The following is a 61,940-nucleotide window of genomic DNA, read 5'->3' as shown; positions in this document are numbered from 1 at the left end:
GCACTTATTTATTTAAATTATAATACAAGCAACGGTTTTGTAAAATGAAGAAAATGTAAATAAAGTGTTTTTGAAAAATCAAAAAAAAATCTCTGTCTGTCTGTCTGTCTGTCTGTCTGTCTGTCTGTCTGTCTGTCTGTCTGTCTGTCTGTCTGTCTGTCTGTCTGTCTGTCTGTCTGTCTGTCTGTCTGTCTGTCTGTCTGTCTGTCTGTCTGTCTGTCTGTCTGTCTGTCTGTCTGTCTGTCTGTCTGTCTGTCTCTCTCTCTCTCTCTCTCTCTCTCTCTCTCTCTCTCTCTCTCTCTCTCTCTCTCTCTCTCTCTCTCTCTCTCTCTCTCTCTCTCTCTCTCTCTCTCTCTCTCTCTCTCTCTCTCTCTCTCTCTCTCTCTCTCTCTCTCTCTCTCTCTCTCTCTCTCTCTCTCTCTCTCTCTCTCTCTCTCTCTCTCTCTCTCGTCTTTCAGCCCCGAATAGGAAGCAGATGTCTGTGAGTATTTTTTGTGAAGACTTGGTAAAAAAAACTTTAGCCAACGTTTCTATTTCTTTCCCATAATTCATCCCATTGTTCAAGTCATGTTATCTGACTATACGTTATCACAGTGTTTCATGGTTTCTTTTTTTTTTTCCAGCTCTTTGGTTTCTTCAACCTTCCATCACCTTTGCACTCAGAAAGCTGCTGTCGATATGTTTCATCTCAGCGACGTTATCAAGAACGACTATCGCACCATGATAAACTCTTCTGCATGTGCACTACAAGAAATCTATCAACAAAACAACTCAACACAGTGTTTTACACAACTGCCAACTAATCCTTATTGTACTGTAAATAATACAAAGCCATACTGATCATTACATACACTGAGTATCAGCTCCTCTATTCTTCTCAATACAAGCACATTATTACGATAAAAATCTATTTCTACATTTGCAAACGGACATGTTATAAAGTAGATGCTGTAAAAACTTTTTATAATATAAATCCGCTCATCTTATAGACAGACATTTGCACTTTGTTATCTTTGATTGTTATCTGAAGCCATCGTGTGTTGTCTCATCTTATAGATTTGAGAGATTGTACTGAACAGGGTTCTGAAGGAAGATTCAAATGCTGTATAAAGATTTATCCCTCTTGTTATAGAAGCATTGTTAGAAAATACTTCACATTACTTGACATATTGTCCCGGCAGTAGGTAACAGATTGAACTTTCTGTCTCGAGCTGCTGTTCACAATGTTTTTAATGTGTCTCAATCAGCTCTTAATGATACTTATTCATTATGTGTTCTCTGAAGGGATTTGTAGGTATTTTTGCTATTTTGTTGAGATATTTTTGTTCATGTTATCAAACGAAGAATTTGCTTTATTTGCTTCTTGCTAACGTTTATTTTCTTCTTGACTTTTCCTCAACATTGGTCTTTTCTTTACTATTGTGCAATAGGAGTAAACTTGATGTTGGCTAATTATTAATAATCATGAAATATGATTATAAAAATAATAAAAGATTATTTATTTATCGTAGAGGGGCACCACCCTGGTAACAGGGACCAACGATATCAAGCTATAAATATCAGTCTCATAATGATAAATGTCAAATTAATAATGTCAATATTTTAATATTAACGATTACTTAATAAACAGTGAAGGCTTCTAAGTTCGAGCACAGGCAATCATAATCCAGCTGTATTCACATACATATGCACAAATAATCACAGACTACAGATACTTTAATTACAAAAGGATTTATTAAAAAGGGGAAATAAAGTTATAATGTTATTCAATGATTCATCATTTTAACAAGCTCCAATATTTCAAAGATAAACACAGCAGCAGCACTTATCACAATTCAGAAAATACATGTATACCTGCGGTCTACCGGTATGTCTGTCTCTGTGTGTGTGTGTGTCTGTGTCAAAGTGTCTCTCTGTGTGTATGTGTCTATGTGTGTGTGTGTGTGTGAAATAAAGTTAGTGTTATTTAATGATCCATCATCTTAACAAACTCCCATATTTCAAAGATCACAACAGCAGCAGCTTATCACAATTTAGAAAACACATGTATTCACCTATGTGTATCTGTGTGTGTGTGCATCTGTCTGTGTCTATCAAAGTGTGTGTGTGTGTGTGTGTGTGTGTGTGAGAGAGAGAGAAAAAGAAGGGGGCGTGGCGATGACGCAGTCACGTAGTGACGTCACATCTAAGATGGAGGCCGACAATGTTAGGCTTAAAACTACAAAACAAAATGGCGGGTTCGTTATGAATTTAGAGCCAGAATTGAGGGCGGGTCTAGAGATGCATAATCTCCAATGGCCGCCGGACCACGTGTGAGACACAAGGAGGAGGCAGAACAAAGGGTTCTTTGTTCTAATTTAGTTTCGGCTTCAAAATGGCGGCCAGATGCGTTCAGGCCCTTTAAATATAGATTTAACTATGTTACATGAACTGTATTCTAAATACAGATCGGAACGGGTGTATAGGTCGGTTTAGAAGGAGAGAGAGAGAGAGAGAGAGAAGGCATGCAAGGAGAGAAAGAGAACGAAGCTCTTAAAAACACCGTCAGAAACAAGTTACATTTACTTTACCGCTCAGCACCCAAACGGCGTTGTGTGCTGAAGTCTGATGGTAAAATCTCTGTAAGGTTGTTCAGACGGGAACGAGTGCAGCCGGAGACGTTTAGTCACGGCGCTTAAAAACTGTTGCACAAGGCCGTAACCGGAAATCGGAAGTAGCCGAATCGTCGTGGCTAAACAATGAGACACGGAGGTCCCACAAACAAATACACTCAAATATTAAACAATACGCTACGTATCTGCCCAGATAATCAAGTCTCTTACTGTACCACCCTCGCGGTGTGCGTGCGCGTCGGTGGAATGTCCCGGGGGGCCAGTGAAATCACGTGGTCACTCGAGCGGAGCTCTGGAGCTCGGCCGCTGGACCGGAAAAGGGAGCGTATTCCTCGTGCTGCCTTGACGGAATGAAACTTTGTCTTCTTCTGTAACAGCGGAGAACGTGCTGTTTTACAGGAACGGAGTGGATTGCCTCTTACTCCTCAGCGGGATGAACGTCGCGCTTCTGCAGGGAACGGCTTTGTGGAAGCCGTTTGTGGGTCGTTGAAAAAGAAAAAGTCTGTGGAAGTGTCCGTCCAGCGGGGCACTTCCTGTTTCGGTCTTTCAAGTTAAAACAGCAAAAAGTCCAATCAGAAATAAAACTTCGACTGAGATAAAAGAAGAAAATGAAACGACTTCAAATAAAATGATATTAAACAAACGTCTAATCGCCTCCTTAGTTACTGAGTCGTGTAGTTAGGCCCCTGGAGGGTCTGGATACGACTTGAGCAGGGTGGAAAAGAGACAGATTTCTGTGAGGTCCCTTGCCTTATACCACCTGAGGACTTCCTGCTTCCTCAGGAAGTGGTCATAGGGTTCAGTTGGCTCTCAGCCAATGAGAATGTCAGGGTTCCGACTTTAGTGGGCGGGGATTCGACCTCAGTGGGCGTTTCAGAGTCTCATTTAGGTTTTTGCAGAGCGGGCTGCAACATCTCCCCACCAGGGCCTGCTGGAGGGGGGGCACAGTGGGGGTTCAGGAGATGCTTCCCCCACCAAGGCGAGGCTCCAGGCTGTCTAGAGAAGGTGTGAATTAAGAGTGAACTGGTTGAACTGGTTTCAGCTGGGCCTTGTAGGCCTCAAGTATTTATAACCCATTGTTTGACGGTCAGCACTCTGGCTCTCCCCCAACATTACTAATGCAGAGTTTCATTGGATGACTGTGTCATGTTTGATCATTGATAAGTTATTGCCGTGCTACAATCAGCCTCCTTGTGCCTTTTTAGCAGACGATAAAAGTGAGTTTCAATGACTCTTGTTTTTTCTCAAAGAAATATCAGAGACAAATGAATCTGTGCATATAAATGTTATTGATCATTTTTGACTTTCATTGTATTGTCCCTTGTTATATTAAAAACGCTGTCAATATTATTAAAGAACTAAATGAAATTAGATTTCGTGGCTAGTTTGCTTTGTTTTACCTTGTTTTATCAGCACAAGGCCCAAAGTGTCACGGAATGGAGAGGTTGAATGGAGAAGCTAAATGACTCAGCAGGTTGAATAGCAAATAAGAAAAAGGGAAAGTAATTCATTAATTCATTCAGGTGCTTATTTCTCTTATTCAGATTCATTATCAAATGGATTTGTAGATTACTCCCCCCCCCCCACCCCCCCATTAGTAAACCAGATAAGGGTGAAGGGCAATTAGCACTATGTGGCTGTGGAGTTGGACAGCTCATTGGCTTTCCGTTGACTCGGAGAACATATTAAAAGAAGCATTTATGTAGTTTTTTTAACCTAGAAAGAGAAATATTGAAATAAATTAGACAATCAAACCTGATGTGACCACTGACACATAATCCTCAGATAAACAGACACCACCACTGCTCAGTTTCTTTTCATAGATGTCTCGAAAATAAGTTATTTCATCTTTATTATCATTCTCCTTGAGTTGCAACTACAAATTAAGGGAACAAATTGTTTCAACAAAGGCACTGGAAAAGGAACACTGAGCTGAGCTTTACTCTTCTTGAAGCTGTGCCTAACAAATCACACCAGACAGCACCAAGTAAATACTTATTTCAAACTTTTGTAAACCGTAAATCAAATAGAACGAGACCCCTGGAACGCGTTCACATTGACCGATCTATCATGACCAGAAAAACAAAAAAGTCTGAATTGCCCAGTTCCGACTTCACGTCAAACGTAAACAAACATGTCTGACTGTGAGAAGCTGATTAATATGTCTCTTGAGGAGACAATTCAACTGTAGCCAGTGCAGCCTCCGTTCATACAGAAACAAAGAGGAGGGCGACGACGCCATTATCTTATTATTAGACTTTTATTCTTGGAAACACATTGAATACATAAAGGAGAACACACACTGTCATTGAATCTCACGAACCAAGAAACCATTGTTTAAAAACAAACATATTTAATCATATGAACTTGTTAAGAACACACATACATACTGGGCAAGGAACACACTTTAACCTTAAAATTACAAGAGGGACATTATGAAATAGATAAATTATGTAGAAATCTGTAGAAATAAGATATATAAACACATATCTTTCATGTTATTCAATGATTTATATTTTCTAGGGACATAAAACCTTGTAGTAGTTTATTTAAAACAGTGAACTATGAATATGTATACTATGAATATCTGCTGATAAATCCTAATAAATCTTTTGTTGCAAAGGTTGCAACTGAATCACTGCTCTCCTTTATGAATCCTCACATGAGTCTCGTACAATAGGACTGAATCTTAAATCTTTCACCACACTCAGATCAACTAAACGCTTTCTTTCTTGTATGAATCCTCATATGTCTATTTAGACTGCCCCTATGGCTAAATCTTTCACAACACTCAGAGCAACTAAACGGTTTCTCTCCCGTATGAATCCTCATATGTGTATTTAGACTGCCCCTTTGGTTAAATCTTTCACCACACTCAGAGCAACTAAAAGGTTTCTCTCCTGTATGAATCCTCATATGTGTATTTAGATTGCCCCTTTGGTTAAATCTTTCACCACACTCAGAGCAACTAAACGCTTTCTCTCCTGTATGAATCCTCATATGTGTATTTAGATGGCCCCTTTGGTTAAATCTTTCACCACACTCAGGGCAACTAAACGGTTTCTCTCCAGTATGAATCTTCATATGTGTATTTAGATTGCCCATTTGGTTAAATCTTTCACCACACTCAGAGCAACTAAACGCTTTCTCTCCTGTATGAATCCTCATATGTGTATTTAGATGGCCCCTTTGGTTAAATCTTTCACCACACTCAGTGCAACTAAACGGTTTCTCTCCTGTATGAATCCTCATATGTCTATTTAGATTGCCCCTTTGGTTAAATCTTTTACCACACTCAGAGCAGCTGAACGATTTTTTTTCTGTCTTACATCCCACATCACTTAGAGGCTGTTTGTTGTTTCTTGTATTTAAACCAGTCTGAGTATCCCTGGTCTCCAGCCAATCATCCTCACTCTCTTCAGTCTCAGAAGAGTCTTCAGTCTTGTCCTCAGGACCTTGTTGTAAACGTCCATCAGGACCTGAGTTCCTGGCTGGTCCTGGTCCTCCACAGTCCGCTCTGTTCTCCTTCATCTCACTCGGATGAAGCTTTGACGATTTAAGTTTCTCTTCATCTTCTTCACTCTTCACATCGACAGGAGTCAATGTGAACTTGATATCAGCCTCCTCCAGTCCTTGAAGCTGCTGACCATCCTGACTGGTCCACGGTTCCTCCTGTTCCTCTTTAATGTGGGGGGGCTCTGGGTCCTTCTGGTCCACAAGGGGGCTCCACTGCTGCCCCTCAGGGGGAAACTCTTCTTTCTTCACCATCAGTTGCAGGACGTCTGCAGGACACACTGAAACACAAAAACACATGTTTATAATTTCAGAGTTCCCTGAAGTGTTTTTAAAAACTTATTCTTGAACGATCGCATTCAGGAAGTAGAGATATTGAGGTTGTTTACAGTTGGTGTTACGAGGCAAATCGTAAACGATTACTTGACCATCAAATTTTATTAGAGAGACTAAAACAGTTAATTAACATTAAAGGAACCGCCCAAAACTGGTTTAAATCTTATTTTGCTGATCGCTCCTAATTCCTACAAATCAATGATGAGTCATCGGTGCGCACCAAAGTTAACCATGGTGTTCCACAGGGGTCTGTGCTCGGCCCAATTTTATTCTCATTATATATGCTTCCACTAGGAAACATTATCAGGACACACTCGGTAAATTTTCACTGTTATGCGGATGACACCCAGTTATATTTGTCAATAAAACCCGATCAAAGTAATCAATTAACTAAACTTCGAGCATGTCTCAAGGACATAAATACCTGGATGACCCGCAATTTTCTCTTATTAAACTCAGATAAAACAGAGGTTATAATACTCGGCCCTAAACACCTTAGAGATACATTATCTAATGATATAGCTGCGCTAGATGACATTGCCCTTGCTTCCAATGACACAGTCAGGAACTTGGGAGTGATCTTCGATCCTGATTTGACCTTTAATAGTCACTTAAAAGTAATTTCTAGGACCGCGTTTTTCCACTTGCGTAATATCTCAAAAATCAGACACGTCCTTTCGCAAAAAGATGCAGAAAAACTAGTCCACGCCTTTGTTACATCGAGACTGGACTACTGTAATTCACTATTATCAGGCTCCAGCAGCAAGTCGTTAAAGACTCTGCAGCTTGTCCAAAATGCCGCAGCACGTGTCCTGACGAGAACTAAGAAAAGAGAGCACATTTCTCCAGTATTAGCATCGCTACACTGGCTTCCTGTTAAATCAAGAATAGAATTTAAAATTCTCCTCCTCACCTTCAAGGCCCTTAATGATATGGCACCTCTTTACCTTAAAGAGATGTTAGTTCCATATCAACCCACTAGAGCACTCCGATCCCAGAACTCAGGTTTACTTGTTGTCCCTAAAGTCTCTAAAAGTAGAGTAGGAGCCAGAGCTTTTAGCCATCAAGCCCCACTGCTGTGGAATAATCTCTCACTTTCAGTTAGGGAGGCAGACACGCTCTGTTCGTTTAAAAGTAGACTCAAAACCTTCCTTTTTTATAAAGCTTATAGTTAGAGCTAATATGTGCGATGTTCCAAATTTGATTAAATGGCAAAAACCCCTGATGATGCTAAGACGCACAGGGAATTTATGACACAAGACACACGGAACTTCTCTTTCCTGCTTCTCCTTCCTTTTCTCCATATTTATCACATCAAGATAATTCTTATCTGATCAGTACATGTTACTAACTTGACCCCTTTTCCCGGAGTTTCTGTACCTTAGCGCCCGCGGATGCAGGGCCACAGCTGTGGCCGCACCATGGATATATATGATTGTGGATCGCGTGTCGGAGGTCGCAATGGTGGATCCAGTTCGGTGGATTCTGTATCGTGCCAGCTGATCGTCGTTGTAATGGAGGATCCTTTGTCACGTTGGCATCGGATGATGAGGGACCACGACCGAGGCGGCAGCTGATAATGGATTCTAACTGGCGGCGGTGGACAATGACTGTGGATTATAGTGGATCCCATCCTGATGCTGGATCGTGGTCTTGCTGCTGGCCAGAGACTGTGATTGCAGCGGGACTGCCTGACACATAGTATTGAAAAATGTTTAGCCTAATGGATGCTGCTAAAAATCCTGATGATGTTTTCTTACACCTGACATCTATTGCACTTCTGTCCGTCCTGGGAGAGGGATCCCTCACATGTGGCTCTCTCTGAGGTTTCTACATATTTTTACCTGTGAAAAGGGTTTTTAGTAGTTTTTCCTGACTCTTGCTGAGGGTTAAGGACAGAGGATGTCACACAATGTTAAAGCCCTATGAGACGAATTGTTATTTGTGAATGTGGGCTATACAAATAAAACTTGATTGATTGATTGATTGATTCCCAAAACATAATGCAATAGTAACATAATATAATAAAAGTTAATTATTATATATATATATAAAAAAAATGGTGTTAGAGGAATCAGCTATCCCATCTCGCCTCAGCAACTCTACTCCTCTGCTTGCATTAAGCAGATCTTATAAAGGCAAGCTTCACCCCTGGAGCCTCCCCCCAAAAATGAAAAATTCAAAACTTCTTAACAGTTCTACAGTAAAGTACTGCACCTTTATTTATCACAAGAATGAGAGCTAAGAAGAAATGCCAAGTGCGCACTAAAGAATCAAAACAAATGACAACTTAGCTAACAAACAATAATAATTATAATAACAAGAAATAAAATAATAAATGCAAGTTTGCTTTCAATTTAAATGATATATTGTATAATATGTTACATGTTTTAAATTATCAAAATAGAATATGCAAAATAAACAAACAAATAAATAAATAGTATAAATTAACTTTGTCTCAAGAACTGTTTATATTCCACTCCCTAGCATCACACTTCAAGGGTTACAGTGCAATCCTTCTGGCCTTCCTTGCTGCAAAGTCATCAATCAAAACATTGTTTTCAACTGTTTGAATTTAGAAAAACTCCTCTCGGCTGAAGCTACTGTTACTGGTAGTGTTGATCTGATCCGCAGAGCAATACACAAGTTGGGATATATTTCTGTGAGCTGCTTTGCATGTATGAAACAGTTGTCATGCTCTTTGATGGCCAGTATGGTAAAATGTCTAACTCCTTGGCCAGCTTATTTAGTTATTAAGCATTTTGGTGTATTTGGACAGCCTGACATACTTCTTTCATTCCAAGATAGCTGTTGATTAGTTGAATCCGGTCTGATTAAACTCTCTAGCTCGCTACACCAATACTAACATTGTTCTTATAACTCAAATTTCAACTTCATGACACCAGTGTTAATTTTGGTATCTATTTTAGATTCAGTATAGTCTTTAGACGAAAATGCATATTAGTTTTAGTCACATTCAGTCATTTTTATCCTTCTTAGTTTAAGTCTAGTTTTCGTTGATGGACTCAGAACATTTTAGTCTAGTTTTAGTCGACGAAAACTCATTAATTTTTGTCTAGTTTAAGTCACTTTAATAATCCATCTTATAGCCACATTTAACCCCTTTCCTTTTTGATTGATTGAATATTTATTTAAGCCTCGGAAGACACATTGAGGGATAAGACCCTCATTTTCAATGGTGCCGAGGGTACAATAAAAAAGTTGATACATTAAAAGTTAATACATTGAATAAATAGGAATGAAATAAATATGCATATATATATATACACAGTAATACAAGGTATAAAACAATTCGTCAATAAAATACTATGGCAAAGTCAACTAGCAGTTACAGTCATTGCAGGAGAAGTCAGCTGTACATGAGACCAGACTCGGTCCCTGGTCCTTCCCCTCTCAGGACCAGGGACCCCCTGTGTTGTGTCTACAACTGCATAATAGTCTAGCTTGCATTACTTAAATTGTGGATACAATTACTCTCTGATACAGATCTCCTAGTATATGCCTACAGCTGAATTCCAATTAATGCAGTGTAAATTATAATTAAAATATAAGATAATATCAATCCTAGATTTTGAAGATTTAAATGCTTTGATATCACAACACAACTACTATGCCTACCTGACCTTAGAGCTAAATCAACCACATATCCACCATGTTTAGTGTTGCCCTGGACAGTTTATCCCCTGGGGTATACTCTGGCCTGGAGGGGTACAGTATGGCCTAGGCTGTTTTACACCCGAGGTATACGTTGGTTTAATTTGGGCGGGAGTTAATTTGGCCTGTTACACCGGGACCCCCACCTGGCTTGGACTCTTATCCAGCACCCATGCCTCAATTCTGTGTTAGTTTAACACACATAACAGTATATTGCATATTGCACATCCACATTTCTCTCCTGTTTTTTATTTAACCTTTTATATCTTGTTTCTGTTTTGCATTTTACTCTTTATTTAACTTTTTATATCTTGGATATTTTTTTTATATATACAGTTATTTCTTTCTTATGTGAAGTACCTATTGTGTTTTTATGCTTTACGTTAAATGTATGCACCTATTCACCAAAGAAAATTCCAGGTAGGTGTAAAGCTACTTGGCAATAAATCCTTTCTGATTCTGATTCATCAGGATGCAGCCACGTCTCAGTGAGGGACAATAAATCTATGTTATAATCTGAGACTAGTTCATTAACTAAAATAGCTTTTGATGACAGTTATCTCATGTTTAAAAGATCACATTTAAAAGTCTTAGCTTCCTGAGTTGTTGCAGAGGTTGTGTTAATTTCTATTAGATTATTATGTGGAATTCTCGCTCTGTAAATGTTTGATTTAAATCATGTAATCGGACGGTGGACAGACACAGTCTCTATGGGGTTGTGTGACTGATCCAGAGGGAGCAGAGAAGTGTGTAGCACTGCAGCTCTGCTTCCTGGTCCCAACTCTGGGTTGTCATGTTATAGAATGGGTAATATTCCGGTGTTCCAGTTTAACTGGCGATTTGTTTACCTTTTTCCAGATGTTGATGGTCGGTTGCAGAGCTGGTCGCAGATTCGTCATTTTCACAAAGCGCCTGTGTGTGAAGTGCGGTGATCTACTGAAAGTCTCGCTGAAATAAAAATCCTACAAAAACGTTTCCAGAGTTCATGTGTCCGTGTCAGCATCACGTTGAGACTTCAATACAAATTAAATGGTTAAAAAAAAGAAAATAGTACAAAAATCTTGACCGGGACTCGAAACAGCGAGCCGAACAACTAATAACTTCTGGTTAGATAACGATATCACTACGCCACCGAGCCGCTGAAATCTTCGTCTCACAATAGATAAATGTCTCGTTCTTTGCTTTGTCAGCTGTATAACACCAGATGTGCTTTAAGGTAACGCCCAGATCATCTGGTGATAGTCCCAACACAGACAAAACGCATATATACTTAATACCAGGCTTCACAATCTGATGCTCCTCTTCCTTCCTCCACACACACACACACACACACACACACACACACACACACACACACACACACACACACACACACACACACACACACACACACACACACACACACACAAAGAGGAGGAAGATGTGCGACGTGCAGCTGCTGCGGGAGTCGGTACATGAGCGGATCCGCGCCGCCGCCGAAGACTTCCTGCTGCAGCTGGAGAAAGGAGGAGAAACGGCTCGAGTCCCGGAGCTGAGAGCGATGCTAACCGAGCGGCTAACGGCGGCGGTGGAGGAGATCGTCGCGGTGTTCGAAGACAGAATGGAGCGGTCCGAGCGGGAGATCTGCCGCCAGAGGAGGCTGCTGGAGGCCGTGATGAAGCCCGAACTCCGGCTGCACCGAGTTGGTGAGTCCCTCGAGGAGCCGCTCACAGGCTAACGCTAGGTAGCTTCAGCTCTGCTAACGCCAGGTAGCTTCAGCTCTGCTAACGCCAGGTAGCTTCAGCTCTGCTAACGCTAGGTAGCTTCAGCTCTGCTAGCGCTAACTAGCGTCTGCTCTGCTAACGCTAGGTAGCTTCAGCACTGCTAACGCTAACTAGCGTCTGCTCTGCTAACGCTAGCTAGCTTCAGCTCTGCTAACGCTAGGTAGCTTCACCTCTGCTAACGCTAGGTAGTTTCAGCTCTGCTAACGCTAGGTAAATAGCTAGAAAATATATAAAACAACTGACAGTAAATTACGTTTAAATTCCTTTTAACCGCAGAGTTACGGAGCGGAGTCATTAATCGGTTTTAATAATATCTTCTAACACTGTGCGTATATCATCAGATCACTGCAGTGAACGTGACTGAGCCATCATAGGAGATCACTTACAAGAAATGAAGAAACTTTCCAAATAATATCCCAGAGGAGGTGAGGATCCCCTTATGTGAGGGAGTCCGATGCTCTAAATAAATAAATACTGCTGTGACACTGGTGCAGGGATCTGCATGATGTGTGCATGTGAATGGAAGGAGGAAGCGAGGGTTCAGAGATGTCTGATCAGCTGATATTGATTCTATTGATCTTTGATCTTGTTTTTACTTCAGGCTCCGTTCTTTCTCTCGTCTTCACTCTCACACAGTGTGTTATCCACAGCTGCAGCATCAGAGTATCAGTGTATTTTCTTTATTAGTGACATCACTGCTGTCCCATAAAGTCGCTCTTCACCTCACGAACAAACACCTCGATGTCAGTGTCAGAAAGTTTCACTTCCTCTTCACAGCGCTTGATGCTGTGACTCCGCCAGGACACATAGATGAATAAATCCATGTTTGTCAAAGCAACACTTTCCCTGAACTGGAGAATTTGGGTTTTATTTAAATTAGGGCTGCACAATAAATCAAATATTTATCGTGATTTTGGCTGTCACAATTAAATTTGCATGATCGTCAGCGATATTGACGTTTAAAATGCCTGCTCTGCTACATATCAAAACATGCACTTCCTCAACTAACAGTCAGCCAACCACCAGGGGGAGACCGAGATGGGAGGTGTCATGCGCGCAGCAGCAGCCTCAAAAAAAGTTCCGTCTGCAGTAGGGCTGCCGCGATTAGTCGACGTCATCGATGACGTTTGGGCTGCTCAATTAATCGAAATTTAATCGTGATTACTATTCTGAAGCGCGCTGGCGCCCGGCTGTTCACACGGGACGGGCATTTTCTCAGCGATACATAGCAATACAACTAACTTTTTCAACCACCTGAAAAATCACCACAAACTAGGGCTGATTGGAATAAATCATAATAACGATTTATTTTTTGGACAATATCAAACGATTATTAATATGTGCCCTTATTCTGAAGTCTATGCTTTATTCTTTAAATGACTGTAACCAGAAGTACCATTCTCTTCCGGTTCCGGTTAACCCCGATGACGGCTTATTCGTGTCTTATTCCTCCGTGAAACCAGGATATTGGTGCCCGGTTATTCAAACCCTTAATGATGGCAACCCTAACCCTCTCCAAAAAAACACTTAGTAATTGAGAACTTTGAAATTTCCTGTCATTATTAAATGTCCCCATCTGCCCCCCCACTACAAGCAGACAGTCAGAGAGGGGTGGGGGATGGCTATAAGGACCATCATCATTTAGCCCAAACCCCTACATTGAACAGGTTCGATACAACAAGCGGAAAATCGCGGGCTGACCCGCGCGGGTCCGTTGTGAACATCCAGGCGGCTGCGCGCTGGAGAATGGACGCTGCACGGCAGCACATCATGTGGTGCTGCTCCTCATCGGATTCTTCCAACTTTTTTGACCCTTTTTGTCAATCACACGGGGCTGCCCTCCCTCTGACATTTTCCATTGCGCGTTTTTTTAAATACCGCCGGTCACCACACACACAACTCTCCTCCTTCACTTCACAGCTGCTTGAGAGTCAGCGGGGCCGCATGAGCGTCTCTTTCGAAAAAGATGCCAAATAATCGTTTCAACTCGATTATAGTATTTTGGAGATCGTTTGACCCCATAATCGTAATCACAATTAAATTTCGATTAATTGAGCAGCCCTACCACAAACCACAGTACGACGAATGCATTAAGGCCAAAGCTCACGTTTCCTCACTGAATCTACGTCCATGTCCAACGTCAACCCAGAAAACCATAACAGCGACCCTGCATAGCGCCGCAGCGTATCCATCCACCTCCCAAAGACACACTGAAATAACGGATGCAATCGCATCTCATCAAAGACTTGTACAGCCAGGGGGAGATTTCCCCTCTGACAGCCAAGCTGGGTCAAAACCTGTCATCCGGTGGTGACAGACAGATGCTTGTCTGGGGCCAGGCGTGCAGCACGTGGGCTCTTCTCTGTACTTGGACCCGGAGCAGGAGAGCTTCTCCGGCTGCTACTCGCAGGAGAGTGGGCGTGGCCATCTTCACCAACATCACCACAATCATGCACCTGGGAGCGTTCAAAAATTGCGGATATTTTTAACTACTTCCCAGGTGGTTCATGCCACATGTTCTCAGATGGAGGCTCTCTGTCCGCTGGTTGGAGGTTGCTCACTTGTGTGTGCGTGCATTAGGGGTGTCACGATACCAAAAATTCAGTAGTCGGTGCCAATACCAGTAAAATAACACGATTCTCGATGCCAATTTTGATACCACGGTAAAAAAAAGTGCATTCTTTGGATGTTGTTAACCTCTTAAGAGTCAGGTGAAATTCGCCTAAAAATGCCTGTTTGAGGACACCCAGATTATATTGAAAGCTGTTCTTGAACCATTTGGAGTACATGCATGATCTTGGTCTCTTTGAAAGGTAACATTCTGAACTTCCCCCCCAACAGTCAGAATCACTCTAAGTGCTACTGGCATTGACTAATAGCAGTTGGCACACAGTTAGTTAGAAGCTTTTTATTTTCGCCTGAATATTTTTGGTAAACAGATGCCTGCTGATGACTATAGCTGGGACTTATGAAATGGAAAACATAATGGGACCCTAGCATGAAGCCTTGACTAGCCCAAGTTCGAAATTGAACACAATACCACAGAAAATGAATATTTTACAGATGTTTTACTAAGGGCATGTCTAGGCGTTTTCCAAATATGTCATTTGGAGGCTCCAAAGGACCCTTTGGAACCATGGTAACCAAATAGGCTAAAAAGGCTACTTTTACACTAAAAATCATACTTTTATATAAAGGAGACAAAACTGGTCATTTGGTTTAAAATTTATTCTACACAAACATTTCCCCAACATCTGAAACCACACCTATTCACATTCCTATAGTCAAACAAAGTCACAAACACATCTCCCCCCCCATCCCAGACCACACCTATTCACAGTTCTACAAATCAACAGTAAATCCTTAAAAACCCACAAATACACGAGCACACCCACAGTAATTTATAAATTATATATTATAATAAATACGTACTTGTCAAGAGTAATGTCTCGTCCATCCTCAAACATGGCCTCTGCCTCGGAGTCAAACAACATTTCGCAGTCTTCCACTGATACGTCGTCATCAGACTTGTCGCTTTCAGGTTGAAGACACAGATCCCTGGCTTCCTCGGACGTGAAGTTCCGTTTCTCTAAATGTTTCGCCATACTGTAGCCTCAAAACTCTCCAAAGCAAGACTGAATTCTGCGCACGTATCTCACAGGCAACGCTCTGACTTTTACACACGTACGCACGATACTCTGGGACCAGCTGAACACTGGGGCGGCGGGGCTCCAGAGCCCCCGGTCACCTACACGCACATCTGCGAGACGGAGGTGCTCAGCATGGGGGGGGGTTCCTGCTGAGGCCCGGCGCTTCCTTACCGCTGCACGACCACCCGGACATGAAAGGGATGCTCAAGGTCTTTACACCGCCTCATGTCTGCTGTGTTGTGGCTCCAAACACACTCTGTCTGTTACGTGACTTGTGTTCGAAAGGGTTAAAAATCACAGTCTGAGGAGTGGGACCAGTTCATTAACTGTTCACAGTTGTACTGTTTGACTTTGTGGCCTGTGCATTTCTCCGTTTTATATTTATAACTTTATTTACCTTGATTTTACAAAATATTTTCAAAGTATAGTAGAGGCAAATTCTATGTTTCAGTTGTGTGAAATGTTTCTGACTTGGGAACAGTAAGACACCTATAATTTTAAATATTATTTAACACTAAATGTATCTCATATATTGTGTTGGTCATATTTAAATCATTTATTACGTTTTGTTTGGGAGAAAAATTGGATCAAATAAAAAATAGCATATTAAATCGCAATCGCAATATTGGGGGGAAAAAATCGCAATTAGATTATTTCCCCAAATCGTTCAGCCCTAATTTTGATACCCAGAGAGCTGCTTTGTTTACATGCTAAGATAAGTTACAACGGAAAATAAGTCAAAGTTGACACGTAGCTGCTGGCTACTCTGAGATTACGCAACAGCTGACTGTGGCTATTCTTTGAAGAAATAGTGTGTTAGGGAGTGATTATTTTACTGGATTGGATCGTCTGGACCTTTGGCAATGTACCAAGACCGTTTTTGTTCGAATGTTATCGATCTGTGGATTAATATGATGCTTCATAGGTGAGTGGCGTCGCCTATCTTTTTTTTTTTTTTATATAAGTTGTCTGACTGATACGTTGTTTGTACCGGCTGTGGTGATCGGATCTTGAAATGGTTTACATCAGTGGAATCAGAAGAATCTTGGCTTTCTAACGATGTGTTGCATTAGTACTTAGCTGTACGACGCAGTTCTGTAAATAACAATGTTTGACGCTGATCGGTCAAACGGCGCGCCCGCGTAAGAGGTTAATGTCATATACGGTAGTTCAATGTGCATGCGCATATACTGTGAGTTATACGGTAGTTGCAGACGCATGTGAGTGACGCATTGTTGTGAGACACGTTATGCATTAAATGATAATGCCACGGTCATCTGCCTCACGACGGGTTTACACAATTGACGCTGAAGCGACGCCAAAGCGACGTGTAAGCGCAGCACCAAGCCTTAAATAACAGCTGGCTCCCATCCACTCCCATGTTAAACTTTGTGTGGGTCCCACCGGAGGCTGAAGTGTAAACAACCAAGTGCCGGCGCGCTAGGGATTAGCACGGCGGCGTTGCTTCCGTGTCCGGTGTAAACCCGGCGTCCAACGCAAAGTACTCCCATACACGACTCTTTGTGCCATTTTGATAAACAAGACGAGGTGGGGCGAACGCCGCAGTTGCCGTCTTGGTTTTCTGAATGTAAACGTCGACTGGCGCAGCACCAATGCTAATGCTAAGTTGCTAACAGCTGGGCAGCTCACGGTGCCTACGGTGCTTCAAAAAGTGGGCATCGTCGTTTTTTGTTATCTTAGTATCGACAGGTATCGTAAGTATTGGCTCTCGTGACATCCCTAGCGTGCACGTGTGTGTGTGTGTGTGTGTGTGTGTGTGTGTGTGTGCGTGAACGTGTCTATGTGTGCGCGCACAAGTCTGTGTGTGCGCGCATCTGGATGGAACTCCGCCGTGCGCGATACAGAGCAGAAATCTAAACGCGCGACCATGTAGAGACAGAAATGACATGCCTTCGTGTAAATAAGATAAATAACAGAAGGCCATTTAGTTTGTTTAATAAAAGAGCAAGCTATAGACCTGTTTCATAGGAAAGGTAACCTTAAAATGATTTATGTTGAGATCTTGCACGATATTAAAATATAAAAAATAAAATAAATAGTTAACTTGACCTTCCAGGGGGGGCGGGAGGTGTCCCCTAATAAAATGGTAGGGGAAACACTGATACTGTAACAGTTACAGTATAATTTATCAATAACAAGGTGTTAGGCCTAACACCTTGTTGTTGCCTTTTCTGCATAGGCTCGAATTGTTTTCATTTGGTTGAATTCTGTGATGGCATATTTATTTTTAGTTAGCCCTTTATTTTGGGTAAACAGTTTATTTATATTTTGCTTTAGGTGAATAAGAACCGTATAAGTTTTATTTTGATGCAAAGATGTGTACATTAACTGGAAGGTTACACAACATGGAAGTGAAAGCAGTGCTCTGTGGATTTAATTTTGGGTAAAAAGTGTTGGTACTATTTTAATTATATTTTCCTTCTACGAGATGCACTGTTATAAGGACGAGTCTGATGCAATGATTTGTACATTAGCCAGAATGTAGCACAACAATGGAAGTGGAAGCAGTATTCTTGTTCATTTAAACGTGAAAGTGCAATAAAAAGATGTTGTCCCTAATATTAACGAATAATCGTGATAAATAATCGTGATCTCAATATTGATCAAAAATAATCGTGATTATGATTTTGGCCATAATCATGCAGCCTTAATTTAAATACTAAAACTGGTTTACAACATGGATTGATTCAGTCACTGAAGTTGTGCAGTGAAGATGATCCCTGCTATTCCAGTCTATTCCTATTCCATTCCACGTGTTGATAATCGGAATATATTACGCTTGTGTCAGGACTGTTGTGCAATTATTGTTAGGAGCGTACTATAAGCTGGTGTGCCTTTAGGCGTTCAATAAATTTGGTTATCAAAATAAAATGTAAAACATTAATATTTAAAATATTAATATTAAATCATAACTTTAGTTTGTTTAAGTTCTCTCGGGGCACCACCCTTCACAGAAGGGAAAAGATAGCGAATTTATTGATTAAGATCAGTCTCATTTAGATCTAGTTCAATTAGAAATCTCAATATTTACTATTAAAAATTATATAATGAACAGTGAAGGTTATGGAATTCTTAACAGTGTAGCGGCTGGCAACATTCACTTATACAACATTAATGAAAGAACATTTGTGAAAAAAAACATTTATTATGAACATAATAAAGTTCGAAGTCCTTACCTGCAGGACATCGAGTCGCTGCTAGGAGTTTGTAGAGCTTGATTTGAGCGGCGGTTTCCTTGAGAAGATGAGCTGGAAGCTAGACCTTTGCACTCCTTTTGTAGATTGGAAGAGAAGATGTGCTGGAGCAGTCAGGCCCTCTCTTTGGCGATGCAGGAAGGGAGGCTGGCCGCCTGCCTCTTCAGGGGGTTGAGGGAAAGAGAGTGAAGAGAGGGAGATCTTGTTCTTATATAGGCCCGGTGACCTCACAGGTCATGGGGCCAGAGTGACCAATAGGAGGTGAGCCTTGTGGCTTTTCACACCTCTGTGAAGTTGACCGGAACAAGGGAACATGTAGCATTCTGGGAGCCTGAGGTTTTTGGCTTTCTCATAGTTCTACTGAACAAAGAGACCATGCTTGTTCTCAGGCTTTGACCACACATGTAAGGTGAAAAGGAGGCCTTTGGTTTCATAAAAACCGTGTCCCAACACCAAATAAGGGCCCAGACCCTGTTTATCAAGGTCATCGCAGTGAGACACCGCCAAATAAGGGTTCCATCCTGTCAGGTAGACAGTATCACAGGAGTGAGACATCTGGTCAGGGGATTTCCACTACGCTAGACACTGTCAAATGTTATCAAAAATAATAGTCAACATTATTGGACACAACACAAGTTTTTAAAAACACTTCCGGAAACTCTGAAATGATAAACCTGTGTTCTTGTGTTTCAGTGTTTCCTGCTGACGTACAGCAGCTGATGGTGAATAAAGAAGAGGTTCCCCCTGAGCAGCAGCAGTGGAGCCCCCTTGTGGACCAGGAGGACCAAAAGCCCCCCCATATTAAAGAGGAACAGGAGGAACCGTGGACCAATCAGGAGGGAGAGCAGCTTCAACAAGTTGAGCAGGCTGATATCAAGTTCACATGGACTGCTGTCACTATGAAGAGTGAAGAAGATGAAGAGAAACCTGAGTTGTCTCAGCTTCATCAGAGTCAGACTGAGGAGAACAGAGCGGACTGTGGAGAACAAGAACCAGCCAGGAACTCAGGTCCTGATGGACATTTACAACAAGGTACTGAAGACAGTGAAGATGATTGGATGCAGACCAGGGAACCTCAGTCTGGTTTAAATACAAAAAAAATCAAACAGCCTCTAAGTGATATGAAATGTAAAACTGGTAAGAAAGCATTTGGTTGTTCTGAGTGTGGTAAAAGATTCAGACGAAAGTGCGATCTAACAAAACACATGAGGACTCATACAGGAGAGAAACAATTTAGTTGCTCCTAGTGTGGTAAAAGATTTAGACTAATGGGTAATGTAACTGCATATGAGTAGTAATATAGGAGAGAATTTACTTGCTCTGTGTGGTTAAAGATTCAAGTTGCATCGTTTGCAACAAAACATTTATGAGGATTTGTCAGCAACCTTTCATATAATCCATATTCATAGTAAACTGTTGTAAACAGAGATTTTAGAATTCCCCCTTTCACCTGTTTTTATCAGAGTTAAACAATTTCTTTGTCGCTAGAAAAAATAACTCATTGATTAACATGAAATATTTGTGTTGATAATTTGTTTCCACTGATTTGATTTATGCTATATATTTAATTCCCATATATACTTAATTCATTTTTCATAATGTCCTGCGTGTCTTGTAAAAAATCCGCTCTAAACTAACAGCTGAATACACATAAGCAAAGTCATACAGGAGAGAAACTATTTACTTTCTCCTAGGTTGGTAAAAGATTTAAACTAATGGGCAATCTGTGTATACGATTAGTCATATAGCAGATCATTATTTTACTTGCTCTCAGTGTGGAAAAAGATTTAACTGTAGGTTAGGGCTGCAACTAACGACTATTCTGATAGTCGATTAGTCACCGACTATTGAAACGATTAATCGACTAATCGGATTATGAATGACACAAATTCTCAATTGCTCTTATTTGGCTTATTATTATTTGACAGCTTTTAAATTTAGCTTGAGGTTGTTCGAGGCATGTGATGACTGAAAATAAAGACAATAACGATTGATACTTCATTCCAAAAAAATGTCTTTTAATAAACTTTTTTGCATATAAGGGTACTGTTGACACAAAAGCAAATAAATCAAGTTTTTGTCCATTTAAAAGCAAGGACAGGCAAAGTGCTAATACATTTTTTTTTATTTAAATTTAAGTTTTCCTTTTTCCTGTCAACTAAGAACAGGCCAAGTGCTGGTACTAAAAATAAATTAAAAATCAAGTGTCCATTTTTCCTGTTAACAAAAATGACAGGGAAAGTAACAGCAATTAAAAACATCAACAAACCAAACTACAGTCTTCTTCTGACTAAATAATTGTGATTAAAAAAAGACATTTGTCAGGCAATGGGATAACATAACTTATTTAAACTCGTTAATAAAAGGAGTGAACCATATTTTTGTAATGGATTCTAGAATCCTGCACGCAGGTATATACGTTTATGTATAACATCTGACAGAGGCGAGTCCACATCGTCTCCGTTACGAAGTCACACGTGACTCCTCCTCACATGCACGTGTCCTGCTTCCATGGAGAGCAGGTCCGTCGCACACATACTGCAGGTAGTTTTTTTCGGGCTGTTAAGAGTGAAGTTCTCCCGAACTTTTTACTTTCTGGTACGCGATGCTGCTGGAGCGGAGGCCGCCATTGGTCCATGTTTTGACGCTATTGCACATGCGTGACTTTCAGAGATAGGAAGGAAGCGAGATGGCTCACTCCTCAGCTGCTTTCATCAGCACCGCCGGTAAAACAAAGTTTAGTTCAAGCGGCACGAAAAACACGCGCTATGACGTAACCAACAAATCATCGACGAGTAAATTCGTTGGCGACTATTCTTGTCATCGATTTTTGTCGACAACGTCGACTAATCGTTGCACCCCTACTGTAGGTACAATTTAACGAGACGTATAAGAATTCATACAAGAGAGAAATTATGGTTTGCAAAAAAATTTCATATAAATCTATCAGCAGCTATCGATATTATCCATATTCATAGTTCACTGTTGTAAAAAGAGAATTAAGAATCCCTCCACCTGTTTTTACCAGAGTTAAACAATTTTTTATGTTCCTAGAAAATACAACTCATTGAATAACATGAAAGATTTGTGTTGATATTTCTTGTTTCTACTGATTTATTCCACGTGTTGATAATCATATATTACGCTTGTTTCAGGACAAAAAGTAAAACTTGCGGTTTTGTCTCGCTCCAGATGCCATCTTGAGAAATCTCCCCTGGATGCTCCAGCTTCAAGCGCTCGTGCATCATGGTTGTGCTGCGGTGATCATTTTGGATTTTACAGAGTTTATAGAGAAACATGTTGTTTGGTCTCCGTCTAAAAAACTTTGACTCGACGCAGCCATCTTCCTTCCTCCTAATGACGTCATCACTAGAAGACCAGAAATTCACTTATGCAACATTTATGAAAGAACATTTGTAAAAGAAAACATTTATTATGAATATAATAAAGTTCGAAGTCCTTACCTGCAAGACATCGAGTCGCTGCTAGGAGTTTGTAGAGCTTGATTTGAGCGGTGGGTTCCTTGAGAAGATGAGCTGGAAGCTAGACCTTCGCGCTCCTCTTGTAGATTGGAAGAGAAGATGTGCTGGAGCAGTCTCTCCTTGGCAATGCAGGAAGGGAGGCTGGCCGCCTGTCTCTTCAGTGGGTTGAGGGAAAGGGAGTGAAGAGAGGGAGATCTTGGTCTTATATAGGCTCGGTGACCTCACAGGTCATGGGGCCAGAGTGACCAATAGGAGGTGAGCCTTGTGGCATTTCACACCTCTGTGTGAGGTCGACCGGAACAAAGGAACAGGCAGCATTCTGGGAGCCTGAGGTTTTTGGCTTTCACATAGTTCTACTGAATAAGGGGCCATGCTTGTTCTCAGGCTTTGACCACACATGTAGGCAGAAAAGGAGGCCTTTGGTTTCATTAAAACCATGTCCCAACACCAAATAAGGGCCCAGACCCTGTTTATCAAGGTCATAGCAGTGAGACACCGCCAAATAAGGGTTCCATCCTGTCAGGTAGACAGTATCACAGCAGTGAGACATCTGGTCAGGGGATTTCCACTACACTAGACACTGGTCAGTGGAATTTTCCTCCACAGTGACAATCAACTACCTCAACATCTCTGCTTCCTGAATGTGATAATTCAAAAATAACGGTCGACATGGTCGAGTTGGACCCAACTCAAGTTTTTAAAAACACTTCCGGAAACTCTGATATGATAAACATGTGTATTTGTGTTTCAGTTTGTTCTGCAGACGTACAGCCGCTGATGGTGAATAAAGAAGAGGTTCCCCCTGAGCAGCAGCAGTGGAGCCCCCTTGTGGACCAGGAGGACCAAAAGCCTCCCCACATTAAAGAGGAACAGGATGAACTGTGGACCAATCAGGATGGAGTGCAGCTTCAACAACTTGAGCAGGCTGATATCAAGTTCACATGGACTGCTGTCACTATAAAGAGTGAAGAAGATGAAGAGAAACCTGAGTTGTCTCAGCTTCATCAGAGTCAGACTGAGGAGAACAGAGCGGACTGTGGAGAACAAGAACCAGCCAGGAACTCAGGTCCTGATGGACATTTACAACAAGGTACTGAAAACAGTAAAGATGATTGGATGCAGACCAGGGAACCTCAGTCTGGTTTAAATACAAAAAATAGCAAACAGCCTCTAAGGGATATGAAATGTAAATCTGGTAAGAAAGCATTTGGTTGTTCTGAGTGTGGTAGAAGATTCAGACAAAACTGCGATCTAACTGAACATATGACGATTCATTCAGGAGAGAAACCGTTTAGTTGCCTCGAGTGTGGTAAAAGATTTAGACTAATGGGTAATATAATTGCATATGAGTATTAATATAAGAGAATGAATTTACTTGCTCTGTGTGGTTAAAGATTCAAGTTGTACGTTTGCAACAAAAAATGTATGAGGATTTGTCAGCAACGTTTCATATTATCCATATTCATAGTAAACTGTTGTAAATAGAGAATTTAGAATTCCCCCTTTCACCTGTTTTTATCAGAGTTAAACAATTTCTTTGTAGCTAGAAAAAATAACTCATTGATTAACATGGAAGTTTGTGTTGATATTTCTTGTTTCTACTGATTTGATTTATGCCATATATATTACATACACATATATACTTAATGTATTTTTCATAATCTCCTCCGTGTCTGGTAAAAAAAAGTCGCCTGAAATTAACAGCTGAATATTCATAAGAGAAGTCATACAGTAGAGAAACAATTTACTTGCTCCTAGGTTGGTAAAAAATTGAAACTAATGGGCAATCTGTGTATACGATGAGTCATACAGCAGATCATTTTTTTACTTGCTCTCAGTATGGTAAAAGATTTAACTGTAGGTACAATTTAAAGAGACGTATAAGGATTCATACAGGAGAGAAATTAATAATTTGCAAAAAAATTTTTTAGATAAATCTATCAGCAGCTATCCATATTCATAGTTCACTGTTGTAAAAAGAGAATTAAGAATCCCTCCACCTGTTTTTACCAGAGTTAAACATGTCTACTGATTTTTTCCTCATATAATACACACCTATACAGTGAAGGAAATAAGTATTTCGTCCCTTGCTTTTGAGGGGTGGCTGGAGGTGCAGTTGTTGGTGTAGAGCAGGGGTGCCCAATACGTAGATCGGGATCTACTGGTCGATCGAACGACTGGACAAGAGACAGTCACGTGGACGCTCCGGTGCCAGTACCCCCTCTTCTTTATTCTCCGCCGCTGCCGCCAATTTCAAGAGTAGCTCACAAGCCTATAACGTGTGGGCACACCTGATTTAAGGGGATAAGAGTAGAGGGGAGAGCACACAACCTTGTGGGGCTCCAGTGCTGATGGTCCGGGGCTCAGACAAGCTTGCCCAGCTTCATGCGCTGCTTCCTGTCTGTCAGCAAGTCATTGATCCGACTGCAATTGGGCTCAGGCACGCTCAGCTGTCTCAACTTGTCTCAGAGAAGAGCTGGGGCGTTGGTGTGGAATGCGGAGCTGAAGTCCACAAACAGGATCCTGGCGTAGGTGCCGGGGGAGTCGAGGTGCTTGAGGAGACTGCATTGAGTCCCATGTTGACTGCGTCGTCTACAGTCTTGTTTGCTCTGTAGGGAAACTGCATTGGGTCGAGGAGGTGGTTGGTTATGGTCTTGAGGTGAGTCAGCACCAGGCGCTCAAAGATCTTCATCACTATAGAGGTAGGGGCGACTGGTCTGTAGTCAGGGTTAGGGTTAGAACTGGTCCATTGTCTGTCAAATCTGCAGTAAACAACATTCATTCAGGTCGTTGGAAAGTTTAAGGTCTTCCACAGAGTGGTGTCAACGTGTTCGTTTATCCCAAATATGAGAAGAGCTGGTCTGGTCTAATTCAAGTATTTATTAAGAAGCAATGAAAAGTTAACAGCATGGCTATGGGCACTCATGCATCGCCTCGGCTAAATCAGTAGCACGGGGTAGTCAAAAGTTGCACCGCACAGACTGCGTTTGTAATCTTTTATAACAGTAGGTAGAACAGGATTGGTCAATTAAAAGGGGAAGTCCTCCTTTATGGTGCGCAGGCGTAGTACCATCATCCCGGGTTCGAATCAGGAAGTGACAAGGAGCTGTTCCCAGGTTAGGCCCTCCTTCGACCGTTGCTGGGAAAATGTTCATATCATGACAGTGCGGTTTTGTGTTTTGAGAAAAAGCCTTGAATCGGCTCATGCCTTGTGAGTCTTCAGTAAGCATGCTTAATCTAAAAAAAGTTATACATGAGAAAAAGTTAGAGTACAGTGTATTGAATGTCACAGATTCAAAGTTCCCACAACAGGCATTATCAGACAGGTGCAAGATTGAATAGTGATGTGACCTACACACATTTTAACCAACTTCAAGATTCACACCAAGCAGCAAAGGTTACTAAAAGTCACTGTGAGGGCCACATATTTCCCACATATTCCGCCCAAACTGCCCCCGCCCCCAACCCCTATACATACTGTATCTTGTTTAAAGTTGAGTTTCATTGCCATATTCACAGACACACACACATGGGTAAAATAGATTTCCAGTTTGAACATCGGCCAGGCTGTTGGAAGCAGTTCTAAAAATGTCCCAGTCAGTGTTGTCCAGGCAGACACGCAGCTCCTCCACAGCTTCTCTGCTGCTCCAGGTCTTGGATCTCAGCACAGCAGGTTTAGAAAGTTTGAGCTTCTGTCTGTAAGCCGGGATCAGATGAATAAGAGCGTGGTCGTATAGACCCAGAGCAGCGCAGGAAACTGCATGATATGCCTTGCTGATGGTGCTGTAGCAGTGGTCCAGAGTATTCTCCCCCTAGTTGGGCATTAAACTTATTAAAGTCCCCAGGACAATAACAGGGGAATACGTGTTCTCTCCTTCTCTCCACTCCGAGTATCTGATCAGCAAGTTGGCGTTGAGCCTCGCGCACGTCGGCTTGCGGTGGGATGTAAACTCCGGCCAGGATGAAAGAGCTGAATTCAGGGGGAGAGTAGAACGGTCTGCAGGTGATAAAGAAAGTTTCCAGGTCAAGGGAACAGGATTGTGAAATCACTTTCACGTCGCTGCACCAGCCCTGGTTTATATAAAAACAAATCCCTCCGCCTTCTGCCTTCCGTGAGAGGATGGGGTTGCAGTCCGCACGTAGCAGCTGAAAGCCGGTCAGCTGTGCGGCAGAGTCCGGTGTAGCTTCGGTCAGCCACGATTCCGTAAACCACAAAAACAGAAGAAAGGGAAAAGTCTCTATGTCCTTATGAGAAGGCGCAGCTCGTCCATCTTGTTGCACATTGAGCGGACATTGGAGAGGAGTATACTCGTTAGAGGTGGCCCCTCTGCGCTTTCCTCTCCGTCTCTGCCTCAGTCTCGCTGCGTGGCCGAGGACCAAGGCACCTTTGAGAAGTAAATCCACAAAATCCACGGAAGAGGCGAGAGAGTTGGGACATAAATCAGATGGTGTTGTGCCCCCTATGTTAAGCAGCTTGACTGCTATCCCAGTCTATTCCTTTTCCATTCCACTTGTTGATAATCATAATATATTACGCTTGTTTCAGGACAAAAAGTAAAACTTGCGGTTCTGTCTCGCTCCAGATGCCATCTTGAGAAATCTCCCCTGGATGCTCCAGCTTCAAGCGCTCGTGCATCACGGTTGTGCTGCTGTGATCATTTTGGATTTGCAGAGTTTACAGAGAAACATGTTGTTTGGTCTCCGTCTAAAAAACTCCCAAACTTTAGATGATTGTGGGCTATTTGTTTCCTGGCTTCAGTTTGATCTTTTGGTGAATCAAAGCTTTGACTCGACGCAGCCATCTTCCTTCCTCCTAATGACGTCATCACTAGAAGACCAGACAGATGTGAAGAGAGTTTGTGTTGATAAGAGCTGACGACGGTGTCGGGGTGATGTAAACATGATCACATGATCTATGCAGCAGAGTTAATACATCACTTCCTGTCTCTGTCTGCTGCTCCTCCGTCACCTGAATAATAAGGAGGATTTGATGCTGGTGTGAACGAGTCTGTGCAGAAAACCTGCTGCTGTGTTGTTCATGTGTGAAACACAAACTCTGGAGAAACTCTGGAGACAATTCTCTGGTTTTTACCCACAGGTCATAACTGAAAACAGCTTAACCAACTAACTAACCTCCACTCACCCTGCTCTGTTAGTGTCCTAATTTGTTCATTTGACCTCAAAATATAAAACTTTTTTTACTGGTCACTATGAACTACTTCAACATCTCTGCTTTCTGAGTGTGATCCTTCAAAATAGTATTAGACATTAAACGACACAACTCATGTTTTTAAAAACAATTCGGGAAACTGAAATGATAAACGTGTGTATTTGTGTTTCAGTGTGTCCTGCTGACGTACAGCAGCTGATGGTGAATAAAGAAGAGGTTCCCCCTGAGCAGCAGCAGTGGAGCCCCCTTGTGGACCAGGGGGACCAAAAGCCCCCCCACATTAAAGCGGAACAGGAGGAACCTTGGACCAATCAGGAGGGAGAACAACTTCAACAATTTGAGGAGGCTGATATCAAGTTCACATGGACTGCTGTCACTATGAAGAGTGAAGAAGATGAAGAGGAACCTGAGTTGTCACAGCTTCATCAGAGTCAGACTGAAGGGAACAGAGCCGACTGTGGAGAACAAGAACCAGCCAGGAACTCAGTTCCTGATGGACATTTACAACAAGGTACTGAGGCCAAGAATGAAGACAGTGAAGATGATTGGATGCAGACCAGGGAACCTCAGTCTGGTTTAAATACAAAAAATAGCAAACAGTCTCTAAATGATATGAAATGTAAAACTGGTAAGAAAGAATTTGGTTGTTCTGAGTGTGGTAAAAGATTCAAACGAAAGTGGGATCTAACTGAACATATGTGGGACCATACAGGAGAGAGACCATTTAGTTGCTCTGAGTGTGATCAAAGATTCAAACGAAAGAGCCATCTAACTCTACATATGAGGATTCATACAGGTGAGAAACCGTTTAGTTGCGCCGAGTGTGGTAAAAGACTCAGACGAAATTGCAATCTAACTGAACATATGAGGATTCATTCAGGAGCAAAACCGTTTAGTTGCTCTGAGTGTGGTAAAAGATTCAAACGAAAAGGCGAGCTAACTGTACATATGAGGACTCATACTGGAGAGAAACCGTTTTGTTGCTCCGAGTGTGGTAAAAGATTCAAACGAAAGTGGGATCTAACTGAACATACGTGGTACCATACAGGAGAGAGACCATTTAGTTGCTCTGAGTGTGATCAAAGATTCAAACAAAAGGGCGAGCTAACTGTACATATGAGGATTCATACAGGACATAAACTGTTTAGTTGCTCCGAGTGTGGTAAAAGATATCTTCAAAAGGGCCTACTAACTGTACATATGAGGACTCATACAGGAGAGACACCGTTTAGTTGCTCTGAGTGTGGTAGAAGATTCAAACGAAAGGGGGATCTAACTGAACATATGTGGGACCATACAGGAGAGAGACCATTTAGTTGCTCTGAGTGTGATCAAAGATTCAATCGAAAGGGCCATCTAACTCTACATATGAGGATTCATACAGGTGAGAAACCGTTTAGTTGCGCCGAGTGTGGTAAAAGACTCAGACGAAATTGCGATCTAACTGAACATATGAGGACTCATTCAGGAGCAAAACCGTTTAGTTGCTCTGAGTGTGATCAAAGATTCAAACGAAAGGGCGAGCTAACTGTACATATGAGGACTCATACAGGAGAGAAACCGTTTAGTTGCGCCGAGTGTGGTAAAGGATTTCTACAAAAGGGCCTACTAACTGTACATATGAGGACTCATACAGGTAGAAAGCATTTAGTTGCGCCTAGTGTGGTAAAAGATTTAGACTAATGGGTAATCTAACTGCATATGATTTAGCCTGGGTGCCAGACGACCTTAGCCCCGCCCACAACATTTGAGTTTCGGAAGTTCGGTCTGGCATTGCTCCGTTGGGGAGAAACTATGATCGAACAGAAGCTGTTCTGACCAATCAAATTGTCAGGGCGGGCTTTATACGATGATGGACAGATGATCTACAGTGGCGTAATCAATCACGTCACCAAACAGCGCTGCCTGCCGCTGGAGAGCTGAGATGTGTCGATGCTGCCATTGAGTCTGTTTCAGCAGACATCGACAGCGCATTCATTTTGAAACAGGAACAGAGGAACGCGATCAAGGCATTTGTAGAACGAAAAGATGTTTTTGCCGTCCTTCTACGGGATTCGGAAAAAGTTTTATTTATCAGCTGGCCCCGATGCTGCGGCCACACAAGCAGTCATATAAATAAAAAGAGTGGGGGGTGCTACGGTCCTCAGCACATATGAGACAAAAAAGACACATGTTGGGACGCTGTTGCAGTTAATGTTGGAGCAACAAGTAAGTGTATGCTTGAAAAAGACGATTAACTGCCGTTTTGACTCCTCGCTGGCCTCCTGCAGAGCCATGACAGCGGAGCTCCGGAAGCAGCTTGCCGGGGCTCTCACGAGCAGCCCTGGTCTCCAGCTGCTTCCTGGGGGCTTTGCCTCCGCTGGATATACGAGCGGCATTTGCAGCATTTCCATTGATTTATTTAGAGAGTGAATAAACTCGTGAAACAGACAACTGACAACAACTATGTGTCGCTTGACATACGTCACATACTACGTTGCTCTGATTGGTTGGAGGTCTATCCAATTGAGCGAAGAGAAATTCATTTTCCTGGTTCGGTTGAAACACGCCCCATAATCACAGCCCAATGGAGCAGTATCAGGCTTATATTCTGACTAGAATTATGAGAATGATAACGTCAGAATAAATATGAGTAGTAATATAGGGGAGAATGAATTGACTTGCTCTGTGTGGTTTTAGATTTTAGTTGCATCGTTTGCAACAATTGCAATTATTAGGATTTTTCAGCAGCCATTTATATTATCCATATTCATAGTTCACTTTTCTAAATAGAGAATTTCGAATTCCCCCTTTCACCTGTTTTTATCAGAGTTAAACGATATCTTTGTCCTTAGAAAAAATAACTCATTGAATAACCTGAAAGATTTGTGTTGATATTTCTTGTTTCTACTGATTTGATTTATGCCATATATATTACATACCCATATGTATTGAATGTATTTTTCATAATTTCCCCCTTGTCTGATAAAAAACTTGCCCGAAATTAAACAGACATTAGAGGATTCATACAGGAGAGAAATGAATCGTTTGCAACAAAATATTTGTATTGATCTATCAGCAGCTATCGCTATTATCCATATTCATAGTTCCACATTGTAAAAAGAGAATTAAGAATCCCTCCACCTGTTTTTATCAGTTAAACAATTTTATGTTCCTTCAAAACACAACTCATTGACTAACATGAAAGATTTGTGTTGATATTTTTTGTTTCTACTGATTTATGCCTCATAATACACAATACACACCTATACAGTGAAGGAAATAAGTATTTGATCTCTTACCGATTTTGTAAGTTTGACCACTGACTAATAATTGAACAGTTGATGATTGTAATGGTAGGTTTATTGTAACATTGACAGACAGAATATCAACAAAGAATATCAAGATCATATAACTCACATTATATAAAAGTTTGAATTGATTTGCATTTGATTGTGTTAAATATAAGTATTTGATCCACAGATTTTCTGAAAAAATGCATTTAAATCAGCGTAGTTCATAGTGAAGCCATATACATTAGTTACATCGAAAAACTTCTTAGAAAAAGAGCAAAAACACAGGCAACATCTGACAAGGCAATCTAGACGATTGTCTGTCTCCAGTCAGTCAACTGAGCCTCTCACTGAAAACACACAAAGGTTAATAAGTTAAACAAACTCCACGAAGTGAAGCTCCTCAGCGCGAAACTGCAAAGGTCAAAGATCACTGAATATTTAGACACCTGCTGATAATAAGCCCAGTATTACCTTAATTTTTGATCGGTTTTTGGTCTCCACCACCTCCTGAGGGCAAAATCTGGTTAGTTAGTAGTTCAAACTAAATATGAAAAAACTGACCGAGCTGACGTGTCGTCCAGTTATGATTGTTAATAAAGATGGACGACGCATGTCCACTTCCTCCTGCTGTATAAAAATGAGGTGAAAATATTCCGTGCTAAGGGACGTGTGTGACCTACACAGCAGCCACCAGGGGGCCACTTAAATGTGGTTTCACTTTTGGGAAATTGTCATGTAATCCATTCTTTTGTACAGTTGTACGTCACGTCATGTTTTGTTACTTTGCGTTTATTAAGGCTACTTTGCGTCACATTTTTTCACATGTTTGTAAATGTCTCTTTTTAATGTTTGAAATAAATAAAAATAAATCTAAAACTGTGAAGAACATATATGTGATTCACACGTGCAGAACAGGCGTCGTCTTGGTTGCTGGCAGTCGTCTTTGCCAGCAGATGTATAAGAACCCAGAAGTGATGATGACCGTGCAGACGGAGCCGATGATGACCAGCAGCACAAACAGCTTCCTGTAGTCGCTGCGTGTCTGACTGGGCCGGGACACACAGCGGCTGGTGGCACTGTAGCTCTGGATTCCCACCTGAGGAGGCAAACACGCAGATTCAGTTCCGCAATGTAAAATAATTAAAGTTTCCTGCAGTTGACTTACAACTAATAAACCAGCTTTTAGCCTGGTGAACTTTTGCTAAATATTTTTAAACTATCGCTCTTTCAGATCAGCTTCCTGCTCATATACAGAAATGGAAACTAAAGAGCTACGTCCTTTATTTATGCAGAAAAATCACCTCCTGTGTAGCTCTGGGCTGATCCCCTCACCTTTCTGATGATCATCGATACCCCACGAGGCGAGATCTCGTCTAGCTCCAGACCGAGGGCGATTCATAGTAATTTTGTGTTTCTTCCATTTCCGAAAAAGCGCACCAACATTTGTTTACTTCTCACCAAGCTGCTTGCCAATGGTCTTGTAGCCCATTCCAGCCTTGTGCAGGTCTAAGATCTTGTCCCTGGTGTCCTTAGACAGGTCTTTGGTCTTAACCCATGGTGGTGAGGTTAGAATCTGAGTGATTCTGATGAAGGTGTATGAGTTTGTATACATGTACAAATAAACATGTACAAATACACATTTATAGCCTTATTTTTATAGAGCTTAAATAAAGTCAATGGATAAATAGGTTCAATATATTTTAATCAATATTTTTATAAAAGTACATAGAACAAGAGAAAATACTCTATCAATAATGAAAGGAGTCATTATTAAATATGTATATATACATTATGTTCTTAATTTCTTTGCAGAGTAACGATGCAAACTACAATTGTGATTTACTCAAACCTGCGTTTGAAAATAAAAAGAGGAACCTGAACTCATGTTACACGGGAAGTTGAAGATGTCGTTTTCTCTTAAACATGACAAATTATACTGAAACTGACTAAACTAAACTACTTAATCACAATAATCAAAATGAAAAGAACAAAGATTAAATCCTGCAAACATAAGAAATCATCCACTATCCATGTCAAGGTTGAAGGGGCGAGAAATTACAAAACATCACATTTTCTCCACACTTTATTTCTCACATAAACTTATTACATTGACAACCAAAAGGGTGACACAACATGTGATACACATATAAACATATGTACAAAAAAAGATCGAAGAAATGAAAAGAAATGAAATACTTGCCATGAATGAATAAAAACTGAACAATATATCTTTTGAATAGCAGTAGATTCACACTAGGAAACTAACCAGCTTTTCTTTGTACAAAGGGTAATTTTGTTTTTATTTTTTCTTACAGCTGAATGCCCACTGACTTGCACTGGCACTGCTACTAAATGCAAAACTGTTAGAGGCTTTCAGGTTCTGGAAAGAAAAGCACTTGTTAAAACAGATGTAAAGGATCTGTTCACTGTTAAGTGGATTTCTAGCAAGAAGGCGACATCATTTGTCTTTCAAACCGACTCCTTCAGCAAATGAAAGAAGCAGACGTTGTCTGTGTTTTTATATTGAGGCCGCAGTGCTGAAAGCTACATGCTCGTATAATCTGTCTTCAAGTGCGTCCTACTGGTCTCTTGTGCTGTCAGAAACAGATCAAATATACTGCACGTTTAAGAAACTCTAATCCTGAGTCCTGGCTCGGTCCTGAATGCTCCGTGGATCCTACTGAGCTGAAAAAATGCATTTAAATCAGCGTAGTTAATTGTGAAGCCATATACATTAGTTACATTGAGAAAAGTCTTAGAAAAAGAGCAAAAACACGGGCAACATCTGAATTAAATGAGATTTAAATGTGAACAGCATGGAGACGGACTTTGCCAGCAGATGTATAAGAACCCAGAAGTGATGATGACCATGCAGACGGAGCCGATGATGACCAGCAGCACAAACAGCTTCCTGTAGTGGCTGCGTGTCTGACTGGGCCGGGACACACAGCGGCTGGTGGCACTGTAGCTCTGGATTCCCACCTGAGGAGGCAAACACGCAGATTCAGTTCCTCAATGTAAAATAATGAAAGTTTCCTGCAGTTGACTTACTACTAATAAACCAGTTTGTAGCGCTGGGATATTTTGCCAAATATTTTTAAATTGCTCTTTCAGATCAGCTTCCTGCAAATATTTAGAAATGGAAACTAAAGAGCTTTGTCCTTTATTTATGCAGAAAAATCCCATTGAGAAGATTTAAGCTCTAACATCTTGTACATAAATCAACAGGTAGGTATCACAGCGTGTTTCCTACGAGCAGAAACCTTATAATCTAAATCTGTACATGTAAACTGTGCAGTTATTTTACCTGAGAGACACAACACAAGAGTTACAACACAATCTACAAACAGAATGTATTTGAAACTCAGTGAAAGAAACAACTGAAAGAAGAAGAAATTTGAAAAGAAGCAAAAAAGGAATATGAATACATGTACAACTGTAAGATGTACACACAGTATATCATGCAGGTAGATAAACTGTACATGCTGGTGTTGTGCAATAGGAGTAGACTTGACGTTGGCTAATTATTAATAATCATGAAATATGATTATTAAAATAATAAAAATGATCTATCAAAAATAATTAAATTATTAATTGAAGATGATCAGTAATCAAATAACAATAAAACCACTAATCAGAAAATAGGAATTATCAATTAGAAAGTACAAGCTATCAATTAACAATGATAAGGTTATCAACCAAGAATAATGAAAATAATTAGTCAAAAACAATAAAATTATCAATTTAAGAATACTACTATCTATATTAATAATTGAAAAAGGGGGGCACCACCCTGGTTACAGGGACCAACGGAATCAAGCTATAAATATCAGTCTCATATGATATTGGTTAAATTAATAATCTTAATAGTTAATATTAATAAACAGTGAAGGCTTCTAAGTTCGAGCACAGGCAATCATAATCCAGCTGTGTTCACACACTTATGCACAAATAATCACAGACTACAGATACTTTAATTACAAAAGTATTTATTAAAAAGGGGAAATAAAGTTATAATGTTATTCAATGATTCGTCATTTTAACAAGCTCCGACATTTCAAAGATAAACACAGCAGCAGCACTTATCACAATTCAGAAAATACATGTAAACCTGCGGTCTACCTATGTATGTCTGTCTGTGTGTGTGTGTGTCTGTGTCAAAGTGTCTCTCTGTGTGTATGTGTCTATGTGTGTGTGTGTGAAATAAAGTTAGTGTTATTTAATGATTCATCATCTTAACAAACTCCCATATTTCAAAGATCACAACAGCAGCAGCATTTATCACAATTTAGAAAACACATGTATTCATCTATGTGTATCTGTGTGTGTGTGCGTCTGTCTGTGTCTATCAAAGTGTGTGTGTGTGTGTGTGTCTATCAAAGTGTGTGTGTGTGTGTGTGTGTGTGTGTGTGTGTGTGTGTGAGAGAGAGAGAAAAAGAAGAGGGGCGTGGCGATGACGCAGTCACATAGTGACGACACATCCAAGATGGAGGCCGACAATGTTAGGCTTAAAACTACAAAACAAAATGGCGGGTTCGTTATGAATTTAGAGCCAGAATTGAGGGCGGGTCTAGAGATGAATAACCTCCAATGGCCGCCGGACCACGTGTGAGGCACAAAGGAGGAGGTGGAACAAAGGATTCTTTGTTCTGGTTTAGCTTTGGCTTCAAAATGGCGGCCAGATGCGTTCAGGCCCTTTAAATGTAGATTTAACTATGTTACATGAACTGTATTATAAATACAGATCGGAACGGGTGTATAGGTCGGTTTAGAAGGAGAGAGAGAGAGAGAAACATGCAAGGAGAGTTCAAAGAAGCTCTTAAAACACGCCAGAGATAGATTAACAGTGATTTAACCACTCAGCCCTCAAGCGGACGTTGTGGGCTAAGTTTCTGATCGGTAAACTCACTGCAGACTAACACAGACGTTAACAGCGTGGCTGGAGGCTTTCCTCGCGGCGCTCAGACACTAACACAAAACCCGGAAATGAACCGGAAGTAGCGGCTCGTAGTAGCCGGTTAAACAATGAGACTCAGCGGTCTCGCAACAAATACAATCAAATATTAAACAATATGCTACGTATCTGCCCAGATTATCAAGTCTCTTACTGTACAACCCTCGCGATGTGCCTGCGCGTCTGCGCGAATGTGTCGGGGGCCAGTGAATCACGTGGTCTCTCTCACGAGCGGAGCTCCGGGCTCGGCCGCTGGACCGGAAAAGGAAGCAAATTCTTCTTGCTGCCTTGACGGAATGAAACTACGCCTTTCTTCTGTAACAGCGGAGAACGTGCTGGTTTACAGGAACGGAGTGAATTGTCTTTTACTCCTCAGCGGGATGAACGTCGCGCTTCTGCAGGGAACGGCTTTGTGGAAGCCGTTTGTGGATCGTGAAAAAAAAGAAAAAGTCTATGGAAGTGTCGGAGTCCGTCCAGCGGGGCACTTCCTGTTTCGGTCTTCAAGTTAAAACAGCAAAAAGTCCTATCAAGATAAAACTTCGACTAAAATATAAGAAGAAAATGAAACGACTTCAAATAAAATGATATTAAACAAACGTCTAATCGCCTCCTTAGTTACTGAGTCGTGTAGTTAGGCCCCTGGAGGGTCTGGAGACGACTTGAGCAGGGTGAAAAGAGACAGATTTTTGGGAGCACAGTTCTTTTGTAGCACCTGGGAGGTACCAGCCCCCCTGGAGGAGGGGTCAGGGGTCAGTGTTGCCTTCGGCCAATTGAAAGGTCAGAAGTCAAGTCTCAGGGAGTGGCTTACAGTGGGGTCCTTCACAGGACCCAGGAAGTGATCTGCTGCCACATGGAGATAAGGGCTCCATGCTGGATTTTTAAATGTAAGGGGTTTCCTGAGGTTGGTCTCACGGTTTTCGACTCATTTTTGAAACTCAGATCACTGGGGCCTCAGTCCCAACACTGGAGTGAGAGTAAAGAGTGTGCAGGTGCAAGTGACTGTCTGAATCCCTGAGTTCATTTTCATTAGCAAAAAAACACAGAGAAATACATGTGTATATATAGAATGTACTTTTCATTGTATATTCCATATTCACAAATCACAATTAGTCTCATAGGGCTTTAACAAGGTGTGACATCCTCTGCCCTTAACCCTCAACAAGAGTCAGGACAAACTACTAAAATAAACTGTGTGTGTGTGTATGTGCGTGCGTGCGTGTGCGTGTGTGTGTGTGGTGTGTGTGTGTGTGTGTGTATGTGTGTGTGTGTGTGTGTCTGTTTGTGTGTGTGTGTGTGTGTGTGTGTGTGTGTGTGTATGTGTGTGTGTGTGTGTGTGTGTGTGTGTGTGTGTGTGTGTGTGTGTGTGTGTGTGTGTGTGTAGATGTATGTGTGTGTGTGTCTGTTTGTGTGTGTGTGTGTGTGTACCGTGGCCAGATGCCACGTTCATCAGGAGCTGCTGGTGTGTGTGCTTGCTGAGGAAGATTACCCATGATCCCTCCGCTTGATCCCTTGAATGAGGAGCACCTTTTCATTCCAGGAACCTGGTCCTCAACCACTGCAGGATGAATATAGCTACTGGGGGCAGAGCATAGCCTGTATTGTCAGAAACCTGCCCATAGAACAACGACACGCAATAGTGCGTCAGGTGAACGACCTGATGCAATTTAACCCGCCCGACAATGTGTCGTATGCTGCAAATTACTATAATTTGTAAACATTTCAAGTACAGTGTATAGTTGTACTATTTTGCACTGTTTTTATATTACTTACTTTGCACCTTGGTTTTTATATCACTTCTTTGCACCGTGTTTGTTTGTAGTACTTCTTTTGCACCTTATTTTTTACACTTATTTTACACTTATTTGAAACTTGTTTGTTTATAGTACTTTGTTTGCTGTGTTATTATTTAGTTTTTTATTGTTGTTATATACATTTGTTAAAAATAAAACACTTAATTCAACAGTTGGGGATTTTCTTTGCATTTTTTAAATGGTTATCTACATGGCTAAATGTCAGCGTAAAAGGTCATCAGGTATGAAAGAATATGCTATTCGAGGCTTGAACAGGGCAATGACCAGGTCTATATGCATGCAAATAACTTTTGCCCCACCATCTTCTTGTGTCTGTAAACAAAAGGCCACTATCAGCTTGTAATTACTCTACCTCTGAGACACACAAAAGGCAGGAATGTATGAGTGTAACTGAATAGAACATGGTTGCACCACCATCACAAATAAGATACTACGTTCTGTATTTATATGCAACGTGCAATGCAATTCATTATTATGGTTTGTGACATACCTGGAAATGGACGCATGATGTTGTTGTGCAGGGGAAAGGCAGCATCAGCAACAATGACGTGGGGGGCATTGGTCCTGGTCCCGGGAAGAAGCACCGGTGGCGTGTGTGTGTGTGTGTGTATGTGTTTCTGTGTGTGTTTCTGTCTGTGTGTGTGTGTGTGTGTGTGTGTGCGCGTGTGTTTGTGTGCGTGTTTCCGTAGCGCCATAGCCATGCACACCTTTCAACACTTATGTTGAAACAACACACACCTATAATCCACTCATGCATACACACTCCACACTACGGACTTACTGACTTCCACTTCCCTACTTTTATTATAAGTTGAGCACTTGGATTGGTTTGGTTTGATTAAATACTTATTTTGATTGGGAAACTGTTGTCTCCCGTCTTTTTTGTTGCGTAGCCTGGCGCCCCTAGGCCAGGTGCGTAACAGTGGGAAGAAGCACCGGTGGCGGCAAGTTCAACCTGTTTTCAGCCAGCTGTGACCCGAATGCGCTCTCCTTAAAAATGCCACCGTCGCTCTCCCGTCCATACCCTCCGACGTCCACCATCGTGAAGCGATACCTGGCATCGCATGTTGCCATCAGGACAATCGAGTGAGCACCTTTATAATTAAAAAAGTCACTCCCGGCATGAGGTGGCGCCTTGATGGTTACATGCTTCCCGTCGAGGCTGCCAACGCAGTTTGGGAAGTTCCACAGCCGCCAAAAGTCCGCTGCTATTGCTGTCCACTGGCTGGTTGAGGGACAGGGTAGGTGTTCTGGCTGGAGAGCTGTCCACAACGCCTTGCAGACCTCGGACACAATGCTGGATACCGTGGAGGATGCCAGTCTGTAGCTCGCCGCTACAGCCTGTTGGTTAGCACCAGATGCTAAAAGTCGTAGCGCCACAGCGAGTCTCTGGGCAGCATCGAACGGCATGCTGTGTGTGCCCTGGTGCCGTATGTGTGGTTCCACGCGACGAAGAAGGTCGTCAAATCTGGCTGCTGACATACGGAAATACACAAAGTGCATTTCTTCGTCAAGATCCCTCAGAGGACATACAAGAGACGCATATTCTCCCGTCCTCGGCCTCGATTGATTTAGTGGACGTACAGACCACCTCCGTCTCCGTCTCCCCATCTGTTGTTGCTCACGTCTTATTAAATAAGTCAATACAAGAATCTCCTCTTCCAAGTCAATGAGCGCCAGCTCCATCAACATCCTCTGTCTGTTGGTTGCCATGGTTCAGTGTGTGGGAGGCAGGCTGACAGAGAAATATAAACACAAGTGGACTTCTTTTTCCTATAATTGGGGTAGGCTTCTCTGAGCTCGCCTTCCGTTGCGCCACCTATGGGTTTGGCGGTGAATTTTTTTCGACGTAAAGTGGTCGGAGAAGGTCGGAGAAGTAAATATCAAAAAGACTCTTGGACTTCTCATGAAAAAAACAGAAATGTAGAAATTTTTGCAAATTTATTAAAAAAGAAAAACTGAAATATCATATGGTCATAAGTATTCAGACCCTTTGTTCAGTATTGAGTAGAAGCCTTTTGAGCTAGTACAGCCATGAGTCTTCTTGGGAATGATGCAACAAGTTTTTCACACCTGGATTTGGGGATCCTCTGCCATTCTTCCTTGCAGATCCTCTCCAGTTCCTTCAGGTTGGATGGTGAACGTTGGTGGACGACTGGAGGGCTGCGGTGATAGTTGACTTTGAGGAACTTTCTCGCATCTCCCTACTGCATCTCTGGAGCTCAGCCACAGTGATCTTTGGGTTCTTCTTTACCTCTCTCACCAAGGCTCTTCTCCCACGATTGCTCAGTTTGGCTGGACGGCCAGGTCTAGGAAGAGTTCTGGTCGTCCCAAACTTCTTCCATTTAAGGATTATGGAGGCCACTGTGCTCTTAGGAACCTTGAGTGCTGCAGAAATTATTTTGTAACCTTGGCCAGATCTGTGCCTTGCCACAATTCTGTCTCTGAGCTCTTTGGGCAGTTCCTTCGACCTCATGATTCTCATTTGCTCTGACATGCACTGTGAGCTGTTAGGTCTTATATAGACAGGTGTGTGCCTTTCTTAATCAAGTCCAATCAGTTTAATTAAACACAGCTGGACTTCAATGAAGGAGTAGAACCATCTCAAGGAGGATCAGAAGAAATGGACAGCATGTGAGTTAAATATGAGTGTCACAGCAAAGGGTCTGAATACTTATGACCATGTGATATTTCAGTTTTTCTTTTTTAATAAATTTGCAAAAAAATTGTACATTTCTTTTTTTTTCCTGTCAAGATGGGGTGCTGAGTGTACATTAATGAGAAATAAAATGAACTTTTTTGATATTTGCAAATTGCTGCAATGAAACAAAGAGTGAAATATTTAAAGGGTGCTGAATACTTTCCGTACCCACTGTACATCTTGCATACAACACTGAGCTATTAAAGTAATTCACAGATTCATGTTTTTATTTTAAACATACATGTAGAAGAGACAGTGAATCCTCAAGCCATTTGTGGATGTAACACATACTCCCACATTAGTGAGATGTCGGACCCTGATGGGTAGCACACAACTTATCTAATCTTGGATGGATGGAGGTTGTCAGGCAGAGGGTCAAATCAGCCTCACAATATGTTTGATGCATTGTTAATGTGTATTGAAAGACATTTAAATTCGTGAAAAAAAAAAAAAAATTATAGAAATTTAAAAAAATTGACTAATCAACCAAAGATTTCGCGACCCCCCTGCAGTACCTCCGCGGACCCCCTAGGGGTCGTGGACCCCCATGTTGAAGACCTCTGCTTTAACACCTTGCAGCATCTCATCTCCTACCAGGATGAAACCCTGAGGGACTCCGCTCTCGTACTTCGGCGGAATAGTTACACTCCCTTGTCCAGTCACGACCAGGTCAAGCGTCCCAGGCTCTACAGTGCAGGCAACCCAGTGTCAGTGACGTTTCCTCTCTCTTCAAGGAGTCCCTGTGTGAAGGAATCGACTTTGACAGCTCAGAGGAAACTAGTGGCTGTGTCCGCTTCTGAGTGAAGATGAAAAGTCTTGTTCTTCACGGCACAAATTAAAGTTTGGATTCGATCATGACTGAAGATGGATAGAAGTATTTTTGAACTACAGTTTTTGGAAATCGTGGTCAGAGGAGATTGAAGTCAAAGAAGAGTTTGTGTTTTAAAAGCAGGCAACTTGGACACAGGGTCATTTTTGTTTCTTTATTCTGCATGCTGAGGCTTTGACCTGGAGGCCTTATCATTAGTATCATAAACTCTTCTGCATGTGCACTACAAGAAATCTATCAACAAAACAACACAACACAGTGTTTTACACAACTGGCAACTAATCCTTATTGTACTGTAAATAACACAAAGCCATACTGATCATTACATACACTGAGTATCAGCTCCTCTATTCTTCTCAATACAAGAACATTATTACGATAAAGATCTATTTCTACATTTGCAAACAGATCATGTTATAAAGTAGATGCTGTAAAAACTTTTTATAATATAAATCCGCTCATCTTATAGACAGACATTTGCACTTGTGATTGTTATCTGAAGCCATCGTGTGTTGTCTCATCTTATAGATTTGAGAGATTGTACTGAACAGGGTTCTGAAGGAAGATTCAAATGCTGTATAAAGATTTATCCCTCTTGTTATAGAAGCATTGTTAGAAAATACTTCACATTACTTGACATATTGTCCCGGCAGTAGGTAACAGATTGAACTTTCTGTCTCGAGCTGCTGTTCACAATGTTTTTAATGTGTCTCAATCAGCTCTTAATGATACATATTCATTATGTGTTCTTTGAAGGGATTTGTAGGTATTATTGCTATTTTGTTGAGATACTTTTGTTCATGTTATCAAACAAAGAATTTGCTTTATTTGCTTCTTGCAATCATTAATTTTCTTCTTAACTTTTCCTCAACATCAGTCTTTTTATTTACTAATGCAGAGCTTCATTTGATGACTGTGTAATGTTTGATCATTGATAAGTTATTGCCGTGCTCCAATCAGCCTCCTTATGCCTTTTTAGCAGACGATAAAAGTGAGTTTCAATGAGTCTTGTTTTGGCTCAAAGAAATATCAGAGACAAATGAATCTGTGCATTCAACTGTTAATAATCATTTTACTTTCTTGTATTGTCCCTTGTTATATGAAAAACGTTGTCCATATTATTAAAGACCTTCAAGGCCCTTAATGATATGGCACCTCTTTACCTTAAAGAGATGTTAGTTCCATATCAACCTACTAGAGCACTCCGATCCCAGAACTCAGGTTTACTTGTTGTCCCTAAAGTCTCTAAAAGTAGAGTAGGAGCCAGAGCTTTTAGCCATCAAGCCCCACTGCTGTGGAATAATCTCTCACTTTCAGTTAGGGAGGCAGACACGCTCTGTTCGTTTAAAAGTAGACTCAAAACCTTCCTTTTTTATAAAGCTTATAGTTAGAGCTAATTTGTGCGATGTTCCAAATTTGATTAAATGGCAAAAACCCCTGATGATGCTAAGACGCACAGGGAATTTATGACACAAGACACACGGAGCTTCTCTTTCCTGCTTCTCCTTCCTTTTCTCCATATTTATCACATCAAGATAATTCTTATCTGATCAGTACATGTTACTAACTTGACCCCTTTTCCCGGAGTTTCTGTGCCTTAGCGCCCGCGGATGCAGGGCCACAGCTGTGGCCGCACCATGGATTATGATTGTGGATCGCGTGTCGGAGGTCGCAATGGTGGATCCAGTTCGGTGGATTCTGTATCGTGCCAGCTGATCGTCGTTGTAATGGAGGATCCTTTGTCGCGTTGGCATCGGATGATGAGGGACCACGACCGAGGCGGCAGCTGATAATGGATTCTAACTGGCGGCGGTGGACAATGACTGTGGATTATAGTGGATCCCATCCTGATGCTGGATCGTGGTCTTGCTGCTGGCCAGAGACTGTGATTGCAGCGGGACTGCCTGACACATAGTATTGAAAAATGTTTAGCCTAATGGATGCTGCTAAAAATCCTGATGATGTTTTCTTACACCTGACATCTATTGCACTTCTGTCCGTCCTGAGAGAGGTATCCCTCACATGTGGCTCTCTCTGAGGTTTCTACATATTTTTACCTGTGAAAAGGGTTTTTAGTAGTTTTTCCTGACTCTTGTTGAGGGTTAAGGACAGAGGATGTCACACAATGTTAAAGCCCCATGAGACGAATTGTTATTTGTGAATGTGGGCTATACAAATAAAACTTGATTGATTGATTGATTGATTGAAAGAACTAAATGAAATTAGATTTCGTGGCTAATTTGCTATGTTTTACCTTGTTTTATCAGCACAAGGCCCAAAGTGTCACGGAATGGAGAGGTTGAATGGAGAAGCTAAATGACTCAGCAGGTTGAATAGCAAATAGGAAAAAGGGAAAGTAATTCATTAATTCATTCAGTTGCCTATTTCTCTTATTCAGATTCATTATCAATTGGAGTTTTAGATCACCCCCCCAATTAAGGGCAATTAGCACTATGTGGCTGTGGAGTTAGACAGCTCATTGACTTTCTGTTGACTGGGAGAACATATTAAAAGAAGCATTTATGTTTTTTTTAATAATCCGAGAAATAGAAAATATTGAAATAAATAAGACAGGCAAACCTGATGTGACCACTGATACATAATCCTCAGATAAACAGAAACCACCACTGCTCAGTTTCTTTTCATAGATGTCTTGAAAATAAGATATTTCATCATTATTATCATTCTCCTAGAGTTGCAACTACAAATTAAGGGAACACATTGTTTCATCAACAAAGGCACTGGAAAAGGAACACTGAGCTGAGCTTTACTCTTCTTGAAGCTGTGCCTAACAAAACACACCAGACGGCACCAAGTTAATACTTATTTCAAACTTTTGTAAACCGTAAATCAAATACAACGAGACTCCTGGAAGGCGTTGACATTGACCGATCTATCATGACCAGAAAAACAAAAAAGTCTCAATTGCCGAGTTCCGACTTCACGTCAAACGTAAACAAACATGTCTGACTGTGAGAAGCTGATTAATATGTCTCTTGAGGAGACAATTCAACTGTAGCCAGTGCAGCCTCCGTTCATACAGAAACAAAGAGGAGGAGGGCGACAACGCCATTATCTTTTTAGTAGACTTTTATTCTTGGAAACACATTGAATACATAAAGGAGAACACACACTGTCATTGAATCTCACGAACCAAGAAACCATTGTTTAAAAACAAACATATTTAATCATATGAACATGTTAAGAACACACATACATACTGGGCAAGGAACACACTTTAACCTTAAAATTACAAGAGGGACATTATGAAAAATAGATAAATTATGTAGAAATCTGTAGAAATAAGATATATAAACACATATCTTTCATGTTATTCAATGATTTATATTTTCTAGGGACATAAAACCTGGTAGTAGTTTATTTAAAACAGTGAACTATGAATATGTATACTATGAATATCTGCTGATAAATCCTAATAAATCTTTTGTTGCAAAGGTTGCAACTGAATCACTTCTCTCCTTTATGAATCCTCACATGTCTCGTACAATAGGACTGAATCTTAAATCTTTCACCACACTCAGATCAACTAAACGCTTTCTTTCTTGTATGAATCCTCATATGTCTATTTAGACTGCCCCTATGGCTAAATCTTTCACAACACTCAGAGCAACTAAACGGTTTCTCTCCCGTATGAATCCTCATATGTGTATTTAGACTGCCCCTTTGGTTAAATCTTTCACCACACTCAGAGCAACTAAACGGTTTCTCTCCTGTATGAATCCTCATATGTGTATTTAGATGGCCCCTTTGGTTAAATCTTTCACCACACTCAGAGCAACTAAACGCTTTCTCTCCTGTATGAATCCTCATATGTGTATTTAGATGGCCCCTTTGGTTAAATCTTTCACCACACTCAGAGCAACTAAACGGTTTCTCTCCAGTATGAATCCTCATATGTGTATTTAGACTGCCCCTATGGCTAAATCTTTCACAACACTCAGGGCAACTAAACGGTTTCTCTCCTGTATGAATCCTCATATGTCTATTTAGATTGCCCCTTTGGTTAAATCTTTTACCACACTCAGAGCAGCTGAACGATTTTTTTTCTGTCTTACATCCCACATCACTTACAGGCTGTTTGTTGTTTCTTGTATTTAAACCAGTCTGAGTTTCCCTGGTCTCAATCCAATCATCCTCACTCTCTTCAGTCTCAGAAGAGTCTTCAGTCTTGTCCTCAGGACCTTGTTGTAAACGTCCATCAGGACCTGAGTTCCTGGCTGGTTCTGGTCCTCCACAGTCCGCTCTGTTCTCCTTCATCTCACTCGGATGAAGCCTTGACGATTTAGGTTTCTCTTGATCTTCTTCACTCTTCACAGCAACAGGAGTCAATGTGAACTTGATATCAGCCTCCTCCAGTCCTTGAAGCTGCTGTCCATCCTGATTGGTCCACGGTTCCTCCTGTTCCTCTTTAATGTGGGGGGGCTCTGGATCCTCCTGGTCCACAAGGGGGCTCCACTGCTGCTCCTCAGGGGGAACCTCTTCTTTCTTCACCATCAGTTGCTGGACGTCTGCAGGACACACTGAAACACAAAAACAAATGTTTATAATTTCAGAGTTTCCTGAAGTGTTTTGAAAAACTTGTGTTGTGTCGTTTAATGTCGACTGTTGTGATTTTTGAACGATCACATTCAGGAAGTAGAGATGTTGAGGTCGTTTACAGTTGGTGTTACGACGCAGCTCGTAAAGGAAGCAGCATAAAACAAAAGGTTTCTGGTAAAAAAAAGTTTTTCATTCACAGCAGCAGGTTTTCTGCACAGACTCGTTCACAACAGCATTAAATCCTCCTCATTATTCAGGTGAGAGGTGGAGCAGCCGGGTGCAGCAGACAGAGACAGGAAGTGGAGGATTAACTCCGCTGCTCGAGCTGATGCTAGCTTACGTTAGCCTGTGAGCGGTTCCTTCTCGATTATGAAAAAAAAAATTCATAATCACGATTATTTTGGATAATATTGAAATCACAATTATTCAAACGATTACTTCTGAGTTTGAAAATATGATGCATTTATTTATCGGCTACGTGCTATAGAATGGCGCTGTGCGTCCGCTACATTGTGTGGTGCTGCTCCTCTTCAGATTCTAAGAATCCGAGGTGTTCCCATACAAGAGAACTTTTTCTACCCTTTTTGTCGATCAAGCGGGTCTGCCCTCCCTCTGCCATTTTCCACTCGTGGTGTTTTTTTTAAATACCGCCGGTCACCACAAACACAACTCTCCTCCTTCACTTTACAGCTGCTTGAGAGTGAGAATTCAGGGAATTCCTTTAAATATTCAGTATAAGCCCCAGGAGCACGGTACTACAGCAAATATGATTGGCTGTTGGTGTTTCTTGGATTGGCGTGAAAGACTCAGAACAAGACATTCAAATGAGTTGTAGCTGAGTTTAGGTTTAGGATTAATTCATAGACTGGAGTTAAAAATAGCAGCAACTCCACCTCCTCGTCCAAATTCTCTGAAAGGTGTGAATTTATATGACTGGGGGGAGTAGATTCATTTGGACTGACATGTTCCAAAACCTCCCGCCACAAGACCAGCTTCTTCCCGGCTGCAGTTGGCCTTATCAACAAGGCCCGGTGTAACAGGCCATAGTATACCCCCCGGCCGAACTATACCCGGGGTTAAAGGGGCCTAGGCTAGATTATACCCCGGGTATATTATGGCCTAGGCCAATTCATACCCCTCAGGCCAGATTATACCCCCATGATATCAGTCGTGTTGAATGATATACACAATAATTACTTAATTTTTCAACATTTTATTGGGGGTTCAGCTTTGTCAGGTAAATTAAGGGAGAAAACTAACTAACTTATATCTTAAAACTCTCAAACAAAGACTTTTATTACTTCAACCTGAAAAACTGATAAAATCAAAACAACCAAAGATCAAAACACCTCTCAGTAGTGTTACACATTAAAATAAAAGCACATAGCCAAAACATAATGCAATTGTAACATAATATAATAAAAGTTAATTATTATATATATATAAAAAAAATGGTGTTAGAGGAATCAGCTATCCCATCTCGCCTCAGCAAACTCTAGTCCTCTGCTTGCATTAAGCAGGGCTTATAAAGGCAAGCTTCACCCCTGGAGCCTCCCCCCAAAAAAGAAAAATTCAAAACTTCTTAACAGTTCTACAGTAAAGTACTGCACCTTTATTTATCACAAGAACGAGAGCTAAGAAGAAATGCAAAGTGCACACTAAAGAATTAAAACAAATGACAACTTAGCTAACAAACAATAATAATTATAATAACAAGAAATAAAATTATATATGCAAGTTTGCTTTCAATTTAAATGATATATTGTATAATATGTTACACGTTTTAAATAATCAAAATAGAATATGCAAAATAAACAAACAAATAAATAAATAGTATAAATTAACTTTGTCTCAAGAACTATTAACATTCCACTCCCTAGCATCACACTTCAAGGGTTACAGTGCAATCCTTCTGGCCTTCCTTGCTGCAAAGTCATCAATCAAAACATCGTTTTCAATTGTTTGAAATTAGAAAAACTCCTCTCGGCTGAAGCTACTGTTACTGGTAGTGTTGCTCTGATCCACAGAGCAATACACAAGTTGGGATATATTTCTGTGAGCTGCTTTGCATGTATGAAAGAGTTCTCATGCTCTTTGATGGCCAGTAAGGTAAAATGTCTAACTCCTTGGCCAGCTTATTTAGTTATTAAGCATTTTGGTGTATTTGGCCTGACATACTTTTTTCATTCCAAGATAGCTGTTGATTAGTTGAATCCGGTCTGATTAAACTCTCTAGCTCGCTACACCAATACTAACATTGTTCTTATAACTCAAATTTCAACTTCATGACACCAGTGTTAATTTTGGTATCTTTTTTAGATTTAGTATAGTCTATGGATGAAAATGCATATTAGCTTTAGTCACATTGAGTCATTTTTATCCTTCTTAGTTTTAGTCTAGTTTTCGTTGATGGAAACTCAGAACATTTTTGTCTAGTTTCAGTCACATTTAATAGTCCATCTTATAGCCACATTTAACCCCTTTCCTTCCCCTCTCAGGCCCAGGGACCCCCTGTGTTGTGTCTACAACTGCATAATAGTCTAGCTTGCATTACTTAATAATTGTGGATACAATTAGTCTCTGATACAGATCTCCTAGTATATGCCTACAGCTCAATTCCAATTAATGCAGTGTAAATTATCATTAAAATATAAGAGAATATCCAGCCTAGATTTTGAAGATTCAAATGCTTTGATAGCACAACACAACTACTATGCCTACCTGACCTTAGAGCTAAATCAACCACATATCCACCATGTATAGTTTTGCCCTGGACAGTTTATCCCCTGGGGTATACTCTGGCCTGGAGGGGTATAGTATGGCCTAGGCTGTTTTACACCCCGGGGTATAGTTTGGTTTAATTTGGGCGGGAGTTAATTTGGCCACCGGTTATTTGGTTATTTGACACCGGGACCCCCACCTGGCTTGGACTGTTATCCCGCACCCACGCCTCATTTCTGTGTTACATTAACACACATAACAGTATATTGCAAATTGCACATCCACATTTCTCTCCTGTTTTGCATTTTACTTTTTATTTTACTTTTTATATCTCGTATATAACTGTTTTGCATTTTACTCTTTATTTAACTTTTTATATCTTGGATATTATTTTTTTATAAACAGTTATTTCTTTCTTATGTGAAGTACTTATTGTGTTTTTATGCTTTATGTTAAATGTATGCACCTATTTACTAAAGAAAATTCCAGGTAGGTGTAAAGCTACTTGGCAATAAATCCTTTCTGATTCTGATTCATCAGGATGCAGCCACGTCTCAGTGAGGGACAATAAATCTATGTTGTAATCTGAGACTAGTTCATTTACTTAAATAGCTTTTGATGACAGTGATCTCATGTTTAAAAGACCACATTTAAAAGTCTTAGTTTCCTGAGTTGTTGCAGAGGTTGTGTTAATTTCTATTAGATTATTATTTATTGTGTGTAATTCTCGCTCTGTTAATGTTTGATTTAAATCATGTAATCGGACGGTGGACAGACACAGTCTCTATGGGGTTGTGTGACTGATCCAGAGGGAGCAGAGAAGTGTGTAGCACTGCAGCTCTGCTTCCTGGTCCCAACTCTGGGTTGTCATGTTATAGACTGGGTAATATTCCTAGAATAACAGAGCTAGCTTAGGCTAAGCTACGTGGTAAGCTAGGTGGCTACGTGCTAAGCTAGGTGGCTAGCGGCGGCTAAGCTAACTACAGCTAACGGAGCTTCTAGGTCGCTGAGCCTCTCGCCTCCATCGCTACCAACACACTGCATTTATTACATGTAGCACTACTGTTAATGGAGGCGGAGGAGTCAGTGAACATGAGCCACTCGGAGCAAGAGGGAGAGAGAGAAGCCATCGCTGCTGTATCAGCCTGTTAGACTACGAGGCTGAGCTCACACAGAACACAGAGTCACGAAGCACCAGAGAGGAGGGGCTGGGATGTGTGGCTGTTTAACTACAGATCGGTGATTGTAGCCGGAGTGATGCAGAGAAACAGCTGTTAGCAGAGGAGCTAGTTCAGAGAGCGTGAGCAGCATAGATAGATATAGATAGATATGATGCTAGCTAACGTTAGCCTGTTAGCGGTTCCTCTAGGGACTGACCTGCTCTGTGCAGCCGGACTTCGGGCTGCATCACGGCATCGAGCAGCCTCCTCTGGCGGCAGATCTCCAGCTCTGTCCGCTCCACTCGCTCCTCGTACCCAGCCACGGTTTCCTCCAGCCCCGCGAGGATCTCCTCCACCTCCGCCGCGAGCCGCTCGGTTAGCATCGCTCTCAGCTCCGGGACTCGAGCCTTTCCTCCTCCTTCCTCCACCTGCAGCAGGAAGTCTTCAGCGGCAGCGCGGATCCGCTCATGTACCGACTCCCGCAGCAGCTGCATGGCGGACATGTTGCTCCTTCCTCCTCACTCTGAGTCTCTGAGGGGACAAAGAGACAAAGACAGGAAACAGAGACTCCGATAGTTGTGAAACAAAGCTTATTTCCTGTTGCCAGTAGGCGGCGCCATCGGTATTATTACATACAGACTAATAGATCTGTTCAAGTAGGGAGTGTTCATGTTATTAGACTTCACGCCGATACATAATAAAATCACTGCTAATTTCCAAAGAGCACAGCTGCCTCTCTCCCCTCACGGTCGTATCTGGTGGAAATGGGGTTTGTCTCGTGAAAACGTGACGGGCTCCTGACAGCATCTCACTGCTGAATTGTGACCTAGATATCAAACAGGCTGCTGCTGTCACTCTGAAGCTGACACTGTCCAAGTTATACACATTGACTTGTTTTCTCAGGTTTTTGATGCAACAAACACAACAAGAGAACGTAGAGACCTCATTCAAGCTTTGTGAAGGAGAATGCATTCAAGGTAACATTGGAAGTGTTTTTATTATATTTTGCTGTTATCTTGCCTTTGGAAATCGGACTTAATTGAAATTCAAACATTCACAGTTTATGTAGCGTTGAACGTGAAATGATGAATGTGAGACTTTTAAATGTTAACAAGATGTATATTAGCTATCTATCCTAATCACTTTGTACCAAGCCGAAAGACAGCACCTTTGATTAACCTGTGTATGGACCTATGGACAGTCCTACAACTGCAATGTGGCTAAGGGGAAATGGCTTCTTGCCTTGGCTTAAATTCAAGGAGATATGGGACACCTTCATGCAATTTTTTGAAAGCGACCAAGTGGAAATTAATGAGTGAAACAGAATAAAGAAGCAGCACCTAATAGGATGAATATTAATTGTAACTAATTTATATTATGAATAAGAGAACGTTATTTTATCTAGGCTTTTGATTTGATTGATTGTAATTTAATTTAATTTATCTGTATTTGTATAATTATGTCTTTATTTACTTTCATTTATTCTTATATTTTTATATATGTATTTTTTTTCAATTATTTTATTTAATCCTATTTAAGTTATTTAATTCCGGCCTCTTTTTCTTTACCCTGATTGTTTGATTGTGGGTTGGGGGTGTTCATAAACGTTTGTATGTTTATAAATGTTTGAATGTATGTTTCTTTTATGTAAAACTCAATAAATATATTGTTAAAAAAAAAATGTTAACATGAAAACTCCACAGGGCCCATTCAATGTCTCATTTAAAAACTGGATGATCTTGTTTTGATTGCGTGTTAAGGCCGGCGCATGCTTCTGCGTTTTCACGGGAACGGAGACGCAGGAGCCCTTCCGGGCCCCTCACGGCCCTTCCTACGTCCTTACGTGCGTCGGCCAATTTTTCTAACTAGACGGCAAAGCCCCGCAAGGGTCACCCGGCCGCGAGGGCTGTGATTGGTCTGCTGACTACATCATTTCCGGAGTCGCATTTCCGGTTCATGCCCGGAAACCACGGAAGATTTAGAAGAACGAATATGGACCAGATAGAAGAGCACTTGGCAGAAGAGATCCGACACTATGTCCACTAGTATAACCCGTCACTAACCGGCGGATTGTTCCGCCAGAAAAAGGCTCTGCGGAGGCGCCGTGGCGATGTAAATAAATCGCTCTTCTTCGTGCAACACACGAAGAAGAGCCGACTTCGACAAAAAACATTACTGCGCCTAGTGTTCTGGCAGGGTATTGCATGGCAACACACGCGCAACGGTTGGAGAACCATGAATGACAACGAGTCCTGCGTTACAGCTGTGTGCCTGCGGGCCCCTGACGACGCAGAAGCATGCGCCGGCCTTAAGTCGTACGTTGACCTCTGACCTCTCTCCAACATGTGTTCTTGGTGGAGTCGGTGTGCGACGACCCTGAGGTGATAGCTGCTTTATAGCAGTATGCAACAAATGAACACTAGATGGCGACAGTAAAGTGGACTGAAGCCCTGGCTGATCATGCTGCCCTGCTTGGCTGAAATAATCATTATTACCATCGCTCTAGTTATGGATGAAAGAAAAGCTGTATTTGAGCTTCTTTGAATTATTTAAAAGGTTTACACCCTTAAATGAAGAGAAGGTGTGTGAGGGTTGTTCTTGACTTATTCTATCATTAAAAGGAGACATATTCAGGGTCATAATTTGAATTTGTGTTTTGATTTGAAAATGTTTACTTGCTCCAATCTTCAGAAAACACATCCCTTTCTTCAGACTGTCCTTTGCTGCAGCTCCTCTGCAGATTCAGGAGCTTCTGGAGCATCTGGAGCTTCGGGTGCTTGAGGAGCTTCAGGAGCTATGTTGTCTGTGGGGGAGAGGAGCTTCCTTCACTGAGGACTTTGGGCTTTTTAACTGCCGTTTTTTTACATGCACAAACTAGAATGACTCATTAACAGTCCCCTTAAATTCTCCAATTCAATTCAAAGTCTCCTTTGAATTGGCTTCTGTTGTTGAGCCTGTTATTAGAGTCAATGTGGACATGATGGTTACTAGTGCCAGAGTAACCAGAGGCGGTGGACTAGTGGCAGGGTCTTGGACTTCTGGCGGAGAGGGTCTCTGTTTCGATGTTTGACTCCGCGGAGTTTCTGCAAAAACTTGCCTGGTCGTTGATCGTTGTTGAACAACGATCAACAACGAAAGACGAACCTGGTTCTGTCCAAGAATCAAAAAGACTATTCTCCCTACCCTGCCTAGTGTCCCTAGGCAGGGTAGGCGCTGTACATGGCTGCCCACTGCTCTGTGTGTCCTTCACCAGATGGGAAAAATGCATAAGACAAAATTCCCTTCATTGCATGAGTGTGTTTCTGCATGTTGTGCATGTGTGTGGGACAAATAAAGTGTATCTTATCTTATCTTACTCTGCTCGGCTGTGATCAGGAGTCCCCAGATCTTTTGTTTTGTCCTTGAACACCTTGCAGCATCTCATCTCCTACCAGGATGAAACCCTGAGCGACTCTGCTCTCGTACCTCGGCGGAATAGTTACACTCCCTTGTCACGTCACGTCCAGTTCAAGCGCCCCAGGCTCTACAGTGCAGGCAACCCGCCCTGGCTACCGCTTGCCCCCACGCCATCAGCTCTGATGCCAGAGGGACGGCAAAGCCAAGTTAGTGAAAGAGTTACAGCCCCCCCCCCCCCCTTCAAATATGTCTCCATCTCCGTGTTGACATGGGACTCGTCTCTGTGTGTCTGTCACGTGTCGGGTCTCGAAGGGAAGTTCTCTTTCTTGAATGTTTCTTGGCCGTCTGATGTTTGTCTTGCATGACCTTTGCTTCACCACTGGTCTGTTTCCAGCATGAATATGCAGAACAGCATGAGTTGAGCCTTAAAAAGATATAAAAGACAAACATATGCATCAAACACAGAACATATATGACACATATTAGTAGAGCCTGGTCGATATGACCCTTATTCACAATTATGAAAACCTTTATTTTACAGAATAAACAATGCAGAAACGATTTATGTTTATATTTGACATTAAAACGTTTATTTTCTGAGCTCACCAGTGTTAATTTTGGCAGCTATTTTTGATTTAGTCTTAGTCTTAGTCTTTTGACGAAAATGCATATTAGTTTTAGTCTAGTTTTAGTCATTTTTATCCTTCTTAGTTTTAGTCTAGTTTTAGTCGACGAAAACAAATTACATTTTAGTCTAGTTTTAGTCGACGAAAACAAACTACATTTTAGTCGACGAAAACAAATTACATTTTAGTCTAGTTTTAGTCGACGAAAACAAATTACATTTTAGTCTAGTTTTAGTCACATTTAATAGCCACATTAAACTCCTTATCTTCCCTTCTCAGGTCCAGGGACCCCCTGTGTTGTGTCTACAACTGCATACTAGTCTAGCTTGCAGTACTTAGGTTGTCCATTAGATGTCCCTCCTATAGGTCTATAGCAGGGGTCGGCAACCTTTACTATCAAAAGAGCCATTTTGCCCCCTCTTCCCCCAAATAAAATTTGTCTGGAGCCGCAAAACATATTTGATAACAAAGCTGATCAAATTTTATATAAAGTTATACTATACTAATCTGTAGATTATTGCATTTATGAAATTATAGAACAACAATAAAGAAAACTGTTGACATTTTATTTATTTTTACCTGTTACAACAAAGGGAAACACCAAATGCTTATGAAGAGGAGAAGAAAATACACAGGCAAGTGTAGGCCTACTTTGAAATAAATTAAACGCAGAACTATGTAGGGTTATTTGAGTCATCCCCATATTTGTGGGAAATGTATCAAATAAGAAGTACCCTATTTTGAAATAAATAAAAACATATAGCTGCAGTCTATATATTTTAGTTGGCTTTGGCGAAATGTGAAAACAAAAACTGAAAGCAGATCAGACTGGAGGCGGACACAGAAGCTGGAGCTTGGTAGAAACCAGCTGCAGCCTCTGCTCTGATCCAGAAGCTGCGGCGCTGATCTCAGAGCAGCTGAGACCAGAGGAACTCTGTGTTTTCACTGTTTCCATAGTTAAGAAGCAGGTGAGTCAGTGAGCGGCCTGCTTCACATGAACGAGCTCTGATCTCACTGTCTCTCTGAGCGAGTGCGCGGGGGCGGAGCCTCGGGACCGGTGTGCTGTCTGGCAACACACACACGCACACAGACACACACACAGACACACACACTCGCCGCTCCGGGTACTTCATGACGGCCTGATACGATTATGTTTTTAAAAATTGTTGTGACTTAGTCAACCGCAAAACATTTTCGTTTCGTCTCGTCTCGTTAACGAAAATTAAAATAGATTTCGTCATAGTTTTTATTTTCAAAGATCCATTTCGTTACGTCTTCGTCTCGTCTTAGTCATGGGAAAAGGGGCGTTAACGAATATTTTTCGTTATCGTTATCGTCAACGAAATTAACACTGGAGCTCACAATCTTTATATTTGGTTGTATTTGTGTTTTCTATTTAATTGCAGTTAATTATTACAAAGTTTATTGTAAAACTTTTAAATATCACGCCTGGATTAAATTTATTCTTCATTAGGGTTTGATAATGATGTTTTAAGAGTCATTGCATTAAAATATATATCAGCATTAATTTTTTAAATATAGATGTTTTGTTTTACTATTTAAATTTAAAGCTAATATAAAATGTATATTATAGATTTTAAACCCATAAAAAAAGTGTTTTTTATTTACAAATGCATATTCACAAGTATATTTGTTGTGTATTTGTTGTGTATGTATTGGCCTTGCCTTGTGGGTACAGTGCTTCAGCCCATCCTCTCTCTCTCTCTCTCTCTCTCTCTCTCTCTCTCTCTCTCTCTCTCTCTCTCTCTCTCTCTCTCTCTCTCTCTCTCTCTCTCTCTCTCTCTCTCTCTCTCTCTCTCTCTCTCTCTCTCTCTCTCTCTCTCTCTCTCTCTCTCTCTCTCTCTCTCTCTCTCTCTCTCTCTCTCTCTCTCTCTCTCTCTCTCTCTCTCTCTCTCTCTCTCTCTCTCTCTCTCTCTCTCTCTTCGTCTTTCAGCCCCGAATAGGAAGCAGATGTCTGTGAGTATTTTTTGTGAAGACTTGGTAAAAAAAACTTTAGCCAACGTTTCATTTTCTTTCCCATAATTCATCCCATTGTTCAAGTCATGTTATCTGCATATACATTATCACAGTGTTTCATGTTTTTTTATGGATTTCCAGCACTTTGGTTTCTTCAACCTTCCATCACCTTTGCACTCAGAAAGCTGCTGTCGATATGTTTCATCTCAGCGACGTTATCAAGAACGACTATCGCACCCTGATTCTTTGGAAGCTTACTAAATGGCTGCGACAGTAAAAAACAGCTTCTTTAAAAGCATTTGATTATCACATTTGTCAGACTCCTAGATATGTTTTAAAGAGGTAAAATGATAGACAAGTACCTATACTTTGCTGTGCACATATATAATGTATTAATAATTATAAGATAGTTGTTTAAGAGTGTCTCAGTATTGATTAAAGTGAAGCAATCACACGTAGGTTCAGAAAAGTGATTAATAATTAATAACTTCTTCTTAGACAATGTTCTAATGATCAGTCTCCAGTGCTGCAGCCGTTTAACAGCACTCCACATACAGTGCCTTGCATAAGTATTCACCCCCCTTGGACTTTTTCCCATTTTGTACTGTTACAAGCTGGATTTCAAATAGACTGAAACTGACTTTTTCCCATTTGATCAACACAATATGAATAGTACTTTGAAGGAGCAAAATACCTTTTATTGTGAAACAAACAATAATGAGAACAAAAAAGTTGACATCTGTTGAGTGCATAAGTATTCACCCCCCTGAGTCAATACTTGGTAGAACCTCTTTTCACTGCAATTACAGCTGTAAGTCTTTTGGGGTAGGTCTCTAAAAGCTTTACACATCTAGAGATGGAAATGTTTGTCCATTCTTCTTGGCAATAAAGATGAAGCTCAGACAGATTGGATGGACACCGTCTGTGAACAGCAATTTTCAAGTCTTGCCATAGATTCTCAATTAGATTTAGGTCTGGGCTTTGACTGGACTATTTCAAGACATTAACATGCTTTGATATAAACCATTCCATTGTAGCTCTGGCTGTATTTTTATGTTCATTGTCCTGCTGGAAGATAAATCTCCACCCCAGTCTCAAGTCTTTTGCTGACTGCATCAGATTTTCTTCAAGGATTGTCCTGTATTTAGCTCAATGCATCTTTCCCTCAGCTCTGACCAGTTTCCTGTACCTGCTGAAGAGAAGCATCCCCACAGCATGACACTACCACCACCATGTTTCACTGTTGGGATGGTGTGCTCAGGGTGATGGGCAGTGTTGGGATTGCCGCCACACAGTGTTTTGCATTGAGGCCAAAAAGTTAAATATTGGTCTCATCTAACCAGAAAACCTTCTTCCACATGTTTGCCGTGTCTCCCACATGGCTTGTGGCAAACTCCAAATGCGATTTCTCATGGTTCCCTTTCAACAACGGCTTCTTCTTGTCAATCTTCCATAAAGGCCAGATTTGTGGAGTACACGACTAATAGTTGTCCTGTGGACAGATTCTCCCACATCAGCTGTGGATCTTTGCAGCTCCTCCAGAGTTACCATGGGCCGCTTGGTTGCTCCTCTGATTAATTTTCTCCTTGTCCGGCCTGTCTGTTTGGGTGGACGGCCTTGTCTTGGTAGGTTTGTGGTTGTGCCATATTCTTCCATTTCAAGATGATGGATTTTATGGTGCTCAGTGAGATGTTCAAAGCTTTGGATATTTTCTTATAAGCTAACCCTGCTTCATACTTCTCCACAAATTCATCCCTGACTGTTTGGTGAGCTCCCTGGTCTTCATCATGCTGTTTGTTCAGTAATGGTCTATAACAAACTCTGAGGCCTTCACAGAACAGGTGTATTTATACTGAGATTAAATTACAGACATGTGGACCGTATTTACTAATTTTGTGACTTGCAAATGTGACTTGTGAAGGCAATTGGTCGCACCAGATGTTTGTTAGGTGTTTCACAGTAAAGGGGGTGAATACATATGCACTCAACACTTTTAAGGTTTTTATTTGTAAATAATTTTGAAATCCATGTAATATTTCCCCCCACTTCCAAATGATGGACTATTTTACCGGCTCGATTATATAAAATCACAATGAAATACATTTGAATCTCTGGTTATACCATGACAAAATGTAGAAAAGTCCAAGGGGGGTGAATACTTATGCAAGGCACTGTAAATGACCCAATTTTCCAAATAGGACCTTAAGACTCCTGAGACACTATTAGTTTCCTCTAATAGTATTTTCTGCTGTGAGGCATTAATCTGTGAGTGTCAGTGACGTTTCCTCTCTCTTCAAGGAGTCCCTGTGTGAAGGAATCGACTTTGACAGCTCCGAGGAAACTAGTGGCTGGTTCCGCTTACTTCTGGATAGAAGTATTTTTGAACTACAGTTTATTCTTAACTCTGGACATTATAATCTGAGAAAATTTGAACATTTCATCAAGACAAAGACAGAAACTGCAGATATACAGAAATAAAAAATGACCCTGTGTTCAGGTTGCCAGGCTTTGACCTGGAGGCCTTATCATTAGTATCATAAACTCTTCTGCATGTGCACTACAAGAAATCTATCAACAAAACAACACAACACAGTGTTTAACACAACTGGCAACTAATCCTAATTGTACTGTAAATAATACAAAGCCTTACTGATCATTACATACACTGAGTATCAGCTCCTCTATTCTTCTCAATACAAGAACATTATTATGGTAAAAAATACATTTCTACATTTGCAAACAGATCATGTTATAAAGTAAATGCTGTAAAAACTTTTTATAATATAAATCCGTTCATCTCATAGACAGACATTTGCACTTGTGATTGTTATCTGAAGCCATCGTGTGTTGTCTCATCTTATAGATTTGAGAGATTGTACTGAACAGGGTTCTGGAGGAAGATTCAAATGCTGTATAAAGATTTATCCCTCTTGTTATAGAAGCATTGTTAGAAAATACTTCACAGTACTTGACATATTGTCCCGGCAGTAGGTAACTGATTGAACTTTCTGTCTCGAGCTGCTGTTCACAATGTTTTTAATGTGTCTCAATCAACTCTTAATGATACATATTCATTATGTGTTCTTTGAAGGGATTTGTAGGTATTATTGCTATTTTGTTGAGATACTTTTGTTCATGTTATCAAACGAAGAATTTGCTTTATTTGCTTCTTGCAAACGTTTATTTGCTTCTTAACTTTTCCTCAACATCAGCCTTTTTATTAACTAATGCAGAGTTTCATTGGATGACTGTGTAATGTTTGATCATTGATAAGTTATTGCCGTGCTCCAATCAGCCTCCTTGTGCCTTTTTAGCAGACGATAAAAGTGAGTTTCAATGAGTCTTGTTTTTGCTCAAAGAAATATCAGAGACAAAGGAATCTGTGCATTCAACTGTTATTAATCATTTTTGATTTACATTGTATTGTCCCTTTTTATATGAAAAACGTCAACATTATTAAAGAACTAAATTGAATTAGATTTCGTGGCTAATTTGCTTTGTTTTACCTTGTTTTATCAGCACAAGGCCCAAAGTGTCACAGAATGGAGAGGTTGAATGGAGAAGCTCAATGACTCAGCAGGTTGAATAGCAAATAAGAAAAAGGGAAAGTAATTCAATTATTCATTCAGTTGCTTATTTCTCCTATTAAGATTCATTATCAAATGGATATTTAAATCACCCCTCCCCCCAATTAATAAACAAGATGAGGGAGAAGGGCAATTAGCACTATGGGGCTGTGGAGTTAGACAGCTCATTGACTTTCTGTTGACTGGGAGAACATATTAAAAGAAGCATTTATGTTTTTTTTTAATAATCCGAGAAATAGAAAAATATTGAAATTAATAATACAAGCAAACCTGATGTGACCACTGATACATAATCCTCAGTTAAACAGAAACCACCACAGCTCAGTTTCTTTTCATAGATGTCTTGAAAATAAGATATTTCATTATTATTATCATTCTCCTAGAGTTGCAACTACAAATTAAGGGAACAAATTGTTTCATCAACAAAGGCACTGGAAAATGAACACTGAGCTGAGCTTTACTCTTCTTGAAGCTGTGCCTAACAAAACACACCAGACAGCACCAAGTTAATACTTATTTCAAACTTTTGTAAACCGTAAATCAGATAGAACGAGACCCCTGGAACACGTTCACATTGACCGATCTATCATGACCAGAAAAACAAAAAAGTCTCAATTGCCGAGTTCCGACTTCACGTCAAACGTAAACAAACATGTCTGACTGTGAGAAGCTGATTAATATGTCTCTTGAGGAGACAATTCAACTGTAGCCAGTGCAGCCTCCGTTCATACAGAAACAAAGAGGAGGAGGGCGACAACGCCATTATCTTTTTAGTAGACTTTTATTCTTGGAAACACATGCAATACATAAAGGAGAACACACACTGTCATTGAATCTCACGAACCAAGAAACCATTGTTTTAAAACAAAGATATTTAATCATATGAACTAGTTAAGAACACACATACAAACTGTGCAAGGAACACACTTTAACCTTAAAATTACATGAAGGACATTATGAAAAATAAATACATTATGTAGAAATCTGTAGAAATAAGATTTATAAACACAAATCTTTCGTGTTATTCAATGAGTTATATTTTCTAGGGACATAAAACCTGTTAGTAGTCTATTTAAAACAGTGAGCTATAAATATGTATACTATGAATATCTGCTGATAAATCCTAATAAATCTTTTGTTGCAAAGGTTGCAACTGAATCACTTCTCTCCTTTATGAATCCTCAGATGTCTCGTACAAGAGGACTGAATCTTAAATCTTTCACCACACTCAGATCAACTAAACGCTTTCTTTCTTGTATGAATCCTCATATGTCTATTTAGACTGCCCCTATGGCTAAATCTTTCACCACACTCAGAGCAACTAAACGGTTTCTCTCCAGTATGAATCCTCATATGTGTATTTAGAATGCCCCTTTGGTTAAATCTTTCACCACACTCAGAGCAACTAAACGGATTCTCTCCCGTATGAATCCTCATATGTCTATTTAGATGGCCCCTTTGGTTAAATCTTTTACCACACTCAGTGCAACTAAAGGGTTTCTCTCCTGTATGAATCCTCATATGTGTATTTAGATGGCCCCTTGCTGTATATCTTTTACCACACTCAGAGCAACTAAACGATTTTTTTTCTTTCTTACATCCCACATCACTTAGAGGCTGTTCGTTGTTTCTTGTATTTAAACCAGTCTGAGTTTCCCTGGTCTCCATCCAATCATCCTCATTGTCTTCAGTCTCAGAAGAGTCTTCAGTCTTGTCCTCAGGACCTTGTTGTAAACGTCCATCAGGACCTGAGTTCCTGGCTGGTTCTGGTCCTCCACAGTCCGCTCTGTTCTCCTTCGTCTCACTCGGATGAAGCTTTGACGATTTAGGTTTCTCTTGATCTTCTTCACTCTTCACAGCAACAGGAGTCAATGTGAACTTGATATCAGCCTCCTCCAGTCCTTGAAGCTGCTGTCCATCCTGATTGGTCCACGGTTCCTCCTGTTCCTCTTTAATGTGGTGGGGCTCTGGGTCCTCCTGGTCCACAAGGGGGCTCCACTGCTGCTCCTTAGGGGGAACCTCTTCTTTCTTCACCATCAGTTGCTGGACGTCTGCAGGACACACTGAAACACAAATACACACGTTTATAATTTCAGAGTTTCCTGAAGTGTTTTGAAAAACTTGTGTTGTGTCGTTTAATGTCGACTGTTGGGATTTTTGAACGATCACATTCAGGAAGTAGAAATGTTGAGGTTGTTTACAGTTGGTGTTACGACGCAGCTCGTAAAGGAAGCAGCATAAAACAAAAGGTTTCTGGTAAAGAAAAGTTTTTCATTCACAGCAGCAGGTTTTCTGCACAGACTCGTTCACAACAGCATCAAATCCTCCTCATTATTCAGGTGAGAGGTGGAGCAGCCGGGTGCAGCAGACAGACAGGAAGTGGAGTATTAACTCTGCTGCTCGAGCTGATGCTAGCTTACGTTAGCCTGTGAGCGGTTCCTCCTCGATTATGAAAAAAAAAAATCATAATCACGATTATTTTGGATAATATTGAAATTAAAATTATTCAAACGATTACTTATGATGCATTTATTCAGTGTTTCACTCCAAAAAAAAAGGCGGCTGCGTGCTGGAGAATGGCGCTGCGCGACCGCTACATTGTGTGGTTCTGCTCCTTTTCGGATTCTAAGAATCCGAGGTGTTCCCATACAAGAGAACTTTTTTGTTGTAACTTTGAACTTTTGTTTTTTTTAAAATACCGCCGGTCACCACACACACAACTCTCCTCCTTCACTTTCTCATAGGGCGGCTGTGGCTGAGGGGTAGAGTGGTCGTCCTCCAACCTGAAGGTCGGCGGTTCGATCCCCAGTCTGAACCATCTGCATGCCGAAGTGTCCTTGGGCAAGATGCTGAACCCTCAATAGCCCCCCATAGAATAACAAAGTGCTGCAAGTAGATGCACTGTATGAATGTGTGTGTAAATGGGT

General features: G+C 41.0%; 2 protein-coding genes and 2 pseudogenes across 2 annotated transcripts in view; 2 read left to right on the top strand and 2 right to left on the bottom strand.

Annotated features, from left to right (window-relative positions):
• The window catches only part of LOC132999958 (gastrula zinc finger protein XlCGF57.1-like), a gene marked incomplete at both ends in the record, with an annotated part of 30,538 nt that extends 24,608 nt beyond the window's left edge, over positions 1-5,930 (bottom strand). The window contains one exon of the mRNA XM_061069763.1: positions 5,404-5,930. Within this exon, the coding sequence (XP_060925746.1) occupies positions 5,404-5,930 (527 nt within the window). The remainder of the gene's footprint in view (positions 1-5,403) is intronic.
• Positions 5,931-11,518: 5,588 nt separating this feature from the next.
• Positions 11,519-20,059, top strand: LOC133000158 (zinc finger and SCAN domain-containing protein 2-like; annotated as a pseudogene).
• A 3,211-nt stretch (positions 20,060-23,270) lies between these two features.
• Positions 23,271-30,843, top strand: LOC132999941 (gastrula zinc finger protein XlCGF57.1-like). The gene is made up of 2 exons (XM_061069750.1): positions 23,271-23,336; positions 27,589-30,843. The coding sequence occupies exon 2, from the start codon at positions 27,615-27,617 to the stop codon at positions 29,097-29,099; it is 1,485 nt and encodes a 494-aa protein (XP_060925733.1). The 5' UTR covers positions 23,271-23,336; positions 27,589-27,614; the 3' UTR covers positions 29,100-30,843.
• A 13,752-nt stretch (positions 30,844-44,595) lies between these two features.
• Positions 44,596-60,603, bottom strand: LOC132999957 (gastrula zinc finger protein XlCGF8.2DB-like; annotated as a pseudogene).
• Positions 60,604-61,940: the final 1,337 nt, after the last annotated feature.

The sequence above is a fragment of the Limanda limanda genome, chromosome 4, assembly GCF_963576545.1.
Source record: "Limanda limanda chromosome 4, fLimLim1.1, whole genome shotgun sequence".
Classification (NCBI taxonomy): domain Eukaryota; kingdom Metazoa; phylum Chordata; class Actinopteri; order Pleuronectiformes; family Pleuronectidae; genus Limanda; species Limanda limanda.
Note: the sequence above shows the minus strand (reverse complement) of the source record. Positions and strands in the feature narration are given on the sequence as shown.

Bases quoted from the DNA above. Each gene is read 5' to 3' on its own strand.
- LOC132999941 (XM_061069750.1), top strand. From the start codon at position 27,615: ATGGTGAATAAAGAAGAGGTTCCCCCTGAGCAGCAGCAGTGGAGCCCC.